The 72,089-nt window shown below is 39.9% G+C and overlaps 1 long non-coding RNA gene across 1 annotated transcript; it reads left to right on the plus strand.

The window, feature by feature from the left end:
• The first annotated feature begins 32,105 nt into the window (after window positions 1-32,105).
• Window positions 32,106-59,122, plus strand: LOC125484398. Its single transcript, XR_007263232.1, has 3 exons — window positions 32,106-32,319; window positions 50,014-50,088; window positions 55,255-59,122. It is a non-coding gene; the product is annotated as an uncharacterized LOC125484398 (long non-coding RNA).
• The last annotated feature ends 12,967 nt before the right edge of the window (window positions 59,123-72,089 follow it).

The raw sequence follows: 72,089 nt of genomic DNA on the forward strand, positions 1-72,089 counted from the left end.
ACTGACATTTGCATTTAATTCCCTCTGTCTAATAATACATTTTATAATATTAATGCTATGATGACACCCAGCTTATGAACTGAAAACTCATCAGGGACTTTTATAATATTTACTCAGTGAGTGGATCTGATTGGAGACCTTTGATATGCTACTAGTGTGGATCTGTTCATTGAAAAACCATTATATCTAATGGGCTGCATATTACCTCTTTATTTGGAGAAAATTTAGTTTCAGGTGGTTTTACAATGAATGCAGACAGAATAAGATTCATTACTATACATTCTGTATAGCAACAAGATATTGCACATCAAGACTAATAATAATATTCGAAATTTGTCCTAAAACTCTGTTCCCAAAGGTTTGGGCATATTTTAAAATTATCCAGTTACAGAACACACATTAGATTACACAGGATATGTGACAGAGAAATAGGCCATTTGGCTCAACTAGTTCATGCCTGACATTAATATTCCACTTGGGTCTCCTCCCATGTTTCCTCATCCAAGTTTATTATAAATCCCATTCCCTTCTTCCTTATGTTGACTTATCATCTCAAATTCATCAACACTGCTGACTTCAACTACCCACTGTAATAGTGAGTTCCACATGTCTCATGTTTTGAATAAACCAGATTTTTCTCAAACCCATGTTGGATTTTTTGGTGACTGTTTTACATTCTTGTTCCCTAGTTATACCCTAGCCCATAAGAGGAAACATTCTCTACATTATCCATTATATCAAAACCTTTCATAACTATAAGCCCTATATTAGGTCTCTCCTCGACATTTTCTCAAGAGATGATAGACAAGGTATATTAATCCTTTTCTGATCTGTACATCCAAGCTTTTGTTATCATTGTAAATCTTCTCTCCACCTTTTCCAATGCTTCAGTATCCTGGTTATAATAGAAAAAGTAGAACTGCATGCAGTTCTCGTAAGTGTGGTCTAAATGTGTTGTGAATATCTAGTTCATGCTTTGAGTTTTAATATATAATTAGTTTTGGGAATTGAAGTTTTAAATATAAACAAAAATGAGATAAATGCATTTGAAGCACATGGAAGTCTTTTACACTTAAAAGGCAGGCTTTATATTGATTTAAGAGGTTAACAATTAGAAAGGCAGGAACAGAATCATAAAAGCTGAAATTGTGCCTGCAATTAGACATTTAGAGCAGTTGCAGAACTCCTGGGAAACTTGGTCGCAGGAAAAGAGATTGCAGCACTGAGATGTGAACAGTCATTTAAAGTCCAAGTTAAAGAGGCATATGAGGAAGTTCAGAAGCCAGATCTTTTGAAAGTAAAGAATTGGAATCCCCTGTAAAGGAACAATTTTAATGAGATTTGGTGATTCACAGTATCACGAACCACTAGGTGGATATCTGTTTAGACAAGCAGAATATGGGGTGTATGACCAATGTTTATCTACTAACTCTTTTAATTTGTGTTAATCCTTTATGTTGGAATCAAGGTTGTTTTAGAATCATTCTTTTAGTTGTTCAGTAACCCCTATTTAGTTATTATTGCTTATTTATGTTTTGTTTGAATTTTAAATAATAAACTTTTGCTTTTCATTTTAATTCATACATAGAAGACTGCTGTTTGATTTTTCATCCTTGGTTCTTCCATGCATTCTATTATTTAAAAGAATGATTGTCCATCAAGCTAAATCATAAAGATAGGCCTGTCCAGTATGCTCACAATGGGAACATAAAACAGATTTAGCATTACTTCCCAATTCTTAATTCCACCCTTCTAGAGATGAAGCATTGTACTTGGTTTGCTTTTTCATACGACCTTACCAGCCTGTGGTGTTCACATAAGTGATTTGATGTAATTGCACTCAGATCCTGTTTGTTTTTCAAACCCACCTAGAATTACACTTCCACATTATAAGTGACATCCCTAATCTCCCTACAGAACTGTATTGCCTCATTTAACTGTGTTGAACTTAATTTACCAATTATTTGCCCACTTCGCAATTTTATAAATGTTCTGCTGGAATTTCTTGCAGCTCTCTTTGGCATAGGGTATCCTGAATGTACTACCCCCAAACACACCAATTTGGTGTCACCTTGCAATGTAGAAATTGTTTTTCATTCCAAAGTTCAAATTGTTGTTGTAAATTGTGGACAGCAATGGTCCCAGCACTGATCATTGTAGAATGCCACATCCCACCTTCCGTTATGATTGACTGTCCTTTATAGTATCACAAGATATTGGAGCATATTTAGGCCATTCAGCCCATCGCGTTTGCTCCACCATTGATCATGGCTGATATGTTTCTCAACCCCATTCTCCTGCCTTCTCCCCATAACTCTTGATTTCCTTACTTAATCAAGAATCTCTCTCTGTCTGAAATGCACTCAATGACTTCAGCTCCACAGCCCTCTGTGGCAATGGGTTCCACAAAGTCACTACCCTCTGGCTAAAAAATTTCATCCTCTTCCCACTTCTGAAGGTTGTCCCTTCACTCCGAGAGTGTGACGTCAGGTCTTAGTCTCTCCTACTAGTGGAAACATCTTCTTCACATCCACTCTATCTACGCCTCTCAATATTCTCAAGTTTTGATCAGATCCCTCCTCATCCCTCTAAATTCTGTTGAGGACAGACCCAGACTCCTCAGCCACTCCGCACATGACAAGTCCTTCATCCCTGGGATCATTCTAATAAATCTCCTCTGGACCCCCTCCAAAGCCAGCACATCCTTCCTTAGATACAGGGCCCAAAATTCTAGTCCTCTTGAAATTAATGCTAACATTGCATCTACCTTTTTAACTGCCAACTGAACTTGCATGTTAATCTTAAGAGAATCTTCAACTAGGACTCTTAAGTGCTTTTGTGTTTCATATTTCCAAAGCCTTGCCAAAGTGCACAATCTTACACTGCCACATTGTATTCCATCTGCCACTTCTTTGCCCACTCCCCTAGCCTGTCCAAGTCCTTCTGCAGCCTCCCTGCTTCCTTAACATAACCTGCCCCTCCACCTATTTTTATGTCATCTGCAAACTAAGAAACAATGCCCCCATATCTTCGTCGAGATGGTTAATGTATAATATGAATAGTTGTGGTCTCAATATAGACCCCTGCAGAACTCACTAGTCACTGACTTCCATCCTGTAAAAGACCCCTTTATCCCTATTCTCTGCCTTCTGCTAGTCAGCAAATCCTGTATCCATGCCAGTACCTAACACCATGGGCTCTTTTCTTATTTAGCAGTCTCCTATACGCTACCCTGTCCAAATAGATCACATCCACTGGCTGTTCTTTGTCTAACTTGATTGTTACCGTTTCTAAGGTCTTTGTGAAAATTTGTAGCTTAGGTTGTGGATGCAGTTGTTTGTTAGCTCACCGAGCCGGTTGTTCTGTGGTGTGCAGATGTTTTGTTACCCTTCTAGGCAACATCATCAGTGTGACCGCTAATCAAAGCGTTGGTGTTCTGCCTCCTTCTGGATTTATATGATCCTCTGGTGTGATGGTCTTGTTGCTTTCTGTTCTACGGTACAACAGAAGACACTAGCAACGCTACCCTACATCAAAAATATATCAGAAATGACTACCAGACTCCTAAGACCACATAAGATCATGATTGCACACAAACCTACAGCAGCACTGTGCCAAATGTTGTCAAAGACTAAAGACCCCATACCAACAGTAAACAAGACCAATGTGATATACAGAATACCATGCAGCAAGTGCCATAAATGTTACATTGGACAAATAGGGAGGAAACTGACGACTACGATACACGAACACCAGCTGGCAGTAAAAAGACATGACCAATATTCACTTGTATCAATACACACAGACAATGAGGGCCATCAGTTTGATTGGGACAAAGTGACCATACTGGGGCAAGTGAACAACAGACATGCAAGGGAATTTCTGGAAGCCTGGTTCTCAACATACACATTAACAAACACATAGAAATAGACCCCGTATACAGACCGCTGTGAAAACAACAGAACAGGAAGCGACAAGACCATCACACCAGAGGATCATATAAATCCGAAGGAAGTGGAACATCAATGCTTCGTTTAGAGGTTGCACTGATGATGTTGCCTAGAAGGGCAACGAAACGTCTGCACACCACAAAACAACCAGCTCAGCGAGCTAATGAACAATTACATAGATTGTTACCCCATCAAAGAATTCTAACAGATTTATCAGGCATGACCTCCCCTTACCGAAATTGTGCTGACTCAGCCTTATTTTACCATGCAATTCCAAGTACTCAATCTCATCCTTAGCGATGAACTCTAAAATATTACTAACGACTGAGGTCAGTCTGACTAGCCTGTAATTTCTTGTCTTCTGCTTCCCTCTGTTAAACAGGGGGGTTACATGAGCCATTTTCCAGTCTTCTCGGGCCCTCCCTGACTCCAGTGCTTCCTGAAAGATCACCACCAATACCTCCACAATCTCCTTAGCCATCTCCTTCAAAACTCTAGGGTGTAGTCCATCCAGGGTGAGTTATCCACCTTCAGACCTGTCAGCTTCCCCAGCACATTTTCCTTAGCGATGGCCGCTACACTCACCTCTGCTCCCTGACCCGGATGAAGTTCATTTGCTGCTGGTGTTTTCCACCATGAAGCCTGATGCAAAGTATTTATTCAGTTCCTCTGCCATTTCTTTGTCCTCCATTACTACTTTTCCAGCCTCATATTACAGCAGTCCAATGTCCACTTTTGCTTTTCTCTTACCTTTTATATGCCTAGAAAAACTCTTCATTGCTTCTTTTATGTTACTATCTAATTTACCCTCATATTTCATCTTCTCCCCTCTTTATTGCTTTTTCGTTTTCCTCTGTTAGTTTCTAAAGGCTTTCCAATCCTCTGGGTTTCAACTAATCTTCACCATTTTGAATGTTTTTTCCTTTTGCTGTTATGCTGTCCCTGACTTCCCTTGTCAGCCATGGTTGTCTCATCCTCCCCTTATCCCAGTCTCATTCATTCACCCATTATGGGCCACCTTGTCAAAGGCAGTCTGAAAATCCCTTCCTTATTTTAAATGCACTTTTAAAATTGTATGATATGAGATGGAATGTTCCATTTATAAATAAGCAAAATAATTATTTCAGTCTATGCCATCTCTTTCTTGTTACTTGTAATACTACAGTGTATTCCTTAATCATTGTCCCATCAAAGCCTTTTTACTATTTTGTTTTATGGGCCTTGCTAATTACATTTCACAGTTCTCCTTCCTAATTGTTCATAAGTTATAAAGTAAAGCATGTTAGTAAGGACACTGCAAACAAATTAATTATACAAGTTATAATATCATTTATTTCCTATTTACTTTCTATTTGCAAATATATTGATTATATATTTTAATGTATAATTTTGTAACATTTCTGCCTTAAAAATTGCTCAAACTCTTAATTACCAACACACAACACTGCTGATATTACTGTTCTTGTGTCTTAGTAGAGCGAGTAATTTCAATAAGAGGCATTTGGTTTTGTAAAATTCAATATATACTTGAAAATTAATTTGCAAACATGAATTCCTTACTTGTACACTGTTAGTGATCTGTGCACAAAAGTCACATCCGCAATGATTTCTTCTCCAATCAGATAACAATCTCTACAACTTTCAAAGAACAAAACTTTTCTTCATACAAGACCAGGCAAGTCATTTTTTTCACCTACGCCGTAGCATAGAACTTCGAACTGTACAGCACAGGAACAGGCCCTTCAGCCCATGATGTTGTGCTGAACATGATGACAAATTAAACTGATCCCTTCTGCCTGCCCTTGGTCCATATCCCTCCACTCCTTGCATATTCATGCACTTATCTAAAAGCCACAAATGCCCCTATTTATCTGCCTCCACCACCAGCCCTGACAGTGCATTCCAGACTCCTACCAGTCTTTATGTAAAAAAAAATCTGCCCCTCACATCTCCTTTGAACTTTCCCCTCACACCTTAAATGCATGTCCCCTAGTATTTCAACTCTGGGAAAAAGAATCTGACCATCAACTCTAACTATACATCTCATAATTGCATAGACTTCTATCAAATCACCCCTCAGCCTCTGCTATTCCAGAGAAAACAACTCAAGTTTTTCTAGCTTCTCCTTATACCTCATACCCTCTAATCCAAGCAGCATCCAGGTAAACCTCTTCTGCACCCTCTCCAAAGCCTCCACATCCTTCTTGTAATGTGGCAACCAGAATTGAACACAATATTCTAAGTGTGGCCTAACCAAAGTCTTATAAAGCTGCAACATGACATCCTGACTCTTGTACTCAAATCTCCAACCAATAAAGTAAGCATGTATATGCCTTACTACCCTATCTACTTGCGTGGCCACTTTCAGGGAGCTATGGAGTTGAACCCCAAGATCCCTCCATACATTAATATGTTCAGGGTCTTGCTACTAACTGTATACCTTTCTTTAACATTTGATCTCCCAGAGTGCAGTACCTCACACTTACCCGGATTAAATTCTATCTGCCATTTCTCCGCCCATATCTGTAACTGATCTATATCCCACTGCATCCTTTGACTACCTTATACATTATCCTCAACTCCACCAATCTTCGTATCGTCTGCAAACTTACTAACCCACCCATTTACATTTTCATCCAAGTCATTTATATATATCACAGTAGGTCCCAGTATGGATCCCTGCAGAACACCACTAGTCATGGTCCTCCAGCCAGAAAATTACCCTTCTACCATTACCCTCTGCCTTCTATGGGCAAGACAATTCTGAAACTACATGGTCAAGTCACCGTGGATCCCATGCATTTCAATCTTCTGGATGAGCCTACCATGAGAGACCTTGTCAAAAGCCTTACTAAAATCCATGTAGACAGTATCCACTACTCTACGCTCATCAATCATCTTTGTCACCTCCTCGAAAAATTCATTCAAATTAGTAAGACATGACCTGCCCTGCACAAAGCTTCCCAACTGTCCCACTATTTCACACATCTTTCAGTGGGTGGGAAAATCCAGCTTGATGAGATTAGAATTTAGCAAAAATTTGCTACGGGTCCCTTTACACAAGGGTACCTAAATGTATATTCTGAAAGCGTTAATGTTTCAGTTGGGTTCTGGTGAAATTATCCACCCAAAGTATCAAATGTGCCTTTGCACTTTAACCCTTCCTGCGTTCATTAACATATTTTTGCATTATTTTCTCTCTTTTGCAAAATGTGTTTTAAATCCTTGCTTTCCATTTCTTAGCTAATAGAGAAATATTATTTGTATGCAATACCGTAGATTGCAAGGAGCGAAAGCTAGATTGTCTGCAAGTCACTTGTGATGCAAAAAGTGCTTATTAGTATTCAATGCATATGGGATTCCCCACTTCAAAAAATGTCTTTTATCAGCAAATGTGGGACAGTATTGGTGAGAAAACGAAAGACATGATCAAAAAGAAGTTTCAAATCAGGCAAAATGAAACTGAGATTAGGTCATTCTGGTGCTGAATAATATTAGGATTTCATATTTAGAGTGTGGACTTTCCTAGCAGAAATTCCAGTGCAAAGCAGTGCATTGTTTGGTTTCTAATATCACTTCACTCTATATATCATATTGCACAAGGGACAGTCCCTGTGGACAGTGGGGATTTCAGGGATAGTGCTGGAGGGTGTAGTGTGATGCCAATGTGAATGGGCAGCAACACGTGTTTCTCTCTAACAGAAGAGTCTGATGCAGAGGCATTTCCTACAGAACAGTCGAGAAATATGTGTGTGAGTGAGTCTCTGCCAAGCAGATAAAGGCACAGGAAATGCTGATCAGTGCTGACCAGTTAGATTATGCGGATTGGACTAAAATGTTCTAACATTTTTATTTACTTTTTTCATTGTGGATCTGTCCAATGGGATTGAATGTCATGGGTGCTGTTGTGAGACATTCCATCGCTGGATTGAAAAGAGAACCACAAGACTAACACAGGTTAGAAGTGATAGAATGTGGTTTTGGAGAACTTGAATCATATAACAATACTTTCACTCTTTTTCCGAGCCATTATTTCCTACAGTTTAAACCACCAGGGAGACTGAAGCTCTGATTTAAATAATGTCTCAGTCTCAGAACAATTTGTTTTAGGGAGCTGACTGTAAGGAATGTAAGGAACCAAAATCTGTTGGTTTGTCGGCAACATTGCGTGTGCTCTGCATTAAAATTTCAGCTTCTTTAATGAATTATTTTAGATTTAGCTTTGGCAGGCACAGTTTTCGATGTTTCTTTGTGTTTTTTTTTAAAATGCAAAAGTGGTTGTAATCCTTTTCTTCCTGTTGTTCAATATGGGCTGCTCCTGGTATGTATGGTAGGGGTACAAAGTGTGTGGTCTTCAGCTCTTGACTAATGCAGTTTATGTTCTGTGACTGGAAATAGTTTTGGAGCCTAGCAGAATTGAGTGAGTGTTCAGGAATGCTGAGCTTTCCTTCCTCTCTGTGCCCCACACACACTATATCACACAGAGGTAAATTATTACAAATGGATGTTGCTAAGTTTTCGTTCATAGGAACAATTTGAAAATGTGAGAAGAGTTTTTTTTTGTGCGTGGGTTAGAGTGCGACTTCTCTCAGGAAGTATGTTAGTCCACAGTGAGACAGAAAAAGAAGAAAAGAGACTGAATGTGGGGCCCAGTTTCTTTTCATTAAAAATGACAGCTGGTGCTGTCACAGCTCACATGACAGAGTGCTATGGAAACAAGCTGTTTAGCTGAAGCAAGCCAGCAAGTGTGGTCAGCTGATTCCAAGCATTAGTCAGGTGATCATATGATGTTGACTAATCATTCAGTACTAACTGTGAAGACCTGAAGGCTGCAGGTAGGAGGGAAGAGATCAGCTATGATTCATTTTTAAATTAAACTGTAATATTCCTAGTATTGGCTATTTGTTTGGACAGGATTATGTCTGCCTTGTATGCTTTCTTATTATTTTAAGGGACCCTTTAGTCAAAGAATAAGTTTGTTCATTCTTTTAAGGTGCCATAAAGTGTGAGGGTGAAGTATTCTGTAGATTTTGACTGCAAACTAATGATCTCTGGCTGGATCTGTTACTCATGTAGAGTTTAACCCTGAGACTGGTGATTTTGGTGAGAATTAGCTATGGATGTAATTTATGTGAAATGACGCTTGTGCAGAGGTGCTGGATCTGATTGCTGTCATGTAGAATTGGTCCAGCTTTAACCTGCATCAGCAGTAAAGCTTTGAAATTGGTTAAAAATAGTAGTACTGCCCAGGGAGCTGTCAAAGGCTTTATAGTTTGGATTTTATCTGTAATCTTACAAATCCATTGTTGAAAAAGAAATGCTTACAGTATATAATGCCTTGTATGACCTTAGGATATTTTAAAGCTGATTGTGTCTTTTTTTGAAGTATACTGTTGTATTGTTGGACTCCCAGCAGTTCCTTTCCAAACACCAAATTGCCACAAACAACAATGTGATAATGATGAGATAATCAGCTGTACTGAGTGAGAAAGCAGATTGGCTTGAACACTTGGAGAACTCCCCTGCTTTTTGATTTGTACCATGTGATCTTCTCTGCCCTTCTGAGGGTGACAGATGGGGTCTTGGTTCACTATTGCATCTTTAAAGGTGACTGTTCCATGAGCACAGTACTACTTCAGTGATGCTGTTAAGGGTCAGCCTGGATTTTATGCTCACGTTTCCGAAGGAGGACCTGAGCATCCGACTCTGATGTAAAAGAACTACTTACAAGGCACAGATGACACCTACGCACCACTTAACAGTGTTTGTTCATTCTAATTGGTCACTTGCCTTGGAGGTTGCTGAGTTCCCAGTATTCTGTCTGTATTTCTGATGTCCAAGCTAATCTTTTGAAATAATAAATAAATCTTCAGTTGGATAATTGATTTTGAATAGCTGTCACTTTTTGCATTAACATCCAGTAGAAATGGGCTCAATCATAACCTTGCTTCCCATGTCTTTCACCTCCATGTTCAACCATCACCCCTGTGCCCACTAACTTGTATTGGTTCCTTGTTAAGCAGTGCCTCAATTTTAACATCACCAAACTTTCTTTTCACCTCCTTTTGTGGCATTGTGCTCCTGAACCCAGCAGTCATCTCCAGCTCCTCAACCCTCTGAAATCTGCCCTCCTCCAAATCTGTTCACTTGAGCATCCTCAATTTTTACTTCCTCCGGTATTGGTTAGCTGTACCTTTGGTGCTGGAGCTTTCTATATGTGGATTTCCCTCAGTAAATCTCTCTGTCTCCCTATATTCTTCTCTAAATGTGATGTTAACAGGTCAGGAACAATGACACTGAACTGTGCTTTCTGTCCTTCTTGGCTATGCTGAAGACAACGGTGGGACTTTCACTGCCACCACTCCAACTTGACCCAAGTTAGCAGTAACTCTGTGATCCACAAGTTCCTGTGCCATGGGTATACCCACCAGGAATTCAGCTATAGGAATTGTCTAAATACTTTTTGTTCTAGTCAATTAAAAGCTGGACTGTATTCAGCGACTAAGATTCAGCAGCCATAACTTGCCTTTATATACCCATCTATAAAGCATAAAACATCTCTCGGGAGTGCAATGAAGCTGGATTTGGCATTAACAAATGGTAATGTTGGGCTGAAAAGCTGGTCAGAGGCCAGATTAAAGGAGCCAAGAATCCAGAGAGAAAAGTCTAACAGAAATTGTTTAGAAAAGACAGGACAATCAACAACCAGTAACAACAGATAAAAATCATTGATTTTCCTGCACCTCCCGTGTTACTAACAAAGCTGTTGAAAACTTGCAATGTCTGTCAATCTATACCGATTCTTTTCATGGCCCCATTCTCCTGTCATTTGCTTCAAAGTCAGTATGACACCAGAGAGCTGAACTCCTGAGATTCAGGAAAGGTTGGAGAATGTAGTGATCAGTAAATTTTACATGCAAGCTCTGCTTTAATAAATTACTCCTGTGTGGGGCTTCATATTAGTGCCCCCTAGAGGTGTATGAGAAGTACAATATAAAGCACAGTGTAAATGTAGGCAGAGATGTGGAAATCAGGGCCAATTACAAAGTGCTCAGAAAGTGGCAGGGGATCTAGCGAGTCCCTCCTTGTCTCAATAAGATAACGTAGCTAAATTTGAATGTGTGAAAGAAGCTTAAGACAAGTACAGTAGGATCAGTAGACTGAACCAGTAGCTGATCAAAAGTCTCTGGTCCACAGCCAAAACACACGTTGAAAGTTCCTCCCTGACCCTGTTCAATGATTGCCCCCATCAGAAATTGTAAGACAGATCTGTTGCTAATCTTTTGCTCTAGTAAAACCTTGCTGTATCATTGATTTGTATGATGTTTCTTTTTCTTTACAATTTTCTCTGTCTTTTACTGAACATACTGGCACATGACACGATAGATGGTGGTTGTCTTTCACCTTGTCCCAGTGGTAATGAATCATATGCACTTTCACATTAACTATGTTGAACACAATTCCTCAGGTTATCTGTAACAGGAGTCACTCCAGAGCACTTAGGAGCCCTGAATATTTATTTTTCTCTAACCAGGGAGCATTCAGGCCAGTTGTATTTTCTCTAACACTGACCTGGCTCTGAACAGCCGTTTCAATGTAAAACAGAATTAAATCTGTTGTCGTCTTGATCATTATGGTTCAGGGCAGGAGGTCAGTTAGCTCATTTGTACGGACAACTGGTTTTTGATGCAGAGTGATGCCAACAGCATGGGTTCAATTCCTCTCCTTGCCTGAGGCATGGTGCCCCTTTGGTGAATAAAGCCAACACAAGCATTTCTATCTCAAGAGAGAGCAGACTATGGTCTGGTAGGACTGTGGTGTTATTTTATGGTTCAGAGATCCAATTAAATTCTCTGTCCCATTCTTCTTTCCTCACCCACTATCTGCCTTCTATGGAAAGCTATTCAGCAGCTAAGAAGCCATTCTGATTAGCCTGCAATCCAGCCTTCTGCTCATGGCCCATTTCAAAAGGCATTGTTTCCTATCACAGTGTCTCCTGCTCATTTTTTCTCATTTAGTCTTCTGACATTTGCTGATCTTTATTCCATAGGAGCAGCAGTCCAACAATGCCCTTCCCAAAATGGCGCAGGTCTGGAATAAAATCTGGGAATTTTCTGCTCTGTACGGTTTAGACCTGAAGCATTTACTCGCAGACTTAGACATGACTTGCATTATTTCTAGCTTCCTATTTCTTCAACACCAAAAGAGTGAACGCCTTCCAAATTCTGTTAGCAGCTAGTGACTAAATCTGCATATATTTTCCTCCTTCCCCTCCCTCCTTCACTCCCCCACACGGTGCTTGTGGCAGGTGGTAATTTGTCATTTTTGTAAAAGAAGCAGAACTCGATGGGTGAATTCAGATTTGTCAACATTCTAACTTTTAGGTAAGAAACTCTTCAATTACTGCTCAAGATGTTGGGATTCCTCAATGTACACTTACGAATTATTTAAATACCTAGATGATGTGCTCGAATGGAAATTTACTGGATCAAAATTCAATTTTGCATCAACTACTTTGCAGCATTGAACCCTGCGAATTTTGTGCTCTGATTTGTTGTACCGGGAATGCAGTTGAAGCCATGTTCATTTAATGACCTTTAGGTATCTAGGCTGCCTGCTGAATGGATGTTGGGCTGTTTTAATATGCCCAGCTTAGGCACAAGTCACATTGCTCTGACGACCTGAAGCTATTATTCTATTCAAGCTATTATTTGGAAGAGCCCAAGATAACTCTATCTTTCCAAGCCATTTGTCTTTATTTAGTAAATACAATGTGATACTTTGCAGCAATTTTGTGCAAATGTGTAAAACAAAATTAATGCAGCATCTGACTGACTGTGAACGAAATGATCCAGCTGGTTGCTGGGCATCCAGGGTAGAATCAGAAATGGTTGCTAGGTAGCATGTAGAGTCCCAGGTTGCTTAGTAAGTGCTAGAGGAAGCACCAGGATGCTTGTTAGGTTTTCAAAGGCTTTACAGGATTGCTTTTTGACACTCAGTGGCTTTTTAGTTATACTGAGGCTGTACCAGGCTAGATTATCCTCTCTTGTGAAAGCACTTAGCGTATGCTGTGCCACTTTGGGTACATTAGGTTACCCATTGAGTTCCCTGGGCACTGTAATTGAATGTTCTATAGTACTGGCATGCTTATTGAGTAAACTATGTAGCTTTAGGCTTTATGGGTACCATTGAGGACTTCAGCTTTACCACTGAATACCAGATGGAGTGGACTCTGTGGTAATAAGGATATCACCATTACATTTGGAGCTCAGCAGCTCACTCCACATCAGTTTTCCTTTGCCCAACCCTGTTTTTGGTTATTCTTTAGCTTGTATGTCTGGATTTAAGAATTTCAATCATTTAGTCCCTGCACATGGGTGTAATGGTTAACTCGCTTAGAAGGATTTTTGGAATTTACTGAGCAACCTGTAAAAGCAGACAGGAGCATATGTGTGGTAACACGCAATGACACTTTTCCATTTCATAACTGTAATAATAAGAACTAATTTATTTTTTATTAATTTGCTTTATTATATTAAGTATAAGCTTAAATTAGCTTTTTCACATTTTTAAATAGTTATTGTTTTATTTCATTTGCACGTCCAATAATCTATTCTCAGGTGAAGCAACATAGATCTGAAGGTGGCTGGGATTAAGATCAAGGCTATTACCTTTGTTATTCATCTTTAAAGTTTAAATTTTAAAAAAAGCCAACTCTCAAATTTTGGATGTCTGTAAAGTGTGAGGAAAGCACTGACCACAATACCCAATCGTGTGCTGTTTTACAGCACTGCTTATTTGTAAATGAAATTTCTACTGAACACGTTCAGACCATGCGCTGCACTCCTTCAGCCTGCACTTTTACTTTCAGTTCCAGTGCACAGTGCTGCTACTGTCTCAGAGCAGACCCTGACTTCTGCTGGACACAGCCTAATAAAGACCTAGGCTCTCTTACTTTATTGAAATTGTAGAATTTATAGTTATAGAAACTGTCCTTCATTGATTTCATCTGAAGCTCTCACACAGATGGTGATGTCATTTAGGTAGTGAGTATTTGAGCAGCCAAATGCTGATTATTTAAGGGGTGCAATTGAGCAAAAGATTAAAATTTGGATCCTGTAATAAGACATTTTATATGGAATAAAGCTTGGGACAAATAGAAGCGTAATCTCCAGCTAGAGAGAGAAATTAAAATTGAATCCAAATGAGCTGTATGCCTTAGAAAGACCACCATCCCATTGGCATTACTCAAATGGGGCTCTGTCCTGTCCACTACAGGGTTACAATGGCTGAAATTCTCTACCCACTCTTCACGTTTTTGATAGAGGTGTTCTAACTTCTAACAGGTTAATGTGCTCTAAAAAAGCAGAGAAGGGAATTGGTTCAGAACTAATTGACATCAAGGGTCATTTCTACCCCTTATATTGGAGAGATAGGTTGGGCGTAATATTGGATGAGAGAGACTGCAACTCCATTCCTTGAAAGAAATAAAATGGATCAATATTTTAATTCAATCAATTTCACTTCATACGGTAATGTAACTTATGTTCCAGCTTTTGCTGACTTAAAAACTGTGAGCGAAATATCATTCAGAAGTAGGATTAATGATAAGTGTCTTTTTCCCATGAATGGGGGATTTCAAGCCTGGGGGGGCATTTTTAAGGTGAGAGGAGAGATATTTAAAAAAAAAAAGACATGAGGCAATTTTTTTACACAGAGGATGATTTGCGTGTGTAATAAACATCCAACTGAAGTGATGGATGTGGGCACAGTTACAATGTTTAAAAGACACTTCGATAAGTACATGAATAGGAAAGGTTTGGAGGGATATGAGCCAGGAGCAGGAGGGTGGGACTAGTTTAGTTTGGGATTATATACAGCATGGACTGGTTGGATCGCAGGGTCTGTTTCTGTGCTATATGACTCTTTGACTCTAAGTAGGAATGGTACAATTGACTTTGACTTAGAAATTTTGAAATGCTGACCTCCCAATCTGCCGCGCTGTGTGACTTAAGCTTCACTGCAATCAGTTATTTGTCTTGTTGAATTGGCTAAATGTGTTCTTAAACCAAACAGAGCACTTTATTAACCCCTCACAGTTTTAGTCACTTGTGGAACATGGGTGTTGCTGGCTAGGCCAGTATTTATTGCCCGTCCCTAGTTGCCCTTCATAAGGTGGTGGTGAGCTGCTTTCTTGAGCTGCTGCAGTCCCCCTGCTGTGGGATGACCCACAGTGCCATTAGGGAAGGAATTTCAGAATATTGACCCAACGACAGTGAAGGAACAGTGATCTATTTCCAAGTCAGGATGGTGAGTGCCTTGGAGGGGATCTTGCAGGTAATGGTGTTCTCATGTATCTGCTGCCCTGGTCCTTCTAGGTGGAAGTGGTCATGGGTTTGGAAGATACTGTCTAAGACTTTGATGAATTTCTTCAGTTCGTCTTGTAGATTGTACACACTGCTGCTATTGAGTGTCAGTTTTGGGTAACATACCTTCCCCAAAATATGGTTTCAATATGATTTATTAAGGTACATCCAAGACAAGTAGATTGCCAAATGATTCACTTGTTGACATTTTGTGTCACCCTAAAAATGAAAACTAGGTGGTTAGTGTCAAATTTATTCTATGATGATGTTGTTGAGTCACCCACCGACCCTGATAGCAGCCGTAGGGTTGGTGAGCACTGAGGCAGGCTGGTTAACAGGCCTAATTCTGAAACTTTACTCCATTTGTTTTAAAAACTGTTGGATCCTCCTACCTCAACTTTACCCCACAAATTTCTCATGTTTTTGTGCCGTCACATACCCCTTTGTCACCTCTGTAATCACTCAACCAGCATCCTGAACGAGTAGACAAGGATCCTGGTGAAAATTCAAAGAAATGAAACTTCTACCTACCTAAAAGAGCTTTCACTCAAAGACGCTTGATTTGGGAAACACTTTCGTTTGTGAGGTCCATTTAAATACTTTAATTTGTCCTGAATTATCAAGCTGTTATAAAAGAAAGCAAACAAACTTTTATATTAAATTAACTTCCTCAAAGACCAGAATCTTTAACAGCCTCTGAAAGCTACTAAGCGGAATGTAAATCTACCTGCCTGTCTGCACCCCCACTCTCACTCCTCACAAATCTGCAAAAGCTTGCTGAGAGCAGTATTCTTGGAGTTTTGAAATTGTCAAGTATTCAGATTTGGAATTAGCCACAACAACATCTCTTGGGAAATGTAAACGGAAATTTATTGAAACTGCAGGAACACATACAAAATGTTGTTTCTCTAAGCTACACCACGTGGTCTGTCAATCAAAATAGTTCAACTGGTGTTTTGTCAGCAATACCATGTTCTTTATTTATTTTTTAAATGAGTTCAGATGATGACATTTAAACATAAATTTGAGAGTCTGAGAGTCTGACACTTTGGGTTTTGAACCTTGGAACAACTAAAGTGGGATCTACTTGAGATTGACTCGAGTTTGAAATAGTCCTGTGAAGTCAGTGAGGCCAAATGTAAACTGGAGGAACAACACCTGATATTTCACCTTGGGAACTTCAGCCCAGTGGCCTCAATATTGACTTCAGCTTCAAAATCCCTCCACCCCCAGCCTTATCCCATATTCAGCCCTCTCCCTCCTGACCTGACCTAACCTACCCATCTTCCTACTCACCTATCCACTCCACCCTTCCCACAGACCGATCACAATAACCCCCTACCTGCATCCATCTATCACTATCTCTCCTACCTTTTCCCCTAGCCCCCCCCCCCCCCCCCCCCCCCCCCCCCCCTCTTTATTTCTGGACTCCCTTCCCCCTCCCCAGTCCTGACGAAGGGTTTTGGCCCGAAACATTGACTTACCTGCTCCTTGGATGCTGTCTAACCGGCTGTGCTTTTCCAGCCTCTCACCTATAGACTCTGGCTTCCAGCCTCTGCAGTCATTATTGTCTCCAAGTCACAGTAAAAAGCCAGTTAAAACATTCTGTGTCTGAATGGGCACTGTGTCTGTAACAAAATGAATAAAATGTTCACAGAAATTAGCATATATGATCTGATAGCCATCACAGAGGCATCTGTAGATTGAGCACAACTGGGACCTGAACATTGAAGGGCATTTTACAATTTGAAAAGATAGGAAGCTGGTTGGGGGGAGAGGGGAGAGAAAGATGGTGAGACTGCTCTTTAAGTTGAAAATATTATTAGAGAGATTATTTGGTTTGAAACTGCAAGATATAGAATCAGTTTGGGTGGAGCTAGTAAAGGGAAGTGGTCGTTTATGGGAATAGTTTATAGGCCCTATAATAGTTATCAATCAGAGGATACAAGAAGAGATAAATGGGGCATGCAAGAAAGGTGTTGCACTATTCATGGGTGACTTCAATTCACATCAATGCGCAAATCAGATTGGCGGAGCCTTAATACTGTGATCTGGATAATTTCTTGTAACAGTGCATTCCACACTTGTTCATGTGCAATGAGGCCAGTTTAGAAAATAATCTCAAAAGTCTCATCCCCCTGAGTGACAGCAATCATAACATGATAGAATTTTACAAACAATTTGAAGGGGGAGCAGTGTGGAGAAGTATGGATCTCAAACTAGTGTTGTAAACTTGAATAAAAGTAATTAAACAGGTATAAAGGCAGAGCTAGCTAAAACAAACTGGACACTTCCTTGAAATGTACATCAGTAGCAATGACTTGACAGGATAAGGCAGTATTTAATAACTCAGGAAAAATTTATACCAGCAAAAAAGAGAGAGTATTGAGAAGGTTGCATCAATCATGGTGCCAATAATGGTTTGTATCAGATTAATTAGAGCACTTACAAATCTATGAAAGTTAGTGGTAGGTCAGAAAATTGGTCAGACTTTAAGACCAGCGAAAAACAAATACTCCTATGTTAATCCAGGGAGAAAGTATTTGAAGATACTTGAATCATGAAAGAGAGTGAAGAAATTAAAACTATCATCGTGGAAAAAGTGTTGAGAAAACTAATAGCTGACAAGTTCCCAGGACCAGATGGCATGCATCTAGGATGCTAATAGACATGGCTGCACAAATAGAGGTATTGGTTATAATCTTTCAAAGTTTCTCAGGTGGATTAGAAAAAGGCTAACACAACACTTTTTTTTAAGAAAGGAGGTCAGAAAGCAGAAAACTGTAGGCTAGTTATATAGCATCAGATGCAGGGAAATTACTATAATTGATCGTTAATTGTGTTATAATAGAATACGTAGAAAATCATAATGTTATCAGGCAGAGCCAACGTGACTTTGTGAAAGGGAATTTTGATTTATTAGAGTATTCTGAGGAAGTGACATGTGAGGTGCACAATTGGGAACCGGAAAATGTGTACTTGAATTTGATAAGGTGTCATGTCAAAGGTTGCTACATAAGACAGGAGCTTGTGAAATAAGGGCATACTGGCATGGATAATGTATTGGCTAGCAAACTGTAACTGGAGAATGGGATAAATGAGTTTTTTTTTTGGATTAAAAGGCTGTATCTGGTGGTATATGAGAGGTATCAGTGTTGAGGCTGCAACTATTTACAGTCTGTACCAGTGATATGGATGCGAGGGCTGAAGGTAGGGTACCTAAATTTGCCAATGACATTTTGGGTAGAAAAGTAAGTTGTCAATAGGAAGTAGAGAGCTTGCAAGAAGATATAGATAAGTTAGTGAATGGATTTTAAAAAATGACAGATTGAGAATAGTTGAGAAAATGTGGATTTTCCATTTTGATAAGAAGAATAGAATAATAGTACTCTCTTTAAATTGAGAGAGTTTGCATGACTCTGAGGTACAGCAGGATTTGGGTATGCTCATACATGAATCTCTTTAAAAGTGATCAGGAAGGCAAATGGAACATTGATATTTATTGCAAGGGGAATGAAATATAAAAATAGAGAAATTTTACTGCTGCTGTACAGGACCTTGAAACTATAATTGGAGTTCTGTGTATAGTATTGATCTAAAGGTCAATGACTGCAGACCCAAAACATTGCTGTAGATGTTCCTCAGAGAAAATTCCTGAACCAAACCATTCTCAGCTACTTCATCAAAGACCTTTTTCCACTGTAAGACTAAAGTGGGTATGATCACTTATGATAAATGTTCAATACTTTGCAATATTTCAATAATCCAGTCTCTGTCTGTATACGGCAAGATGTGAATAGCATTCGGAATAGGGCTGGCAACTGACATTTGCCTCAAATGATGGCCGATGACTACAACAGGAGCGCATCTAACCATCTCCCTATGGTATTCAATGATTTTACAATTGTTAAATTCCCCACCATTAACATTGACCAGAAACTTAACTGGACCAACCATATAAATACTATGCTGTAAGAGCAGCTTGGAGGCTGGGAACTCTGTTGCAGGTAGTTTGTCCCCTGACTCCTCAAGCCTATCCACCATCTACAAGGTACAAGACAGGATTGAAGTGGAATACCTTCCATTTATCTGGATGACCTGTACCTCAACAACACCCTAGAGGCTCGATAATATCCATGGTAAAGTAACCTGCTTAATTCACTTCTCATTAACAGTCTGAAACATTCATTCTGTTTGTGACTGGTGACAAGACTCTTCTTTAGAATGAGAAATCTAAGCTAAATTTTTACTCCCTAGCTGGTAAGGGAGAGGATCTGTATAGCTGCATTTTTTTAAAAAAAATGTTTCAAGGCCAGTCAAAGTACTGATGTCATGGTAAATAAATTGCTGCTATGCTTCACAATAGAATTTTCAAACCTTCTGTGTAGTTGGAATCTCAAGAGTTAAGGTTATGATCACATAGGCTTATCCTGAGTTGTTTAACAGCTGAAATTGGTGGCTGGGAGTGAAAGGCCTGTCATAAAAGGGAGTGTTTTAGCAGGAAGCTCTTGTCGGTGTTGAAGTAGAATGGAATGTTTTAAAGATCAGACCATGTAATTTCCAGGATAAGGGTGGTTGCTGCATTCTGGTGGTGATGTGGAAAGCATTGAGAAGCACTGCCAGCCCACTCACAGGATATAAAGGGGAAGTATGACCAAATGGGCAGGGGTCAGTGAATAGTTGTGTGGAAGGTTAGCCAGGGGCTTCTCAGAGGCTGCTGTAGTCATATATCCTGAGTTTCCATAGCTGAATACTGGGTTGTGTCCTGCAGGATACTGGGTGTGCTGCATTGCGTGGGCTGGTGTGGTAAGCGACAGTGGGTGGAGATTATAGAGTTTCAGCTGCTTTTCCTCTGACACCTTTTAAAGAGACAGCCTACGACTTGCTTTCTACCTAGTACATCCATTGTTTAAATTCCAGAACTCTTTAGTAGAGTAGTTAAGTTATAATTTGACTGTAACTTAAATTCCTGTTGCCTTTTCAAACTAACTTTACGGCTCTTTCTAATCACTTCAGAGGAACTGACTGAGTCTTGACTGTAAGGAATACGAGGTTCCTCAATGGTCCACCAAATCCTGATAATGATAATTTTTTTTACGAAATTCAATTACAAATTAATTTTAATTACAAATTAAACAACCATGCATTTTAAAAGCTGGTGTGTTGCCTCCTACCTGTTCATTTTTCAAGATTGCCTGCTTTGAAATTCACCACCCACTTGGTTTATTTGTTAATATATTTTCAGCCTCTTTGCCTTGATGACAGTTGACTTTGAGACATCCCATCTCTGGGAGGTCGAATACTTGGTACTGCTTAGCTTGTTGTGTTGATCGAACCTCCGGTCCCATGTTGCTGTCTTTGAAGGTGCTGGTGAAAAATGGAATGACCAAAGGTGATGGAATCAGTTTCTTTGGAACTTTTGAAAGGGCATTTAAACATGAACTTGAAGACAACCACGTGCAAGGTATGTGGGTGTTAGGGAGAAGCTGTACTTCGGGACTGAAAGGCTTTTCGAAAACTGATGGACAGAACATTGTTCTCCTCTTCCTGTGTTGTAAGATTCTATAATACTAGCCCAAGGTGCTCTGGTCTCTACTGTGGACTGATAGTGGGGAGTTACTTAGGGTGGGTCAACAGTAGTGTAGAAACTGAAATGTTGATATTGATTCCTTTAATCCGGTGGAAAGTCAACCTGTCTGGAAGAAGGAATTAGTGAGAGCAGAAACAGATTGGTTCACAGATCTCCCTGCCACTGATTTAGCTAATGTAATGGTGGGGTCCCCACTACTCCCCTACCTGATCTTGAAATGCTCCCTGCTTTAGGAGTACTTTAAATTCCTCATTCTCATTTCTCACCATTCGGGATCATGGCCAAAAAACCCACCATTCAGCAAAATGCAGCATTGCAAAATATAATTCATTTGTGACAGATCTGAATAAAGTAACTGGCTTCAGGGCAATTGTGTTACAAAGTTACCCCAATACCAAAAACAAGCAATGTTGTATTTGCTGTCTAAAACGGAACGGAATGTTAGTAATGTATAAAACGTAGAACCTTTAAAACATCCAAAAGTCTTGAGTAATGTCTGAATATGTTGTCAGTCAGGTTTTCCATGACTGCCTGTCCATTAACATGGGCTGGAGATACTGTTTGTCTGGGTTCCTAGAGGCAGAGCCCTTCTGTGACAGAATAACTTGCATTAAAGTGCAAATTTGGAAAGAAATACAAACCCCCTTTCCATTAGACTACCATCTAATATGCTTGGATCATCCAAACTCTGGGGGTGAAAAGAAACATGCTATTTCCACATTGTAAATATTTTGTGTTTTGCCTGTGTTCGGAAATTTAAAAATAGTGATTCTTCACCAGAGCACGATCATTCTTTTTGCAGCTACGAAGAAACTAGATAGGCTCAGGTTGTTTTCTTTCAAGCAAGGAAGGCTGAGGGGGGATGTGGTTGAGCTGTACAAAATTTGAGAGATATGTGCAGGGTAGATGAGAAGAAACTTCTCTCCTTAGAGGACCAGGGCATTGATTTAAGATAAAGGGCTCTAGGTTTAGTGGGGATTTGAGGAAGGATTTTTCACCTAGAGGGTGATGAGTATCTAAAACTCACTGCCCAAAGGGATGGTAGAGATGGGAAACATTATTACATTTAAGAAGTATTTCGATGGTCACTTGAAGTGTCAAAGCATTCAAGGCTATGGACCAAGTGCTAGAAAATGTAACCACAGTAGCTCGGTGCAGCAATTTCTGTTTTAGTTATAGTGGACAGGTGTTTGATAACTAATGTGGACATGATGGACCAAATGGCCTCTTTCTGTAAAAAGAAAACCTCTAGGCTAAATGTTGCAGTTTAATGGTTGAGTGCCCTTGACTTACTGTGCCAGAACACCCTGAATGAAGGCTATCCCTCTTTACCGAGGCCTCCTGATCACCATAGCAAGCTTTTTAGCTTTCTGCCTGCACTAAATGGCAAAGAAAGACAGCAGCAATATGAGCCTGATATCTCTGGCTGAGGGGACAAAAGTGAACAAAGGCAAGACAAGGCAGGGGTGCTGTGAGCATCTGGGTAGGTACCGAGTGAGTGAATACTACGATAGTGATTGAAGAGCTCAGGGATGTAGTCTGGTCCAGTTCATGAACTAGATGCATGTTCCAGAGTCCCTTAAGTGAACTGGACATGTGCCATGAGGGTTCTCGGAGGTTGGCAGACATTAGATACCCAGGTCTGTTGATGTGGGACATATGTAGCTGGTCCATGAAGCATGCTCTGAGCTTTTGGTGCCTGGTGTTCCAAATGAAGGGGCAAGCAGCAGGTTGGTTTCTGTAAGTTTGCGGAAGATGCCAAAATTGGTGGTGTAGTGAAGGAGGTTATCTCGGAGTACAATGGGATGTTGATCTGATGGGCCAATGGGCTAAGGGGTGGTAAATGGAGTTTAATTTAGATAAATGTGAGATGCTGCATTTTGGAAAGGCAAATCAGGGCAGCACTTGTACACTTAATGGTAGGGCCCTGGGGAGTATTGCTGAACAAAGAGACCTAGGGGTGAAGGTGCATAGTTCCTTGAAAGGGGAGACATGGGTAGAGAGGGAATTGAAGAAGTTGGTTGGCATTCTTGCCTTCATTTCTCAAAATGTTGAGTATAGGACTATGGGACATCATGTTGCAGAGGACATTGGTTAGGCAATTTCTAGAATACTGCATACAATTCTGCTCTCCCTGCTATAGAAAAGATGTTAAACTTGAAAGGGTTCAGAAAAAGAATTCAGAGGCTGAATAGGCGGGGGCTATTTTCCCTCTGCTGGAGGTTGAGGGGTAACGGGATGACCTTATAGAAGTTTATAAGATCATGCCGGGCATGGATAGGCTGAACATCCAAGGTCTTTTCCCTAGGGTCGGGGGGGGAGTCCAAAACTAGAGGACATAGTTTAAGGTGCAAGGGGAAAGATTTAAAAGGGACCTGAGGGGCAAAGTCTTCACGTAGTGGTTGGTGTGTGTATGGAATGAGCTGCCAAAGGAAGTGGATTTTTGTGCAATTAGGACAGTTAAAAGGCATCTGGATGGATATGTGAATAGAAGGGTTTTGAAGATTATGGGCCAAATGCAGACAAATGGGACAAGAGCAGTTTAGGATATCTGGTCAGTATGGATGAGTTACATTGAAGGGTCTGTTTCTGTCCTTGACTCTGTGTCAAGTTTTCCAATCCGCTTGTTTGTTTTGGCAAGTTGGGCTGTTAATAAGTTGTTTGAATATTAATAAAGAGCATGAATTGGGTACTCGCTGCTGCCTAGCGAGAATCTTGCCATCCTGCTGAAGAAATGATTTGGCGAGGTGATCTCTGTTGAGCTAGGCCTTGTCAAATATCTCATATCATCCTGCCATTTATCTCAACATGGTCCACGTCTCTCAGCCCCCTATAAGATTCTGCCCCAGGACTTTTAAATTTAATGGCGCGTTATTTTTGTTAATTGCGGGTCCTATGTGTCGACAGAAATATTTTCTCTTAAATATTAAAATCTAAAAAGAACAGTGCTAGGATCGCACCTCTCTGAGCCTAAGGTGCGAGCCATTGTCTTCCAACTTCCTTTTTGTTTTTCTATAGATATAACCTATCCTAGCCTAGTGGGACCCATACAACCTGGACCCTCAGCAATTGCTGGTACTGAATTAGCTTTAGAGAGTTGGGTGTAAAGATGGGAAGAATTTCTTATACTAGTTTCTTTACACTTGCATCCACTTTGAATTATAACATAGAGAATGGTCTATTACATGAGAGCGTCTACATTTTGATATGTGGTCAAATGATCAATGGACAGAGAAGGAAGAGTTCACAATGAACTAACGGAATATTCCTCAATTGAGTAAATTGGGGAAAACACAAAAATGTGATCATAACCCAATTTTAGCCTTTTGGCTTTTTTGAAAAAAAAATCATGTGAGAAACTGAAGTTCAACAATAGTTCAGGGAGCAAAAAAATACAAAAAACTGGATGTTGGAAATTGCTGGAAGAGCTCACCAGTTCAGGGAGGCTTGGTCAAAGCTTCAGTCCTTTTCAAGTGGACCGTGTCAATTTTAGTAAGCTTTCAAATCAATTCAAACATCTTGTTAATCATGAGATGGACCAACCAAATTAAACCGAGGAAGTAGTCATACATATACACATGCCTGTGAGCGGTAAAAGATTAGAATGAGGTCTCGTGATTTGAATGATGCAACATATGCTGATATATTGCAGCCAGATCAGTTAAAGGAGTGAAGTCACATGGTGAAGTTGCATTGCCCTTACACTTATAAACAAGAACATGAGATAATGATTGATGCAATTGAATATCAAAAATATAGGGCTGAAACTTCTGCATTTTTTTTTGGTGTTGGATTTTTCAGAGTTTCTTGTCATAGAGTCATACAGCTTGGAATTAGACCCTTCCGTCCAACCAGTCCATGCTGAATGTAATCTCAAACTAAGTAAGTCCCATCTGCCTGCTCCTGGCCTACATCCCTCCAAACCTTTCCTATTCATGTACTTATCCAAATGTCTTTTAAATGTTGTAATTGTACCCACATCCACCACTTCCTCAGGAAGTTAATTCGAACCACCCTCTGTGTTTTTAAAAAAAAAAGTTTGCCCCTCGTGTCTTTTTTAAATCTCTCTCCTCTCACATTAAAATGTGCCCATAAGTCTTGTAATCTCCCATCCTTGGGAAAAGACAACTACCATTAATTCTATCTATACTCATTATTTTATAAACTTCTATCAGGTTGCCGCTCAACCTCCTATGCTCCAGTGAAAGAAGTCCCAGCCTAAACAGCCTTTCTTTGTTACTCAAAGCTTCCATACCTGGCAACATCCTGATAAATCTCTTCTGAACCCTCTCGAGCTTTATAATATCCTGGGCAACCAGAACTGGATACAGTATTCCAGAAGAGCCCTCACCAATGTCCTGTACAACCTCAACATAACATGCCAACTCCTTTACTCAAAAGACTGAGCAATGAAGGCAAGCATCCCAAACGCCTTTTTAACCAAACTGTCTGCATGTGACGCAAACTTCAAAGAATTATGTACCAGAACTCCTAAGTCCCTCTCTTCTACAATACTACCCAAGGCCCTCCAATTAATTGTATAAGCGCTACCCTTGTTTGTTGAACCAAAATGCAATACCTCACATTTATCCGGATTGAAATCCATCTGTTATTTTTCAGCCTATTGACCCATTTGATCAGGATCCCTGTTTGATCTTAGAAAACCTTCTTCAATTCTACAATGCCACCAATTTTGGTGTCATCCACAAACTTACTAACGATGCCTTCTATATTCTTATCCAAATCATTTATATAAATGACAAACAAAATAGGACCCAAAGCCGATCCCTGTGGGAACACCGCTGGTCACAGGCCTCCTGTCTGAAAAACAACCCTCCACCGTTACTCTCCGTCTCCTGCTGGTAAGCCAATTGTGTATTGAATTGGCAAGCTCACCCTGAATCCCATGTGATGTAACTTTACTAATTAGTCTATCATGTGAAACCTTGTCAAAGGCTTTACTAAAGTCCAAGTAAACAACATCTACTGCTCTGCCCTCATCAATCATTTTGGTAACTTACTCACAAAACTCAACCAAGTTTGTGAGAAACAATTTTCCTCACACAAAACCATGCTGACTATCCCTAATCAATTTTTGCCTCGCTAAATGTCCATAAATCCTATCTTTTATAATCTCCTCCAACAATCTCTCACCATATATTACCAAAATCACCTCATTGACTACCTGCACTGCCCCTTTGGCATCCCCTTCATCCAATTCTAGCTCAATGTTATCACACGCTGTGTCTAGAACAACTTCCCCTTGCTGGGAGATCCAAGAATTGACAGGTACCCCTGCTACCAGCGCCCTCTTCAAAAGGCCGTAGTGCACCCTGACAAGCACTGTCCGCCTGGAGCTGCCTTGCACAGTTCCTTGGACATGGCAGATGAAGGATTTTTGGTGCTCTGCTTTACAGTCAAGGACGTGGGGGGTCCTGCTGGTTCATAGGTGGGAGATCCTCTTCCTCCAGGACCAGCAGAGGAGCTAAGACACCAGACAGTACCATAGTCAGTGCAGTCAGAGACACCTGGAGGATGCATAGCAGCGTAGAAAGAAGATCAATGACCTTCTCTACTTTGCCAGTGTAAGTGCTACCACTTTCTCTTCAATACCTTACAATCACTCTGTCTCTGCTACTGTATCCAAAAAGACTAATGTTCTATCACTCTCAATATTGTCTGCAACATTTTCCCTTATTCACTGCTATTCACCACAATTCCCAACACCACTGACCCTGCATACCCTCAGCACTGCCTACTGACTGCCAGGACATCTCCCTGCATGCACCAATATTAATAGCAATGCTACCCATATTCATTTCGCTTAATGTTTGCCTGTCACTCCAGGAGGAAAACAGTCCATAATTGGATGGAAGAGGGCAAGACAGGTGGTGAGCTGCCCAATATTTAGCCCCTCACCCTGTATGTGGAGAACAGCGCGATTGTGATAGTCCCAAATATTGGCTGGCTGTGTCCAAGCCCATAGACTGGTATCAGAGGCTGTCTTTGACAGTCTGTGTGTCAGGACCCCCTGAGAGAAAGCCATCTCCCTTGACTGGGGACTGCTGACAATTATGACAAGCTTTGTGGTTTGGTGTCTGCACTAAATGATAAGGCAATACAGCAGTACTATGAGCCTGCTATCTCTAGCCGATGAAGAAAAGTGTAAAAAGGCCAAGCAAGGCTGTTGTGAACACCTAGAAAGGCTCAGTGAGTGAGTACTATGATAGCAAGTGAACAGGCCAGGCATTCGGTCAGGTAGCTCCACAAATTGGGAGTGTGCCCCTGAGCACACAATGTCTTTACTGCAGCATTGCCATGATAGTTGCTGTTTCTTCCAAGGTGTAGCATTGAAGGATGCAAGTGCTCTGTAAGTGGTTTGGCAATGTGCCATGAGAGTTCATAAAGATTGGCACATATAGAACGTCCGTGCATGTGGCTGGTGCCCATTGAGTGTCCTGAGCTGTTGGTGCTCAGTATCTATGATGGAGTTCCTTTGGTGTAAACGATGAGCTGAGGTCACCAGTTACCCGTTCCGAGAATTCTCGATGTCTAGCTTGTTCCCACACTTGATAAACTACATATAAATAAGGTGAGCTGTTAACATTCTGAATTAGGGTCACGCTGTACTTGAAATGTTAACTCTGTTTCTGTCCATAGATGTTGCTAGACATGCTGAGTTTCTCCAGAAATTTGTTAGTTTCAGATTTCCAGCTTCTGAAGTATTTTTTGTTTTAATTCTCTGCTTTATTTCTATTATGTTTCTTTGTTCATCTTTACGTCGAAAGAAGTAATTGATTTCATCTTCAATGAAGAACTGTAGGTTATAGAAATGTGCTGACTGCCAATCTGTCATTTGGTTTTTGTCTAATGTATCAAGTTGTCTGATTCTCTGTATGTGATCATCATTGGAAGCTTTCTGCACTGAGCTCACTAAGGCTTCTGAGATTGTGATATTCTAATGGTTAAGACAGACTTCTTAATCCCAAAAACAGTTGGCAAATCAGACGGGTCACAGACTTCTCCCCAGCGCCTTCAGTGTTGTTCTATGACCAGTCACTATAAAGGGCAGTTTAAAGTGGCAGTGTGGGCATCTTTTGTTTTCTTGCCCTCTTACCAGGTATATGTATCAGGTTTGTTTAAAGTAGTGCAAGATGAATGCCAATCCTGACCAATTCCAGGTAGCCTTTGACTTCTTCTACTGATGAGTCATCCATGATATTTTTTCAATATGCTTTGATGAAATCCATCCAATCCAATTGTTATAAATGAGGTTTAATTATTATTTGAGGTTTCCATGTCAATCATATCAAATGTGTGTAGATATGGAGATACAGATGTTCAACAGCACTGAATATAGAAATAGAGAAAATGGGAGCAAGGAGCAGACCATTTGGCCCATCATGCCTGCTCTGCCATTTTGATATAATGATGACTGATCCTCCATCTCTATGCCATGCTCTCACCCTCTCCCTGTACCCTTGACACGTTTAACCACTTCATCAATCTCACCACTGCTACTCTAGCTACCTCTGCTGAAAAATGTGTATGTCAATGTGTTAAGAACAGAATTGGCTTCAACTTTGATCATTCCACATCACCCTATTCATTGGTGAACTTTCTGCCCACCATATTTGGAATCACACATGAAAAATAGCCAATTGGCTGAAGTACCAGAGTGCTGCAGGTATTTGTAGGAACATATCGCAGTCAATCAAATTATATCACTGAACCAAAAGGAAAAAGTATGGATAACAAAGAGGAAATTCTCAAATTTTAATCTCCATCTTTTCAGACTTTTTTTCTATCTTAAAAAATGGAAAAATTATTAAGTCTTGTCAGTTGGCTTGACTTTAAATTCCCTGTCCATCTTCACTGAACAGAAGTCTTTTTGGTTAGACTAAAAATAATCTGCGGACAGAAGGAAGATATTAACAGAAGCAAAATTGCAATGAAGATTTATCTCCCCCCTATTGAAACTTGGACATATCCGTTCTAAGTATTTCTTTAACAGGAGCTCTTGTTTTTTGAATCAGCGAATAAATTATGTTGTACGGAGTTATCTGGATCACTAAATTCCCAGGTTCAACCTCCACCTGTGACTAGTCAACTGACCTTGGGCAGAGTGGAAGTAGTGGCTACAACTGGCTGCGTAGATTAGACAAGTGAAAATTTCCCAGGGTTCTTTCTCTATTCACCCATTCATCCTTTCCTGTAAATCTGCACATGTGGATATTGGGTTAGAGAAGAAACAGCCTGAGATGCTCTGTATGGCATGCTGGTGCTCAACATATTGAATGACACAGGCTCAAATTAAACAGCTCTACAGAGATAGGAGACAAAACCTGACTTTCCTCCTTTTACATGGTTCAGTATTATACTGGGCAGTATACTTATTAGATGAGTCAGATTGATTCTTGACAGAGGACAAAATGGAAGGACCAATGCGACTCATTGTGTGTTGTCATCCAAGGATTGGACAATACTGAAGCACAAGTTAGAACAGAACTTGGGAACTATTGCATGTTGTGCATCGACCAGAAATTTGAGTGATGGGGAAAGTTTCCACAAAGTTTTGTCCTGAAGTATCCTCCTACGATTAAGTGGGGAGAAATACTAAATGAAAATAATACTTTTTGCAATAAATTTGCCACAATAACGCAGCAGTTTCAAAGAAAAGAATGAGCAGACTTTATATTTTGTAAACAAACACACATGATGACAAATTATTTCTAACATATCTGGTCACTTGCACGTGATGCTCTGGTGGTTAAAATGACTTGTGACTTTTCTAGCACTGCAGCCTGACAATTTTTAAAAATCTTTATTGTGCACTGTCTTCATTAAACTTAAGTTATAACTGTCCCCTATTATTTGTTCTTTACTGGCTGTGTGGTACCTTGGAAGCTTGGAATGCAATGTAATGCACGACCCCGAATGGAGTAATTAGACTGATTCATGCTATTCTGACATCTTAACTTAACTTGACCTACAGCAAAACAAACCATACTGCATGAAATGCATTCCCATCTGCCTTAAAAAAAACTGTGACACATCACACATGATTCACACACTGCCCACTCCCTCCCCCAGAAGCAGCCCCCTCTTGTTTACACTTCATTCCTGGTAGTAAGTCCTTCAACATGCTTTGAAGCTTGTAGTTGCAGTGCTTTCTGTTAAGCTAACCAGATCACCAGTGCCCACAGTAGAGAGAGCAGCAAGGCTAAGAAGTTAAGATTAAACGATATTGACAAGTGGATTTAAGTTGAGTTGGTAAGTATATATTAATTCCAGAAATTACCTTTTTTGTTTCATTTTTGTTTGAATAGAAATTAACACTAATTAGGGAAATTTGATTGCTATAGTATTTGAGTTCTGATATTCATAAATTTTTCATCAAAATGTCATCTGTTTTCAGCGGATCCACTGTCCCTTTATTTATTTAATGGGGCATTGTTGTTCTAACGTATTTGACAAGTGTTTCTAATCAGTACATTAAACACAAAATTGATTACATTAATTTACAAAAATTATAGTTTAATTTCTGCATGTCGTCGAGATTAAAATGACAACCATTGTAGGAAGAAAATGTGCCATTTCTTTCATTTTAAAGCTGAATTCTTAAAAATGTCCATTTCCTACACTTGTCATCCTGAAGCGTTTCTGCAACTAATGCAGGTCAGTGACCCATGACCACTCCCTACCTAACCAAGCACCGACCCACCCCACACCTCTACCCAACCCTACCCCCTCTATCTCTCACTCTCACACAAACACTCATTACTCGCATACACGTAGGCAAATAAAACAAAATTAAATGCAGAATAAAATGTAAGGAAAAAGCACATGCTCAAGCAGTTTATGACAACCAATGATGCAGCCTGTGTTCAGAGTATCATATACAATTACAACGAAGTTTGTGCAATGGTTTGGAATTTGTACATATCTAATTTAAGCTTTACATTTTTATACATATTAAATTATTCCAACTGTAGTTGCCATTTTGTATTCTAAGTTGGTTATTTGCAGCATTTACAATGTTTTTGACATAGCTACTAAATGACACAGAAGTATTGTATAGTTGTAATGAAATCATTGATTAGCTAACCAGATGTAGTTGCAATTTAATGCTGATTCTCATTATTGACAAAGTTAAAAATGGTTAAAGGTTTAGCAATGATATGCAGGGAGTAAGTCATTTAAACGTATTGTTCAATTATAACCTGGCTATTACGAAAACAATCGATTCCACCGCTTCTATGTGATATAAATGTGTAAAAGGAGTTGCTGATTATAAACTGCAGGCTTAAGACTAACTGTAGTTTTGAGTTTGGCCTTTTTAATTTCTACATTTTTTGTGTGATCTCAATAGAAAAAGAAATTTGGAATACAGAAAGAGGTTTTCCTATTCATGAATAAATCTTCATAAACCGCAACACATTTGTGGGATAATCTCTCAGCCTGATTGTCTTGTCTTTTACGTGCAGGAAGAGAAAAAAATATAAATTTTTTAAAAAAAGGATAATGACTGCATTGCAAGTTGTAGGCCCACTTCAGGATGTACTCCCAGTGTGTTGAGGGGAGGGGGGGGGGTTTGGTGGAAACGTTCAAAGAACCGCCAGACATTTGCCTTATTTGGATGAAGGCCATTCCTCTTGTGTGTAAGGCAGGGGAGTTTCCTGCTCGTAGCGGCTGTAGGCACAGCCTGGGCGTATTCTGTCATTTTTTTTGAATGGATGCCCTTTTTCTAACCCCAGCCTAGACCCTGATTGAGAACTTGGTGTAATGTGTAAGGATTGGTCATGTGATTAGCAGGCTGGGTACTGTGGGTGGGGGGTGGGGGGGACTCGGCGATTGGCCGCCAGTGATTGGCGCTTGTCTATAAGAAGAGCCGCTGCTGTGTTCGGGGCTGCCTCCGCTACAATCAGACTGAGACACTCCATGCGTGCGTTAGCGAGCTCCGGCAACAGTGCGCTTATAAAAACCAGCCCCAGGGACACTGGCCGCAACCAAGTCGCCTCGAACCCTGGATTATTCAGCCATCCTGCTGGCTGCTGAGTTTTAAACAACATTAAAGATTTTGTTTCCCCCTCCACCTTTTATTTTTGGGGGGGTGGGGGGGTGGAAACAAAACGCAGCGACATGTGTGGTCTGAGGTTTTATTTTATTTATTTTCTTTTTTTTGTTGTTGAACAGGGATGGAATAGCGACTTCCTTGAGTTCACGAGCCAGCAGTTGCAAGCAGTGACATCCAGTAGCAGAATTTTGTTTAAAACTTTTTTTTGGTTTTAAAAAAAATTAACAAAAAGCAGTAGTGTAACGGAGGGGACTTCCAGCCGACTGCAGTAGTAGCCTGCATGAGGAAATACTGTTGAAAGAATGCCTGCCCATAGAGATGATTTAATCAGACCGGGTGAGTTAAAACAGTCATCTGTAACTTTTCCTTTTTCTTCCATAAACTGTTAATGTACAAGTAATCTGTTTTCTGTACAATAGATTTATCTTACAAGTAAGGCTTCAGGAGACTGTTTATATTACAATTAGTTGTCAAATGTGTACGCTGCCAGACAGTGCTGGGGTAAAGGAACGTGTAGTCTGTTGTGACTGGCCAAATTGCCCTCTACTGTGTTATAATTTTTTTTGGGGGGGTGTTCCTTTTCCCCCACAGATTTAAAAAGTAAACACAGATGCATGCAGATTGCCTGAATTTCTGAGTGAAATCTAGTGCTGACTGTGTTGTTAAGTGCAGTCAGAGAACATCGGGGGGAAATCATACCATGTTTTTCATGGGCACTTAGGTGTGTAAAACTGCAACCTTGTTCTGTGACTTTTTGGTAGACTTCAGAGCCTGGAAGGGTTAATGAGTAATACTTGTAAATCAAGTTGGGCTCAATAATAATGTGATTTTATGGGGGAAGGGTGATTAGGAAATGCAGGGGAACAGGGATCAAAATGGAACTCGAATTGCTGGCAGCCTAATAACCTGTAAGGTAAAGTGTTGAACAGGAAAAGAATAATAAAGGAGCAGCAATAAAAGTTAGTTTAAGATAAACTTAAGCCTTAATAATTAAGGGTGGAGCTACTCGCTACTCTTGTAGAAACTGTGGGAGCTTGGCGCCAATAACTGTATATACCCTTATTAAAGGTGTGGTCCAATACCATGTAATGTATTTCAGTTTCAATTTGTGTGAAAGTTTAATTGCTACTGCCTTGCAGGTTGACAGTTGATGCATGCCAGTCGACAACAGGGCAGACAACATTCCCAAGCTACCTGACATCCAGTTGTTAAGGTTTTTCATTGTGGGAAAGGTTGGGGAAAATGAGATCCAAACATGTTTCCTTCCCCCCCCCCCCACTTAAACTACAGGAACAGCTAGTAAATGTGATACTAGCTGGCATTCCTGACTTATTAAGAGGGGAACAAGACATGGAGATGTTATTTTTTAAAAGTTAAATTCATTTTTTAAATTGAAAGGAAGGTTTTTTCAGGTGTCCCTATTTTCATGAAATATATGGCCTCCCAAAAGCCAGTGTCCCTGTTAAGTTTTCTTTGATTTTTATTTTTAAATACCAGTGCCAACTGAAGCTTGCTAAAATCTCTCAAACAACTCCCACCCATTAGGACTAGGGAACAGGAAAATTGGGCACTAATCACAGCGTTGATGACACCCATCTCACTGCCCACACACACTCTGGCATTCTCAGTTGCACAAGAAATCAAGCTTGAGGCACCATAAATGGAGGAGTGTGTATCTCAGTTGAACACTTATGTGGCACAAAGATCATAAGCTTTGTGGGTGTGTCTGATACAGCTAGTGAATTGAGCTTGTCTGTAGTGAGATGAACTTATTGTTGCACTGGCACTGTCACCAATTACCAGCATTACGTAAGAAGATTGCGTAAAGCTACCATGGAATTGGAGAATTTTATAGTGTAAGGCTCTTTACACCTGCTGGTTGCCTGGAAGAGCTATCCATTTAATTCTCTTCCATTTCCCCAAGAACGTGTTTCAACTTTATCTTTTTAATATTTTGAAACAAAAAGGTATAATGGACTTTGTTGCGCTTTTTCCATTTAGGCTGTCCATCCCTAACAGCTTTAGTTCTAAAGGTAAATAAATTAATATTGCTCCTAATGTCTGTATTTTTGAGTGATTATCCTAAATTCTGTCATTTAACTATAGTAATGAAACTAAGTTTTGATGAGGCAAATGGGATTTTAAAAAAATTTAACAGCTCTATTTAGCATCATCTTGTTGCTTTCTTATCTAATAAAGAATCTGCAATTTCTCTTGTTAATCGCGCTGACTAAAACTTTTCAGCTCTGCTATCGTGTTGACAAATCTCTTCTATTACATTTCCTACAATGTCCAGGACTGGTCAGTTGGAGTTGGACTGTTGTGTCCAGTGATTTATAAAAGTTTAACTGCTTTCTTTTTTTTGCCTGCAAGAACTCATCTGGATGATTAGATATATTGAACGTGGCTCTTTAAAGAGGAGGCAAGTTGTAAATGCCTACAGAAGTATAGACTCAAGAACATCACAAATAATTTGCTTAAGTCCAAAAGATGTAGGACATGTAATGATAAGGGTTACATGATTGTATGAGGGAAAAGATTTGATTGTACTCTGGGATTTTGCAATCTCCATCTACAACTTGCTAGTCAAAAGCTAGCATCACAGTGAGGCTTCAGGTCAAGGAAGTGATCTACTACTGCATGGAGATCCTTTGATCTGCAGCCATGGTATTCATACTTGTCTGGTTTGCGTCATTCTGAAGTCCACGGCACAGTCATTCCATGATATCCATCATTCAACTACACCTTGACCCTTCTTTCTAATGCCTATCATTTTCGTCAGCTCTGATCATCTCTTCTGGTTGCCTTGCTCTTGTAATTTCATTTACCTCTTCATTTGTCTTGTGGTCTTTATACTGGATTTTCCTTCCACATTTCAAAGGCTTCCCTTCTACCACAGTGACCTAAGCATCTCAAAGTAAAATATGGGTCCTGTGCACTTTTCTACTTGGGCAGCAGATGGGAAGAGGCATTGGCATCCCACACTTCTGTTGGTGACCTGGTGCTGGAGTTTCCATCAGCGTGGGACTGCTGAGCAGCTGAGATGCCCCCTTCATGATTCCACAAGTTCTGGTGAGAGAGAGTACAGTAGCTAAGACCCTGGCTCTCAGATTTTGAGTCATGGTACACTGTTTGTAATGTCACTTTAAAATTCTGCCATGCTGAAGTTTTCAGTCATGAAAGAAAGTGCTTTTCTCTTGCTATGTTGAGTGCTAAGACCGCTAGTGTCTGTTTATATAATGGATGTAATTCTTAACTTTCCTGAGACCTTATCTACCTTGTTCACGTGAGATCATGTTAATTTTTAAGGGCTTCTTGAATCGTTTTGCAAGTTCTCTCAAGGACCTGAGAAGTGTCCGCTCAGGCTAAATTATTACTGAATGTCACACAGGATGTTTAAATCAAGCTTTCACTAAGTTCATGGTTTGGAATCATCATGCTAACTCGGTCACTTCTACTGTGTGATTGTTAAACAAAAATGGCATAAAGATCAGCATTGATGCTAGCATAGGCATCAATGAATTTAACCATAGAGCCATTTGAGGACCTGTATGTGGTACTGATTTTGCAACTTCAAAGTTTTAGAGAAGCAGAACCTTACACTCATTTTGTTTATGGTTAGGCAATAAAATTGCACATTTTTTTGTTTTGTATTTTCATATCCACTAAGTGTGATTCCAATGAGGACCCTCCTGTGTTTTGGGTTGGAATGTTCTCCAGATAGTTGTTGTGGTGGAGTACCTAACTACATAACAGTCATGTTCTATGGAATGACTGGGGTATAATTTCAATGAACATCACCTGAATTTAAAAGATCCTTTTCCACATAAGTGAAGAAACTGAGCAGGTCAATCCATGAAATCCATCAGGAAAAAGACTGGCTGGTGGCACAGTTCTCCCCATAATGAAGAGAAGCAAATGTGTTTAACTTGTGAATGCCTACTCATGATATCCCTGATCTGTTCACCAATGCAATCATCATTTAAAATTTTCTTTCCCTTTTGATTAGTTATACCAGAAAATAAGGAATGTAACAGTTTGTATTAATTTCCCATTTTAGTTAAAAGTTAAGGTTAGTGCCAGAACCAGATTGCTTGGACTTTTAGTCTTGTGCTTCATTGCACTGACTGTCTCAATAGAAGCTATGTTCAAGTGATCAGAGTTGAAACTGTCATAAACCATTAGTGTGACAATGTTTGCATGTGGCAGGAATAACTTGAGATAATGCTAGCTTCCGGGATTTACTTTGTAATGAGTTTTGGTGTGAGGTTGAGGGGATCATCTGTCTTTTGGGTCATTCCTTATGTTCCATTTTGTGATGAGCTTTACCTATGAACATGTAACAATTGTAGGCTTTTCATTTATGCTGCTTTATAGAAAGTAAGAGCACAATATCCTCCGTAGGCACAATCTGGCCTGTGGCTGCAAAGTGACAAAGAAGTGCTGCTTCTCAATCTCCAATGGTGATTTCTTGATCTCGGTCTTCTATGGGGGCGGGGAAGTCCAGCCAAAACACCTTACTAATTTACGTTAAAGTTGTTTCATGACCACTAATAATAATTTTTATGCTGGGCATGGATATCAGAAAATGTTTTCCTAATTCTTCTGGACTATATTCATGCAATCATCTACATCCCATTTTAACATTTTTGCTAGTGGTGAAAACACCATAGTGGTGTAGCATCAGTTCTTCTTATGAAATAAACATTTTCTTTTTCTTCCACCCCCTGTATGCAGTTGGTAGAAAGTTTTTACATCAACATGGAGCAAAAAAAATATTGCTTGCAAAGAATGGATGTCTTAGAAAATGAACAAAGTGTCCTTTCACATTTCTAAATTTCAGTACTAATTCAGATCAAAGAAACATGAAGATTCCCTTTCTCTATCTCTGTCTCCCATAGTCACAAGGTTGACTACAGTAAACAATTGTGCAGTAGGGAGCATTCTCCTACTGTTCAAGAAATAACCATCAGCTGAAACTTTCCATACGGGATCACTGTTATTCTCTGGATACTAAGAGGGCAAGTACTACTTAGTTTCCTGTTGTTCTCTGTACACCAAGACTCCTTTTTATCCAATGAGAATAGTGAAGGGCAAATTGATGTGCTTTTCTGAAGTTGAGGTTGAAGTGAATTGCTCAGTCTTGATAGATGGAATATTATAATACATTTGCACGTTAAATTTCAGTTGTTAGTGTTTTACTGCATGGAGGTGACCAATATGGAAAAATATTCCTTTCCACGTTGCTGTTTGTGGGAATCCTCAAAGCATGTTTTTCAACGTATAATAAACGATACTGCACCTGACTTCAGTATCACTGATTCAGAATGTCAGATATGTCATACTCTTCTACTTAACTGAATCATTAACTTCAAGAGGCACGGTTTCATTTAAAATTGGTTAACAGATTTATTTTAGTACCTAAATTTGTGTACATTACATCAGAACACAGCCTGTCATTTAGATGTGGCATCATGTGAGAATGACACATGCGTTTAGATCTTTTTCAAAGTCAAAAGTTAGCTGTCAAGTACTTTTTTGTCCAGAAGTCTCATCTGTTCTTATTTGGAATTTCTGCAGCCATAAATTTTGCCAAGAGGACATTGTCTATTTACCAACCTAGCAGTGTTATTCTGGTGCTGATTTAGTCTCAATGACCGCTGGGGTGATGTGCTTTTTTTCACTTTTTTCCCCTCCTTAATAGATTGACCCCTGATATTCGCCTCGTCCCCACCCCACCCCGTAAGTTACAGCTGCCTCACGCTGCCAGGGACCTGGGTTGGATTCCACCCTTGGGCAATTATGCAAACTCCACACACTTTCCGTGTCTGAGTGGGTTTCCTCCCACAGTCCAGCAATGTGCAGGTTAGGTGGATTGGCCTCAGGAAATGCAGGGTTACAGGGATAGGATAGGGTGATGAGTCTTGGGGATGCTGTTTGGAGGGTTGGTGTGGACTTCATGGGTCAAATGGCCTGCTTCCACACTATAGGGATTCTACCATAAGTTATCAGTGACTGGACTGCATGGGCACTAATGAGCTGAAACATTCAACCATCATATTGTAATAGAGGGCAATGTGGTACCTGACCACTTGCTTCCACTATCAATTGAGATTTTACTGGTAATTTTTATTTTTGTGTTCTCTAACCTTTTTTTGCAATCAATTAAAATTCACTTTCTGTTACTGTAATTTTATTTCTGTCACTGCTATGTGCATGATTGTTACTAGTATTCAGAGGCATTGTAAATTTGGAATATCTGTATCAATGGGTGCTTTTTTGCCTTTAACCGCAATTAGGTATAGTATTACTAAGTGTCTTCTTGCTATTTTTACTTGTAGTGTATACTTACCAATATTGCTTCTCTACAGTGGAATGCAAAGCTAGCTCTGAAGGGAAAATTTTGCCCACAACTCTACTTGTACATCAGAAAATTCTCCCTTCTCAAATTGTTGCCTGACTGTGATAGCACTTTCACTATTTTAGTAACAACACATTTTGACCATTAAGCATCCTAGTATGAATCATTGATTTGTCATTTCCGTGCACCTTTCTCAACTTTAAATGTAAAGCCAATTAGCTTTAGCTTAGTGGCACTTTTGGGGGTTGCAGACAGTATCCATTGCCTTCAATCGGTATATAAAGCAGGGCAAGAGTTATAGCTGGGGGAAAGGCAATTATGAGGCAAGATTTAGGATGGAGAAGGAAACTGCAGGGGCTGGGCACAATCGAAATGTGGAGCCTGTTCAAGGAACAGCTACTGCGTGTCCTTGAGAAGTATGTACCTGTCAGGCAGGGAGGAAGTGGTCGAGCGAGGGAACCGTGGTTTACTAAAGAAGTTGAATCTCTTGTCAAGAGGAAGAAGGAGGCTTATGTAGAGATGAGGCGTGAAGGCTCAGTTAGGGCGCTTGAGAGTTACAAGTTAGCCAGGAAGGACCTAAAGAGAGAGCTAAGAAGAGCCAGGAGGGGACATGAGAAGTCTTTAGCAGGCATGATCAAGGAAAACCCTAAAGCTTTCTATAGGTATGTCAGGAATAAAAGAATGACTAGACTAAGATTGGGGCCGGTCAAGGACAGTAGTGGGAAGTTGTGTGTGGAGTCCGAAGAGATAGGAGAGGTGCTAAATGAATATTTTTCGTCAGTATTCACACAGGAAAAAGACAATGTAGTCGAGGAGAATACTGAGATACAGTCTATTAGACTAGACGGGATTGAGGTTCATAAGGAGGAGGTGTTAGCAATTCTGGCAGGTGTGAAAATAGATAAGTCCCCTGGGCTGGATGGGATTTATCCTAGGATTCTCTGGGAAGCTAGAGAGGAGATTGCAGAGCCTTTGGCTTTGATCTTTATGTCGTCATTGTCTTCAGGGATAGTGCCAGAAGACTGGAGACTAGCAAATGTTGTCCCCTTGTTCAAGAAGGGGAGTAGAGACAACCCTGGTAATTATAGATCAGTGAGCCTTACTTCGGTTGTGGGTAAAGTGTTGGAAAGGATTATAAGGGATAGGATTTATAATCATCTAGAAAGGAATAATTTGATTAGGGATAGTCAACACGGTTTTGTGAAGGGTAGGTCGTGCCTCACAAACCTTATTGAGTTCTTCGAGAAGGTGACCAAACAGGTGGATGAGGGTAAAGCGGTTGATGTGGTGTATATGAATTTCAGTAAAGCATTTGATAAGGTTCCCCATGGTAGGCTATTGCAGAAAATACGGAGGCATGGGATTGAGGGTGATTTAGCAGTTTGGATCAGAAATTGGCTAGCTGTAAGAAGACAGAGGGTGGTGGTTGATGGGAAATGTTCATCCTGGAGTTCAGTTACTAGTGGTGTACCTCAAGGATCTGTTTTGGGGCCACTGCTGTTATAAATGACCTGGATGAGGGCGTAGAAGGATGGGTTAGTAAATTTGCGGATGACACCAAAGTCGGTGGAGTTGTGGATAGTGCGGAAGGATGTTGCAGGTTACAGAGGGACATAGATATGCTGCAGAGCTGGGCTAAGAGGTGGCAAATGGAGTTTAAAGCGGAAAAGTGAGGTGATTCACTTTGGAAGGAGTAACAGGAATACAGAGTACTGGGCTAATGGTAACATTCTTGGTAGTGTGGATGAGCAGAAAGATCTCGGTGTCCATGTGCATAGATCACTGAAAGTTGCCACCCAGGTTGATAGCGTTGTTAAGAAGGCATACAGTATGTTAGGTTTTATTGGTAGAGGGATGGAGTTTCGGAACCATGAGGTCATGTTGCAGCTGTGCAAAACTCTGGTGCGGCCGCACTTGGAGTATTGAGTACAGTTCTGGTCACCGCATTATAGGAAGGATGTGGAAGCATTGGAAAGGGTGCAGAGGAGATTTACCAGGATGTTGCCTGGTATGGAGGGAAGGTCTTGTGAGGAAAGGCTGAGGGTTTTGAGGCTGTTTTCGTTAGAGAGAAGAAGGTTAAGAGGTGACTTGATAGAGACATACAAGATGATCAGAGGATTAGATAGGGTGGACAGTGGGAGCCTTTTTCCTCGGATGGTGATGGCTAGCATGAGGGGACGTAGCTTTAAATTGAGGGGTGATAGATATAGGACAGATGTCAGAGGTAGGTTCTTTACTCCGAGTAGTAAGGGTGTGGAATGCCCTGCCTGCAAAAGTAGTAGACTCGCCGACTTTAAGGGCATTTAAATGGTCATTGGATAAACATATGGATGATAATGGAATAGTTTAGGTTAGATGGGCTTCAGATTGGTTTCACAGGTCGGCGCAACATCGAGGGCTGAAGGGCCTGTACTGCGCTGTAATGTTCTATGTTCATGGTATAAATCACTTAAGAACAGCCAGAAGAGAGGAAATACTATGCTGATCGGGGACTGTTTGAACAGGCATGTTAGTTAACAGTCTGTGTGGTGAACAGTGGCTTCTAAACAGCTAAATGTCTTGTCCCAGTGTAAACCTTTAGCCGGCATTTTTGCTACTTTGACTTCTTGCTCATTCTTGGGGAAAACCCTGCACTGATGCCATATTGAAATCAACTGGTTGGAGCTCTGTCTGTGGCATGCATACTCCACTGTCCTGTTAGGAAGAAGAATGTGTGCTGGCCAGCAGAGTACAAGATGAAAAATGTTAATGAAAATAATAAATACTGGGTGAAAATATGTGCAAGAGTGCTCTTTTTTTAATTTTAACTGAAGATGGTCAAAAAGTCCCTAGTACTGTGCGGAAGGCACTTCCAGAGATATTTTTGGTTTTGAGTTGATACCTGAGAAATTCCAGTAATAAAACAGTTAATGACTCACTATTAATTAAATATTTAATTTTAAATGGTTCACCACATTTTTGTGTGAAATGTCTGCTGAACATATTTGAGTAAAGCTTGCACTTTTTACACTGACACAGCATTAAGGTGTGTTAACTGTTGGTGCCATTATATGGCAAACTATGTATCCCTAAATTAATCTAAAGCCTGTGGATTCTAAATGTTAATCTGATGGAGCAAAAATGTTAATGTAGTTGTTCTGTAGCTTTTCTGCAGACCCTCGGTTATGTCTGTTATTCAGTCCATTTATGCTGTCTTCCTTTTGAAAGTCCATCTCACGACTTGTCTGCTTTTTGAAATGCTCTAAAATAGAGCTGTGCAAAAGCTATTCTTTATGTTTTAAAGCTTATTCACTCTCTTGTATAAGCACTTTCTCAACTTGTAAGATGCTGACTCTTGCTATGATACATTTCCAATGATCTTGTCAATGCTCTTCATTACCATGCGCATGATTTGCTCTTTCTCTCTCTCTCTCTCTCTCTCTCTCTCTCTCTCTCCCTCTCTCTCTCTCTCTCTCTCACATCAGGTTTCTCCCCATGAGGGTTGGTAGGATAGCCATCATCTAAGCATGATCTTGCTCCAGCTCCACATACCACATACAACAAGACTCACATATACTTCCATGGCATTATTTTTGAGTATAGAGAAACGCAAGCTGCTTCAGGCATTATCCAGAAAGTGCAGAGGCAGGGTAGAAAATTTATAAAATGCTAATCAAGAAAATAAGGGTGTTTTGGAGGAGAAATGGGAAGTCACATGATTAGGTTTAGGAGGAAATTTTAGAGAATGAGGCTCAGGCTACTGAAGACAAAGCTGTTGATCTGTGCATGCTATTCTGCTGTAGTCTATCAAGAGTTTGGGAAAGTCTTGAGTGCTGAAAAAGACTTGAAATGAGGGCTGAGGCCATGCAGAACTAAAATTCAAGGATCACGTTGACATGTGGAGGGGTAATCAGTGAGTGAAAGCCTGTGTAGGATATAGGACAGCCAGCAAGGATTTTGGATAACCAAAATTTCGTGGAGCTGGGGCAACGTTGCGGTGCTGTAAATTGGAAATGATGAAGGGATAAATGATGGCTTCAGTGGCAGACCAGTTGAGAGGATAGTGGAGCCAGATAATGTTGGAGATGGAAATGGCCAGATTTTGGGATTGAGAATGTAACATTTCATGTACTTGGGTAGGATAACAATTGCAAATGTCTGCTTCAGTCCAGGACAGTACCTTGGGATTGACAAGGAATTTGTTGTAATCTTGTATTGATAACTTCGGCCTTTCCAACACTTAGCTAGAAGGAAGTAGTTGTGGCCTGTCCAAAGCTTGATATCTGACAACTGGCATTGAAAACTTTCAGTTGGTGCATAATGAGCTGGTGTGATCAATTAATGATCTATTGAGTGTGATCTTATGTCTGTGGATGACGTCACTTGGGCTGGGTGCAGAACAGCAACTAAAGTGACCCTTCTGGATATAATTTAAGTGAAACCTAGTATTACTGAAATGGAAAGCAGAGGAGAGTCAATTGGTTGGTATGTATTGACTCTAAGGTGTAGAGATATGAATAGAATGCACAATTATCAATGAGGATTTAACTTGCTTCAGTGATAGGAATAAAATGTAATTGGAGATTTTTTAATTATAAAGTTCTGGGAAAAGTAGGATATGATTTGAAGGGACACAGCATGCTCAAGCACTTTAGAGGAGAAAGGAAAGTTGTAATGGCTCAGTAGTTTGCAAGGACGTGGAAATTGATTGGTGGTCTTTTAAAGATGGCAATTTACAGCAGTTTCATAGGGGAAGGGAAAGTATCTTGGATAAAGGAAACATTCTCTCAATTTTGACAAAAAGAACCTGTACTTGTATAGTGCCATCAACATAAGATATCATAAGGCACTTCCCAGGTGTGATAAATAAAATTTGACAATGAGCCAAAATGTAATATTAGGACAGAACCAAAATCTTTACCAAGGTGGTACATTTTAAGGAGTGTCTTGAAGGTGGATAAAGAGGCAGAGATTTACTGAAGAAAATCCACAGACTGGGGCCTAAATATGAAAGCATGTTGCTAATTATGAGACAGTTAAAATTGTGAAGCTTGTGAGCACAGATATCTTGAAGGAAGCGGGGCTTAGAAATACAGAAGAGTATGGCGGTGGATGGGTTTGCAAACAAAAATGAAAATTTCAAACTTAAGCATTATTTAACCAGCTACCATTGCAGGCAATGGATGATAGGTGAACAAGGCTGGTGGATAAGGATTTCAACAACTGATGTTGAAGGAGAGTAGGATTAAGTTTGTTATGGAAGCAGATAAAGTTGATCTTGGTGTTTGGTGTGAATGATTTGAAACTTGACTCTTAAGACACCAGCATTTTGTGAGCATTGTGAGTCATTGCTCCTCGGTTCTCAGGAGAGAGTTGGAGTCAGAAACTGTTGAACAGAGTTTGTACAGGCTTGAAGATCATCGCTTCAGCCTTTCCAATATTTCTCCTCCTAAACAAGGATGTATTTATTTCCTTCATGTTGAAAGCATTAGGAGGGAGTGGATAAGTAGAGCTGGGTGTTGATGTCGTGTGTATGTGTGTGTGTGTGAAAAGGTGTGCTGTCAACTAACAAGGTGATAAAGAGAAGTTACGTGGTCAGTAATTTAGTGGGAATGGAATAAAGATGGATGTTATGCCAAGATGATGGATGAGCAATAGGTACATTCCAGTGTGTAGCTGTTTGAAGTAAAATATGGTGGGACCATGCCAGGGGAAATGCTGGGAACAAGGGCATCAAGAATGGAGTGAATGAAATATATATAGAAATATTGTAGTGAATGGAAGGCTAAAAGGCTAGGCAACTGGGAGTTTGAAAGTGCAGTTCTGTGATTAGTCATTTGCTTCCAGGGATTGACTTGGAAGTGTGCGCTGAGGGTTTCAGGAAAATGCTTGGAAATGGCCTTGTCTGTGAAGCCCAGTAGAATAGAGAATTTTGGGTGACGACCAACTTGAGAGGTAGCTGTGGGAAATCGAACTTGTACCAAGAGAGGTTTAAAGAGCCTAGGAAGACAATAGTTTTGTTTCTAGTCAGTGACAGGATATGGATGCTAGGAACACTGGTATTTCATTGCCTGTCCCAAATTTTCATTGAAGGCTGTGACAAGCTGTTTTCACGAATTCAGAGGAGTGTGGGTAAGATGGATACTGCAAACTAGCTCCTCTTTCCCTTTCACGAAATGTCGGGGGGTGGAGAGACAGTATATCAGAAATTTTGGTTTCGACAGCAGCAGTTTTGAAGTAAGAGGGTTGGAACAAGGTAAACATTACAATGTAGAAAAGATCTTTGAGGGATAACCGGGTGATGTAATCTACCCCCTTCAGAACTTACTAGATTGATACCAAAAGCAGAAAAACTGGTTTTATTTTCCACTGAGGTGGGGAAAGAGGATAGTTGCAACAATTGGATGGAGGTCAGCAATCTTAAACACAAATCAGGCATCAAACCTGAGACCCTTCCAGCTCTGGTCTGTTCCAAAGGCTTGTTAATTTCTAACTGGTTATTGCATCTTGGTTACTAATTGAAATTTAGAGCTGTTGATTATCACAATGATACGTAGAAACTTATCTCAACAGCCTGGGAAAAGATAGCTTAAAATTTGAAGTCGTTTCCATACTTGCATAGGGATTAATGAACATGGATTTATTTAGGATGTGAGCTATTCCACAGTGAGTCATTGTAACTTGGTTCTCATTCTCAAAATAAATCTGAATGAATCAGCTCGTACTTGAATCAGTCCAATTGGAACCATAATTGAACCCAGTCCAATTGAAAAGAACCAGCTAGAAACCTGATAGAACTTATCAATGTAGAGAGAGCCTAACCCACTTCATTTGAGTCAGACAGCAGCTTAATTATTTTGTGAGCATCTGTTGTAATGATAGCAATTGCAGCCAGATGGTCAGTCAGTAATAACACTTAAAAGATGTTTCTCATTGACCAGTCAGTTTCTTGAAGCTGTTGTGTGTTCCCTATGTTCATATTATATGTAATCATGGTAGAATGAATCAGCACAAATAATTAGGGACTTTTGGGCATCTTGGCATCTGTGTTGTAACTACAGCACAAGTGAAGTGACTATTCGGTATTTGAGTATTATGAATGATTCAGTTCCTGTTGGTGCGATCCTGCTGACAACAATTTGGTTAGGAGAACTCAAAAAATGTATCAGAATGTGGATGTGGTGAGCCTAGTCATCTTCGAGGTATTTCAGAGGAAACCCACATCAACTGTAAAAATGAACTTTGAGCTTCTGGACTCCAATAATAGTTTCAGCATTGCTTGGTAGGCATCCTTAATTTTGATTTCTTTTCAATTTATCTGCCATTGGAACTTTGAAGGTACAAATTGTAACACAGCTAGTCCTGAAAGTATGAATATAATTTCTAAATTTTGTGCTGTTTCAGATTGCCTTTAATTCTTATTCATTTACAGGATGAGGGCGTCACTGGCTAGGCAGCATTTATTGCCCATCCCTAATTGTCTAGAGGGCAGTTAAGAGTCCACCACATTGCTGTGGGTCTGGATTTGCAAGTAGGTCAGACCAGGTAAGGATTCCTTCCCTAAAGGATACGACATTGGGTTCACGGTCATCATTAGATTCTTAATTCCGATATTTATTGAATTCAAATTCCACAATCTGCCATGGTGGGATTCGAACCCAGGTCTCTGGATTAACAGTACAGCAATAGTACTCTTTAAATTACTGCTTGTTGAGCTTTTGATTATGTGAGTAAGGATATAAACTGAACCTCCAGAGCAGAAGAAATGGGGTTGTAAAATTTGGGAGGAGGGTGGGTGTTTTCAGCTGGTGTTTATTTTCCATCATCTAGAAACAAGTATAAAACTGGCATTGGCAGAGGCTGGTTAATTTCCAGTTTCTCCTTTTTAATTTGTCTTTTTTAAAATAAAAAACAAGGTGACATGTTCACACATGAATATTCTAATGAGAGACTAAAACCTGCCTGGTCTTTTGTCCCACTGATTTTCTGTGGAATGAAAGTCATGGGCTCTACAATAGAGGGGAAAATCCACTCCACTAGATTATTGCCCAGAGGATAGAGAAATTGATCCTTCTGATTTGTTTATACCAAACTGACTTTCACTCATTTGATTGCGCTAGACTAAGTTAACAACTGCCTCTTCTACATTCTCTGCCCTCTGTCCTCTCCTGCAGGTGTTAGTGGTTTGCAGACCCAGAACTACCGAACCTTTTGGAACCTCCCTGAAATAAACATTCTTCATGTCTAAATCCTTTTCTCTTTTTTTTGTTTTTGAGTTAAAATCCATTTCAGCCAGTTGATGCCATTACAATTGAACCAAATCCTTGTCCTCAATATCAAAATGCACACTTGGAAATTAGACTACTTTTAATATTAAACTTTTACTAACTTCAATTCGTCTTGCTCCACTTTCTTAGACTTAACATTAAATAGTGCAGATAAGGAGATTATTTTTTGTGCACAATGAACTTGCCTTCAATTTTCTTTTTTCAATTTTGTAGAATTCGAGTTTTTTTATTATTTCATTGTGCATGTTATTTTGCATTTGGAATACATCTTGTTTGACTACTGTACACCCTCCCAATCGTTGTATAGGTTTTTCTGGCATCTTGACCAGAGTCTAATAAAGTACGTGAGAGTTGACTGAATAGTGCATTGTAAAGCTGCAAGGTCTCCTCTGGAGACTAGGAACTGGAATTTTTCCTGCTGTAATGCTGTTTTCTTTTCAGCTGGTAAAGTGGAGGGAAGTCACAAGGAAGACCTCGCAATGTGTCCACGCCTCGGCCCTGAGTTTTTTGGCAGAGGAAAGCCTATAGAGGGGTTGACTCCCAGTCCTTTCTCTTCGACCCCACTCCTCTTTTTCAGAGGTGCCTGCTGCATCAATGAAATCGTAGCAATTTTGCTTGGGCCTCCACAGCAATCTACAGATGTCTTGATTAGATTTCTCCTGTTCTGATGTCTTCGTTGAGCTTGCCAGATTCAACCTTCACAATGTTGGGCAGTCCGAGCCATTCCTGTTCATGGAAAGGAGGGAAGTCCGTGAATGCAGCATTCCAGCACCATTTTATGGTGCCAGCAAATAATTCCTGCTTCTCCCAATGTCAAAAACAGTAACTTGCTTTTTCAGTGAAGTGGTCGAGGGTTACAAGGCGAAGGTAGAAAAGTTTCTCAACCAGCCATAATTGAATGGCTGACCAGAATCGATGGGCCAAATGGCTTAATTCTGCTTGTGTCTTTCACTAGTGAGGTGTATAGCACATTGGCATGAAAAGATCACTCTTGAAATGCCCATTGGACTCCAGTGTACAGAAAGGACCTGAATTGGCACATTAAAGCGAGGCAGCAATTGAAATGAGCCAGTGCTTCAAGTGCTCGGCAATAACTTTGATAGTGGCAGCAATTGCTGATGTTAACCAGAAGTTCATTCTACCAAACCTTACTTCTGCCTTTTAACACCAATTTCAATTTCAATTCCAATCAACTCCATCAAAATCTAGATCTTGTGCCTTCTACGTTAGTAGAAAAGGAGGGTTTTATTTGATAATCCCTGGGAGAAATCTGAGGCACTTCTTATTTGGATCCAAAACAATGAATGTGGCTTAGAAGCAAAAGTACCGTATTGTTCTTCTCAACACTTGCAATCAATTTTAATATTACAGTTCCCACTTGTACTCATCTTTTTAAGCTTATGATCTAACTTATCTGTAACTCCGTCAAATGAGGAAAGACTTCTTGGGAAAAGCCATTAATGCTAGATGGATGAGCTAGTGATGTTGCCTAGAATTATTGGTTGTTTGACATATTTAGAATGTAGGGGTTATTCTAGGATTTTGCTTCAGTGAAAAGTTAGGTAAGAACAACCTGTACCCAAACTTCCTGAGTTTTTGGTTGATAGCTTTTAATATACTAGCCCTTGGGTTACTTGTTTCCAATTCCTGCAAGACTACACCTATCCCCAGTATTCTTTCAGGGCAAGAGACAGCAAACATTCCTCAGCCTGTTTCATAAACCTCCCATACTCCATCTGAGATAGGCTTTATAAGTTTTTAGTGTCCTGATTACAGTTCTTATGTCACATTCTGCTTTATAGAACTCTGACTTCCTCTCTATTTGATTGTAAGTTGTTTTTGTTTATTCCTTCAATCTTATGCCATCTTTATCTTCTAGATTCTTGGCACATCTAATACTTCTTGACCTACTTTGGCAAATCTTGTATTTTTTCTTCCTTTTTATATAACTTTCCTCTTTTCAAATTTTCCCTATTTATCATCATGACTTAAAATGCAATACTGAATAAGACTGTTTTTAAGAATTTCCCTATTTAACTTCCATTTCATTTTACCGGCATTCCTCTTTGAAAGTTAATCACGTTTTTGGCCTGGGGCTGATTGCTACTTTTTTTAAAATTGCCTTTATCCATTCCTAAAAGTTGCTGTTATGATATGGATCTTCCTTTTAGCCACTAATGTGAATTGGGTCCAGATGTAAATGACCTTGATGTGGTTTACCTTGTACCGATTTCACTCATTCTGACAATCACTTCACTTTGAATATGTCCATTTGTTGAGACATTGTAGACTGAATTAGAGTTGTCATTGAATTTAGGGCGATCAATTGGTGTCGCCTTTTTGAGTACCGCATCCCATCTTAATACTTTCCAGGAGCCGTTTGACCTGTTCTGTACGAGCTGGCATTATTTTCCTAGTGGGTGGAAGGCTAAAACTGAACTAGTTTGAATTACTGGATATAGCAGGATTTGAATTCAATAAATATCTGGAATTAAGAATCTATTGATGACTGTGAATCCATTGTTGGAAAAACCCATCTGGCTCACTAATGTCCTTTAGGGAAGGAAACTGCCATCCTTACCTGGTCTGGCCCACATGTGACTCCAGACTCTCAGCAATGTGGTTGACTCTTAACTGCCCTCGGGGCAATTAGGGATGGGCTATACACACTGCCTAGCCAGCGATGCCCTCATTCCTTGAATGAATAAAGAAGTAGTCTGCACACTAATAGTGAGGTGATGAGGAGAATAGGTGCATTGAAATCTATAGTTCAAAGTGGTGCTAAGCCATGAGTAGATAAACCAGGACAAAAGAATGCGCTGGGGACTGGAAGACTGTACTTGCAAAATATTTACAACTCTTTTGAGCAAACACAGATTGTGAAAGGTGGATGATCAGTAATAAGATTGCTAAAGTAGTTGAATCTAGAGGTAACAACATTCACTGGAGCAAGTGTGGAAGCAGAAACACTTGGCAATTTGTTTATTTTTGTAAATGGTATTAAAGCATTCCTCTATTAAGATGGTCTCCAGTATGTGACTCTTGCTTAAAATATCTGAACTGTGGAAATCGGATTGTGGAAAATTCACAAGGCAAGAAATACAAGCAACGCAGTTTACAAATGTTACTTTTAAAATGCCTATTAGTGACTTCCCTGTAAATTAATGGGAAATCAATGTTTCACAAGTTGTGTATATTCTGCAAGGGATCATTTTAGTTGAGTTGCATTTAAGAATGAAATTGTCAAAAGCATCATTTACTACAACTGACCTATGTATGACAGGGCATGTTTTATTATAATAACTATATATAATAAATGAATCTGAAGAGCATGTATCTGTTGCCTGTCTGAATTTTGCTGTTTCAGTCTAACCTTTTGTTGTTTTATTTTGTTCACTGTAGACACTACAACTGAAACTGACTCTGGCTACCAGCTGAGTGATAACTACAATAGTGCTATAGTTCCTGGCCTTCCAAGTAAGTGCTTTCATTTATTACATATTCTATCCCCACAGCCCCCAGCTACCATGTACTCAACCACAAGACTCATCAATCCAAATGCCAATGCTGTAGGCAACATTAACTGTATTCTACTACAGGCTCTGAAACACTACCCAAATAAACTGCTGGTTCTGAAACATAACTGCTACAGAAATTGTAAATTTTGTGGGGAGGATCTATTGTGTAAAATGTTTAAAACAACATTTCAAAACTTGATGTTTCAAGCAAATTGTTTTAAATTGCCTCTTCCCAAAATTGGTACCCTCTAACTCATTCCTTCATTTTTAGTTGCTCAGCCCAAGAGGGCAGGCTAATTTACAATATACTGAATGTTCCCAGATTTACCTTGCCCACATAATGCCACTCCTGCCTGAAAAGTTAAATGTCATTTCCTCTCCACTTAGTGGAGACCTTGGCTGTCCCCATCATTTAGGATATAATTCACTAGCTTCTCTTGCTTGCTATTAGTTAGGGGTTTTCTTGCTGCTGAATAATGTATACATTTAATAAGTGCCTGTAAATTCAGGATTAATTAATGTAAACCCCAATTCAGTCTTCAGAAACTGAAGACTTGTGTCTGTATTATTGGATTTGAGATTGAGCTCTATTCCTTTCTTCACCTGGTGCCCATTTGTATTTCCAGCATTGCACTTTCAATCAATGTTCACATCTGCTTTAGTCCCCTCCTTCCCTGCACCCCCACCACAGCCCTCCTGTGCAGTCATTGTCAAAATGGCAATCCATTCCAGTGGTGGTCCACAAGGATTAATGCTGGGGCCTCTGTTTGTAATTTATATAAATGGTTTGGTTGAAAAAGAAGGTCTGGTTTAAGTTTGCAGATGACACAAAAATTAGAGTTGTGGATAGTGAGGAAGGTTGTCGAAGGATGCAGCAGGATATAGATCAGTTGGAAAGTTGAGTGGAGAAATGGCAAATGGAGTTTAATCTGGAGAAGTGTGATTTATCTTGGGAGATCAAATGCAAGAGGGAAGTATACAGTTAATAGCAGAACCCTTGGGAATAGTGATATACTTTTCTTGAGGTGTAAGTCCATAACTCCCTGGGCTATGGGCATTCTACCTTCATTGGTCATATTGTATATAAAAGTTATCAAGTCACATTACAGCTGTGTAAAACTTTCGGCTGCATTTGGAGTATTGTGGGGCAATTCTGGTCATCACACTATAGGGAGACTTTGGAGAGGGTGCAGAAATAGTTTCAGGATGTTGCCTGGATTGGAATGTATTGGCTATAAGGAGAGGTTGGACAAACTTGGATTGTTTACACTAGAGCATCGGAGGCTGATGGGTGACCTGATAGTGTATAAAATTGAGAGGCATAGATAGGATGGATAGTTGGAGTCTTTTTCCCATAGTGGAAATAAACCAATGTCCTGTGGTATTTGATAAGATGAAAGGGGGAATATTTAAATATGTGCGAGGTGTGTTTTTTTTACACAAAGGGTAGTAGGTACTTATCCAAATGTCTTAAGCATTGTAATTGTATCCATGTCCACCACTTCCTCAAGAAGTATATTATGCCCTAATGGGATAGGAGAGTCTGAGTCCTACTATGCTTAAAAAGTTGTACTCTTGTTTATTCTTATGACACATGTACTTGTTTAGAGTTTAAACTCTTCAAACCTCCTCATGTCAATATACTGCAAGCTACTTGAAATACTTACTTGGCAAGTTTCCTTAAGTTTAAACTGGAGGTTTTAATGTTTTATTGCAAAGTGCAAGTCATGTGACTATTGGCTACTGATGGTATATTTGACCATTAGTGTCACAATTAGTAGTCATGTGGGGCTCAATTAAATGCTATTTTCCAAAATGATAATGAAGTACTTGTTGGACGTGGCTGTATTCCAAATAAGTTTTTTTTTATATAAATTTGTCTTTGGTAGCAAACAATGAATCAACTACTGTGAAGTATGGGATTACTTTAATGTTTTCAGTTCTTTACTCCAAGACAAACCTGGGCCATAGCATCACAACCTTCTCCACAGGTAGGGCCAGGAGCCAGGTTTCTACTCTCAACATGGTGGGAGTGGGGGGTCTGTAACATTAATTTGGTAATGCCTGCTTAATCCATCTGAGCAAAGAAACCAACAAAATACAGTCTGCGACAGGGAGGAAGGTAACAGTGGCCACATCTCCAGTGTTAAAAGACTGGAGCAGAGGCTGTGGAGCGGATAAGATCATTGCCAGTGATATCTGGCTGTAAAGCAAGCTGGATTATTAACCCACATGACATATGTATGTAGCTGTCTGTGATGGTTGAGTACTGCAAGTGTTGGAGTGCATTATTCACTTCCAAAATGCACATTTTCAAAACTGTACGCAATCTGGAATTCTTTACCTAGAGGGGTCTCTGAAGCTTGAATGGTTGACAGCAAGACAGAGAAATCGGTGAATTTCTGCTGACTAATGACATGAGGGGGATGTGTGTAAACTGGCATTGAGGTAGAGTAGCAGTCTTGGTGGACTGAGTGGCCTTTTCTTTCCGAGTGTCAGATCGCACATAGGGGCCTCTTTAGTGCTGTACTGTCTTTCTCTCCCAACTGATGCTGCTGCAGCTGATCTTTGGGGTCAGAAAGCCTGAAAGTGTTTGGGAGGAAGTGATGGGGTGTGAAGAAGGGAGGTCCATGGGTTCCCTAATCAACAGTTGTTTTATCATGAGCATCCTGATTTGAGAAGGGATGAGTCAGGAAGTGCTATCAGTGTCTAGCTTCAGTGATGTTCAATGTTGCAGGGTGTGTTGGTGCGCGCTTTCACCAATGTAGAATTCAGAAGATGGATGGGATCATTGTCTCCCACTGTGGCAGTTCTATTGTGTGTCTGTCTTGTTCTTTGAGAGCTTAGCACACCTGGAAACATTGCAAAGAAGTTGCACTACGTGGTACAAGAATCATTTACACATTGTCTTGCACCTTTTTGAAAAAGCCAAAATTCACAAAGTTTGTGAATCAACACTTTCACTCCAATCAGGGCAGACTAATGTCTACCCTAACCTATTTCTCCCACGTTCTGTATTGGATTTATTATTAACTTCTGTTATAGCCCCTGTTTAGTCTTGGCCACAGGTGGAAACATTTGTCTCTGACCCGGTCATAATCTCAGACGCTGCTGTCAAGTTACTCCTCATTTCTTTCCAAAGAAGAGTCCCTGTCCAATCTATCCCAGTGAAGAGCTCTGTTCTGTTTTCATTTCTGATAAATAGATTTTTTTTTTTTCCCCCTCCTCTGAGCCTGTATATCCACTTTTATAATCTGGAGGTCAATATTGGTAAGGTTTTTAAGTTTGTTTTTAATTCCACATTCTTCCAGAGGCAAACCAAGTAATATGGTTTGCCTCTGGAAGAATATGGAGTTAAAACTTAAAAAAAAAAACTTTACTAATATGGACCTCCTGATTATAAGAGAGGATATTGTTTTTTTTTTCAAAAAAAAGCCCAGCAGGTTATTAAAGCAAACCATATTACTTGGTTTGCCTTAACTTGCTGGTTTTTTAGTAATTAGAACATCTGTAAGCTCTGATTCCTCTGTCTACCCTCCTCAATTCTTCCTGTCAAATGCACCACCTTCATTTATCTCTGTTGGACACCTGGTCAATTGCACATCCATTCTGCATGTTTATTAACATCATCCTGATTTTATTTTGATCTCTTCTCAATTAATCACATTCTACCAATTTCTGTCTTGAACTTTATTAAACTTAATTTCACCAACTAATTTATATTGTATCCAATGATGCTTTATTTCAATTGTCATTCTTTTTGCAACAATTTGTTTACAGCTGATTTTTGTACTAAGATTTCAAAGCGGGGTTTTGAAGGAAATGGAATCCTTGCATTGTCTCATTGCTCATAACTATTACCTTTATGTGCTGTGGTGCTCAAACATAAAACTGACTAATTGCATACATGTAGCATTAGCCCCTGAAGATTTGGAAGTGATGAATTGGCTTCTAGATGTAACACATCTCTTGATACCTGAGAGAAGAACATATAAAGTATTGATAGTGAAACGTTGATTTCTATCTGCAATAGTTAGCTGTATTTAGAAATAATTTCTTATTTTAATGCTGGCCATCTGTACATCAATTCATTTGATGCAGAGTTCAGATTTGTTCATCTGCAGTGATAACAGTCAGCCAAGGAAACGATCTTTGGTTTTGAAATAGAGATCATTGCATGACTTTTGGAAATCGGACTAGTTTGGCTTCTTCCTAAGCATCATGAGCTCTACAAAGAGATTTTTGACCTTAGATGATGAAATGACAATCAAATACAATGTAAATGTTGAAATAGACTTATCCTTCCTTTTATTGTAAAATGTGGCTCTTAGTGCTATCAGGTTATAAGCAAAACTTAAGTCAACTTACATTGTTACGGCATCAGATTGTTTCCATTCTGAGCCTCATTTGTTTCAATGATGTATTCCATCCAGCTGGACAGGAAAAGTAACCATATTATTTGGCTGAGAGAATGGTTTATGTGCTAAGCTTGAAGTATAGAACTTACAGGTCTTTTACAATGGTTTTTAGGACCCAACAAATCCTTACTGTTCCTATCATTTCAATTTAAGGCAGTGAACAATTGTTCTAAATGTTAGGGATGGCTTACTTTCTCTAGGTTCTACATATGATTGGCCTATATCACTGTCCTTATGAATGATCTCCTTCACACTGGGAAAGTATCCACTTTGGGTTTGTTGGCTGAGATCAAATCATCAGTGAATTACAAATAGTATGCCCCATTGGTGCTTGAGTAAACTGTTTCACCATGTTATCATGGTATTGTTCATCTCTCTCCTCTCCAGTGACCAGACAAAGAGGGAATTTGGTGATCTGTGCTGTTCCCCAGCCTAAAATTAAGACCAGTTATGGTGCATTGATGGCCAAGATCATCTTAACTGCACAAGACAAACATTAAACCTAATCTCTTCCTGATCTACATGAATCATACCCCTCTGAGTCATTGAGGAAGTTGCATGTCAATTGTATAACTGGTCCTCTAACCATTTTTGAAAAAAAAACTGTACAAATAAGATGAAACAATTGTGAACTTGTCTTTAGTACCTTGAAGGGCACTTTTTTTTAACTTAAAATAATTAACTGTGCTAACTGTTCATTTTGACAGGCTGATGTGATGATGGTGACAGCTGTCTGCTAACAATCTCCAATCCATCTTTCAGTGCCCATCATTTGCTCAGTAGTCAGTGTAGATTCTGTCTCCATCCAGCAGCTACATCTGGCTACTGGGTCTCTGATGGTATCACACTGCTGTGCTGCGGGCTCATTTACATTCTGGTTCAAGTGGCTTCCTATCCAAGGTGGAACAACAGGAAGATCCAGCGTTGAGATGCTGTAGTTACTGAATGGAAGCCCTGCTAATGCTGCTGTTGTCCTTAGTAATGGAGACTTCTAGTTGTAACTGTACTCAAGGTGTCAAGATTTAAACAGAAAGTTTTATTTGTAATCTTTAGTGGTAATTTAATTCATCTGGTGTTGGGGAATGGGCAGTAACTAAGCAACATCCAATTCTAAATTGAATTGTTACCTTCAGATTACATAACTGCAATTTTACTTCAACTCAAGTCAATATCTTGCATTCCTCTCAGTCAACCTCCAACAAAATGTTGCATTATTTTTTTTCCATGTTTGATTAGTCATTCTTTTGAAATGTAGCCATTGTGTTCATCTCTTCTGGATTATTTATCTGTGCTGTCTGAAATACACTTTCATTTGTCACTTTTTGATCTAATGTGAGAGTCTTTGCAGGCACTTCCATTCAAAGCTGCTGAAATCATTCAGACTCAGACCTTTTTCCTTTCTGAACTGTATGGGTCCCCAGCAAGTCCACGTGGCTTAAATATTAAGTGTTTTTCACCAATCACATTTGATTTAGTTCACTAAATAGTTCACACTAAATTAGGTGAACTATTTCAAATGCTTACCATCTTTTATCTGACTGAGCTTTGACATCTACCCAGAGTTTAAATGGGTGAAAGTATATCCAGCTTGCAGTCATTCACCTTGCAAATGTATTTTTCTTTTGAAAATCATTTTACTTTCAAGACCTAGAACTTTATAATAGTGATCCACAATCTTAACTCATAAGATTTCAGTTTTCTGTGGAAAGCAGGATTTTATTTGGCTAGCCCCATGATGACAACCTTCCTCTTCCCTAACCTGGACTATAAGTAGCTTCATATTTCCAGCAGTGAGTTCTGGAAATCCAAGACTATTCACACTCTTGCTCCCATTATTTCTCTAGAATGTGATTATTTACTATTTAGTAATTATATTGAATTTCACAACTAACCAGCAACAATTGTTGAAATTAATTCTCATGTGCAAAATCTACAATTGAAAAGTTAAAGGAATAAATGACCAATATGTAGGGTGACCAGATGCTCCATTTTCATCATGGCCCAACAAACTCCTAAGATGGTGATGGAAACAGAGGACAGTTTGTCAAATGTAAATTGAAGCTGGGTGAAGAAAATCTGAAATTCTGTTTTCCTTCCTGGAACACCATTCACATTGCATTGCATAGTATACAGGAGACCTGAATCCATCCATCCTCCCCTTGAGCTCTCCAAGAGCATTGTCACCACTTTGTCAATGTTGACTACTCTGTTGTTGCTGATACCCATTTCATAAAACGATCTACAGAATAGGGTTGTTAACTCCAGGCAGCCATATTCTGGGAAATATGCTCACAGGTCCTCCTGCTTTTAACTGTCCCTTCTCCCAGACTTCTGTCACTGGTACGCAACATATCTGTAGTTATGGAGCCTGCCCATTGATTTTCAATGTGTCCTGCATTTTGACTTTTTGAAAATCTGGTCACCTTCCCTGTATGTTTAATACTTTGTAGTTATTACAGACAACTTGTGAAGATCACTAACAGCCCCTAGTGGTAGAGATAAAGTCCTACATCATTCCATTTATTTCTCTGCATTTCACCACTCCGTGCTATGAATTTTTTTGTTCAAACTATGTTCAATCTTTCCTATCAATTCTCGGCCTCTTTTTCTTGATAGTCTTGCCTGTGTCTGGAAATTCCACTTGAGTTAGTATAATACAGTCAGACTGCAGGATACCAGTTGAGACAGATGAAAGATGAATTTACCACTGACGTCAGGAAGACTAGACATTCTTGTCCTAGACTTCTGTGTGGTAGTAGAAAGGAAAAGCCTGAATCATTCTAAGACCTGTGCTAGGAATTCATAGTTATCTCTTTGGATGGATAACCTCTCATCTTTAGGCACGTTTTTAAATGTTTATTTTACATCAATGATCTACTAACTTTCTTGCAAAGATGTTTCAGAACTCAATTTGCATGTTCGTTGTCACCTTCCCACACAATGTATTCAGTCTGAAAATGCTCAATTTTCCCTGGAGACAAGTGCATAGAGACTTGCAAGTGAAAACAACACCTACAGACACAGTCACTCCAGTTCAGCAATGGAATGCCATTATCTTTGCAGTTTCATCAGATTTTGAAGCAAGAGTACTTTACTCCATTAAACTGATGCAATGGAACCTATAGAAATGATATGATTTATTGTTAGACTAAAACATTGAAATCCCAGTACACTTGTTGCATTTCAGGGAGGCTGCGTCCAGGTATTTTATTTATTAGATTTGTTTTTCTTGTAATATACAATGTGGGAAAGGTTCCAATTGTGTTGAGAAATGAAACTACTTTGAGTAGGCTGATGATGATCTGTGATGATGACTTGTTTTTCCAGGTTTGGGCCTGAACCTGGCATACAATGTAGAATTCTGTGTTTGTATACCAACAGCTACATTGTCTGCTGGGTTTCAGGCTACTTGGAACAATAGCAAATCACTTCAAGATTGCAACATGGCTAACTGGAATAAAATGTAAGTATGCAAGCTCTTTTAAAAACAAGAATGTCACCATATTTGGACAGCCTAGTTACTCCAAATTAAGAATCCATTCCAAAGCTGCCTATCACTGCAATGTGCCAGAACTACATTGCATCTGTTTTCTTAGTTGTGTGTAATAACCTCAAGTCAAATATTCAACTGTAGTTACCTGGCAAACTGAGATACCTTGCTTAACCTGTGTTGTAAGCTGCCGTTGAAGCTTTTGGATATTTGTATTGAATAATGACTGATGCCTTTTTGCATGTCTTTCAATTGCCCGATGAGACATGACGATCTATGGATGAGGAAGTTCTAAACTTTTTAGTAACGGTCTGTGGAACAATGAAGGTGACTATGCCTGTTAGTCCCACAAAAGGGCATTCAGTTAATCCCACTCACATCCTTTTTTTTTTCTCCAAGGCTTTGCAGTTTCCCTTTTTTTCAAATACTAATCCAGTCTCTCTCTTTTTCTTTAAAAATAACTTGAGTTTGCTTCCCTGATGCTTTCAGATTGAAACAACCCCACAGATGCTGGTATCCTGTCACCAAGTCACCCTTTATTAACTTGTGGAGAGTCATTGATCCAGCTCCCTCAGCCAGCTCTGAGTGAACAGAATCTCTAACGCTCTGGTTCTTACATCAACCAGGGCTCCCTGATTGGACCAGATTAATAGCCCCAATCGGGAAACTCTGTAAAATCACTACATAGATCATAGGTAACTATTTTGTACAAAGCAACTCCTCTCCACTCTGAATCTTATTGTCCTAAACTTTTTCACCAAAAAATTTTGAGATGCAGAAATTTCTGGCGATGGTGTTGTCTTGATACCAGACTCTTCAACATTTAAATTTGCAGGTGGTATATAAAAGTTTTGTTCACCAAATTGTATGCAGCAGTTGTATGCAACAGACAGCTCAGCTGTAGAATGTTTGTCATTGAATTTAAAAACATTTGTAATGGAACAGCCAAACATTTGTTTTATGATGTACATCTTAAACTGATGAATGTTAATTTACAGGTTATATGCATAATCCAACATTACAGTTTAATTACCAGACTGCACGTGTATGATGGCATTGAATAATAAAGTAATTAAAGCATTTAACTACTTTTCGTATTCATTGTGTGATGTACCTCACTGAACAAAATCAGTATAATTTAAAAGGGTTTCTTACCTGTTCATGTGGTATGACGTACATCCAGAGCAGGTGGGACTTGACCCCAGGCCTCCTGGCTCAGAGATTGGGACACTGGCACTATATACAAGCCCCTTTCTCGGTACGGGAACAGGAGTAGGCCATTCAGCCTTCTGGGTCTGTGCCACCATTCAATGAGATTGTGGCTGAACCCCCTTTTAAATACTTTTTTTGCTTAACAAAGTTATCTACTTCAGATTGTTAATAACTGATCCTGCATTCACTGCTATTTGTGGAAGAGTCCAAAATATCTACCACCTTTTGTGTAGAAATGCTTCCTAACATCTCTCCTGAGCAGTCTAATTCTCAGACTATGTTCCCTGGTTCTAGAATCCCCAACCAGTGAAAATGGGGTAAACAAAGAGAAACTCTCATCATTTAATATCTTGCCTTCAATCAGATCCCCTTTCAACCCTCAACTCTAGAGAAGACAAGACTAATTTGTATAATCTCTCTTCCATCCGTCAGGTCCAGCTACCATTCTTGTAAACCTGTTGTACACCCTCCAAGTGAGGTCTGACCAGAGATTTTTGTATCTTCAGCCTAACCCTTTCATCTTTGCACTTCAGTCCTCCTAGATATGTCTACATTTCAACTAAATAATACATTCCTTATTTTTCCTTTTAATCAACCTACTGAGATGTATTGCAGTGCTGTGGATTGGGTGGTGCTTGAACCCTGGCCTCCTGATTCAGACATAGGGATACTACAGCTGTGCCACGAGTGATTCCCTTTCTCAGGGTATTATCCCAAGCTCAACTACTTTCAGCTTCTTTCTTTGTAAACTTTCCTCCCTAAAGAAGGGAGGATGTCTAGTGCTTCATGACCTGCAAAGGGTTTTCATCAAATAATGAACCAGTCTGCCTGGATGCAGCAAGATTTGGACTGTTGAGGTGATTGTACTCATGATAACTGCCAGACAGTGACCATCTACAACGAGAGACTCTGTACCTCTCTTTATATTCAAAGGTGTTTACTGTTACTGAATTTTCTGCCATCAACATCTTGGATCCCTATTGACGAGATGTTTAACTAGCTGTTGCAATAATGGTGATCGAAAATGTGGGTAACAGGCTAGATACCCTGTCACAAGTGGGTCACTGTGACTATTTCACCATCTATAACATGTAAATCAGGAGTGTGGTGGAGTGATCCCTGAAGCTTAATGTTATCTAGAGTAAAAGGTAGCTTGCGTTTTTTTTTTATTGTATTTTATTTTTTGGTATTACGTTTACCGTCTCCAGAATCTCTTCCTCCATCATCAATAAGATTGCCTATTGTGATCGCCCTAGCTGATGACTCCTAAAGCAAAGGGAGTAGTGTGTGGGGACTTTACCAGCATTGCAATTTTATGTATCACACCATTCTGAATTGAAAATGTCACCATTTCTTCAGTAATGGATCAATATCTCTCCATATGCTACCTCAACACTGTAGGTGTACCAACATCTCTCGGACTGTGATTCCTGAAAATGGCTCATTGCTGCCTTTTCAAGGGCAAATAAAGATGAGCAGTAAATGTTGGCCTTGTCAGTTGCCCCCACATCCTGAGAATGAATTAGAAATAGCTGCTGGATTCCTTGCACGTTTCTCACCTTTGCTAAAGGGATAATAAAAGTGCTAATCATCCAGACTATTTACAGTGTCAATAGGAGAAATGGCAAGTACTTAACTTCTTGGCCAAGCCTCTATGCATTTTTTTTTTTTTTGGTTGGGAACCCAAAAACCTGAGGCCCATTATAATCTGCATTCTGTTATTTTACCCTGATGTACTTTAAAGTATGGTTTGCCTGTATAGCATGCAAAACAATATTTCTCACTATCACAATGTTACAATAATAAATCAAATCAACTGGTAGAGGTCATTAGTTTGGAAGTTGTCAATATGAATAAAGTGTATTGATTTTTTAAACATTTTTGAAAAAATATTGGTAAACCTGATTGAACTTTCATGCATTATGACATGGAGATTAGTTTTTAATCAGATTCTACAGGCTGTTCCTTGTGTATGTATCAAGGATTTAGTGTTAAATGTTGAGATGTGATTATGCAGTTGGCAAATGATGGAAGAAGTTGGTCATAAGGTTGAAGGAAGCTATGGACTGCAGGAAGATACCAAAAGACTAGCTAGTTGTGTGGCAAATATAATTTAAACCAAAGACCTGTGATGTAATTGTATCAAAAAGGCAAGGGAATACCTAATAAACTAAACAAAAAACACTCCAGTCTGGCAGCATCTGTGGAGAGCAGAAACAGAGTTAACATTTTGGATCTAAGGACACTTCAGTTTTTCCAGTAATTTTTGTTTTCATTTCAGATTTCTAGCATTCACAGTTCTTTGTCTTTCACTCAATAAATGGGTTGGATACAGATGAATGTAGAGGGACAGTGCACCTCTGGAGTGACTTGGAGATCCCTGAATGTAGCCAGCTGGATAGATAAGATGATTATAAGAAAATACTTAAGAAAATCAAGAATACTTTCTTCTGTTAGCCAAGACACACAGTATATGAGCAGGGAGGTGCTTGGACTGTATAAAACAATGATCAGGCTACAACACAGATACTGTGTAAAGTTCTGGTTCCACTTTACAGGAAGGATGTAATTGCACAAGAGAAGTTATAGAGAAAACTTACAGGGACACTAAGAGGACTGAGGACCAAGAGAGATAATTATTTTCTTGGAATTGTGCAGCTTTGATTGAAGTGTATCAAATGAGGACTGTAGATAATGAATGGGAACAAATTCTTTCCATTCAGCCAGAGGTCAATAACCAACAGACACCAATAAGCTAGTTGGAAGAAGGGGAGGGGTACCCGAAGGTGTATAGAATTTAATGTCTAAAAGAGTGCCAGAGACAAAGAAACATTGAAAATAGATGCAGGAGTAGGCCATTCGGCCCTTCAAGCCTGCACCATCATTCAATATGATCATGACTGATCGTACAGTTTCATTATCCCACTCCTGCTTTCTCTCCATACAACTGATATCTTTAGCCGCAAGGGCCCTGTCCAGCTCCCTCTTGAATACGACTAACAAACTGGCCCCAACAGCTTTCTGTGGGAGAGAATTCTACAGGTTCTGAGTGAAGAGATTCTTCTTCATCTCAGTCCTGAATGGCTCACCCCTTATTCTTAGGCTGTGACCCAAGTTCTGGACTTCCCCAACATCAGGAACAGTTTCCTGCATCTAGCCTGTCCAGTCCCACCAGGATGTTTATGTTTCTATGAGATTACAGTAGGTACCAGCCCTGTTGATCTAATCTTCCCTCATAGATCAGTCCTGCCATCCTGGGAAACTGGTGAACCTTCGCTGGACTCCCTCAAAAGCAAGAATGTCCTCCTTCAGTCTAGGTGTGGTGTCACCAAGGCCCTGTATAACTGCGAGAAGACATCTTTACCCCGATACTCAAATCCTCTTGCTATGAAGTTCCTCACTACCTGCTGCATCTGCATGCCAACCTTCAGTGACTGTTCCACCATGACATCCAGGTCTCATTACACCTCACCTTTTCCTAAGATGCCACCATTCAGATAATAATCCGCCTTCCTGTTTTTGCCACCAAAGTGGAAAACCTCACATTTATCCACATTATATTGCATTTGTCAAGTATTTGCCCACTTAGCCAGTCTGTCCAAGGCACCCTGCAGCTCCTTCGCATCCTCCTCACAGCACACACTGCCACCCAGCTTAGTGTCATCTGCAAATTTGGAGACATTGCATTCAATCCCTTCATCCAAATTGTTAGTATATATTGTGAACAGCTGGGGTCCCAGTACTGTACCCTGCGGTACCCCACTCATCACTGCTGCTGCTCTGAACAGGACCTGTTTATTCCAACTCTCTGCTTCCTGTCTGCCAACCAGTTCCCTAGCCATGTCAATACATTACCTATGATACCATAAGCTTTAATTTTGCTTACTAATCTGTTGTGTGGGACTTTGTCAAAAGCCTTTTGAAAGTTCAGACACACAACATCTACTAATTCATCATTCTCTACTCTACTGGTCACATTCTGAAAAAATTCCAGAAGATTTGTCAAGGATGATTTCCCTTTCGTGAATCCATGCTGACTTGGACAATCCTGTTACTGCTTTCCAAATGCTCAGTTATTACTTTCTTAATAATTGGCTCCAGCATTTCCCCACCACCAGCGTCAGGCTAACTGGCCAATAATTCCCTGTTTTCTCCCTCCTGTTTTAAAAAGTGGAGTTACATTAGCTACCCTCCAGATCATTGGAACTGTTCCAGAGTCTGTAGAATGCTGGAAAACAATCACCAATGACCCTATTTCTAGGGCCACTTCCTTATGTACTCTGGGATGCAGAGAATCAGGCCCTGGGGACTTATCAGGTTTTAATCCCATCAATTTCCCCAATGCCATTTCCAGACCAATAAGGATTTACTTCAGTTTCTCCTTCATGCTTGACCCTCTGTCCCCTCACATTTCCTGAATGTTATTTGTGTCCTCCTTAGTGAAGACAGATCCAAAGTATTTGTTCAATTGGTCTGCCATCTTTTTGTTATCCATTATGAATTCACCTGATTCTAACAAGACGAGAACCTCAAAATGTCGAGCAAGTTTGCCATAGCTTACAATGGCCATTAGCTAGAAAGTGAGTTTTGGCTGAATGGCTATTAAGGTGGAGCCTGCTAAATGGGCCCCAGCTATTATTTATTCAGCAACAGCTGCTTTCTCCTGGGGACAATCGCCATTCTAGATTATGATTGATCATCCATCTCAACCCCATTCCACTCTGTCCCACCCCATAACCTATCCATGTATCCTTTCATAATAGAAATTTTGATGAGACTGACTATCAAGTTGTACCCAGGATAAATTCTAGAACAGGACCAGGAAAGTCAGCATAGCCAACCAGTGAAAATGCAATATGCGGAGCAAGCAGGTTGATTTATTTTTCAGTTAGAAATTTATGTGACTATGATCAGGAGAACGGCTGAGAAAAGTTCTAATGCTTATCTACAGTTCAAACGGAAGTCCAAGTTCACTTCTGGTAGGTTCCTGTAGCCCAAAAGCAAAACATCTTTAATTTTTAGTAGACACATAGCTTACCTATTACAATTAACCGGTATGCAGAGGCCACCTTAAATTTGATCCATGATCAAATCTACATTTGAAAAATACAGTAACCTTCTCTGGTTTTTGCAGTGGAATAGTTTAATTATGCCTGTATGCACACAACCTTGATGTAACCCAATGCAGGTGTATTGTTTTTAAACGCAGTATAATGAAGACAATGTATCTATATGCCTATGTAAAACAAAGACGGTCATGACTACACTTTTTGTTCCACAAAATTAATAATTTCACACACATTTTGCAGTGGTATTGCTAAAAATGGAATATTTATATCAAGTGTCCGTGGCTTTTTATCCATGTTTGAGTGTGTCAAGTTCTTCATAATATGAGAAAGCTATTAGTATGATACCTCAGTTGTTACAAACGCCCACACTCTATTTCCACCTTATTATATTATGTTATACAATATGACATGAGCTACATTATGGAGAGATAAGAACTAAGTTCTGGTTTTAAATTGGGTTAACATTTTGTCTAAACATCTTATTAAGAAAGATTAGTTTACCAGGTATTCAATGTCACTCCAAGTCCCCAGTGTTGTCAAATCCACTTGCATGATGGAAATGTATAGAATCCCTACAGTATGGAAGCAGGCCATTCAGCCTATCGAGTCCATACTGACCCTCCAAAGTGCTTCCAGCCCCAACCCTATCCCTGTAACCCACATTTCCAATGGCTAATCCACCCAGCCTGCACATCATTGAACACTGTGCAATTTTGCATGGCCAATCCACTTGACCTGTACATCTTTGGACTGCGGGAGGAAACCGGCACATCTGGCAGAAAGGAGAACGTGCAAACTCCACACAGACAGTCACCCAAGGGTGGAATCAAACCCGGGTTCTTGGAGCTGTGAGACAGCAGTACTAACCACTGAGCCGCCGTGTCACCCCTATCCTCTGTTGTTTTTCTCCACAGTGAGTTCACTTGTTAAGTAATTAAATTTGTTGATGTTTGAAGCAGTAGGAAGAGGAAGAGAAGAATGAGCAATAGGAAAAGGGAACAATGAGTTCTCCATCACATTCCACGCAGTCAATGACTTTCTATGTAAGATGAAGGACAGAATTTAATATTACGTTTTTTCTACATTTCTTTTATATGATTTTTCTTCCCTAAATATCATCTTCAGTTTTCAATTGTCCTTAACATTGACAGCTTATTCAAGGTAAAACAAACATTTTTTGGGGAATCCAGCTTTCTTTTCATTTCATGTTTGAATTGGGATTTTGTTTTTAGGTACATTCCATTGTACACCCACGGTCTTTTTTTAATTTTAAAACCTTGAAAGGATAATGTTCTCTTTTCTATTCTCACATAACCGTACATTTAGCGGTCACTTTGCAAATTCATGTTGCCAGTGAGCAAGGCTCCCCACTAGCATTACACTTTAGTAATTTAGTCTTGTGTGGTGTGTGGTTTTAATGAAAGATTTCAAAGTTAAGCTTTGTAACAAACAAATTTCCAACATGTGCGGTGGGTTAAGCTGCCTCAAAAAAGCAATAAGTCAGAATATTCTCCTTTAATTTTTTTCTGCCAAACTATTTAGCAAAGGTTTTTTTTAAATTACGGTAGATTTCTATTAGCTGCAATTTTTTTTAATATTTATTAATCTGCCCTGCCATTTTAAAATTTTGAATCTCAGTTTTAATGTTGAGAGTTAAAGTTGCTCCTTTTTGTCCAGGATGTATTTCCCTCCAAATTGTATTGGTCAACATTAGCACCGCAGCAAAGATGCAATACAACGTTATATGGCTGCTTGGTTTTGCCAGGTTCAGATTAAATAGATGGCATTCATATTACCTTGTGAGCTACTCAAGTCAATCTCTCAATTTCTCTTTATTATTGGATATATTTATATAATAGAATAGGAAATTATACAAATTGACACACTGCTGCAATTTTGTTTTAGATTCACCCCTCTCTGAAAGATCTCAAATGAAGGAAACCATGTCAATCGGTAATAAAACCAATGTTGTGCTTGTACGGATAATGACCCTCCCCCCACCTCAAGACTTTTACCAAATAACAGCAAAGAAGTGCCATCTGAGACACATGTCTGTTTGAGAGTTGTCACTTACTGGACTCTGTGGAGAATTTTATAGGGATGTTTTCACTGCTTTAACAGGAGAGTCTCACTCCAGTTCACATGTCACAAGCATAGTTCATAATGTTGGAAATAGACAGTACAAACAGTACAATACTGAATTGTAAACTATGAGGCTCCATAACAGTGCAACAGTGAAACTTAATTCCGAAGCATTACTAAACAGCACAGATAGGTATAGAATGCTGGACATTCCCAACTATTCCAATTCTCCTCAGACTCCTTTATAACCATGCTCTTCTCCATCTCTATAATCTATTCAAACTTTTAACACATTAGATGTCTCCATTCCTCCACCTCTGGTTTCTTGTGCTTCTGTTCCATCCCTTTCTCGTTCCTTGGTAGGCTTGCCTTTGGGGGATCTCCTCAAGAATTCATGTCTAGAAGTCCTCTCAGAACTCATACTTTGGCAGTCCCTTCTTTTCATTTCATCTTTCTTTGATGTTTAATAGATGATGCTTCTATGAAACACATTGGTACATTCTCCTACATTAAAAACACAATACTGATGTAATTTGTTCTTAGCTAAGACATACTTTCAATACATTATGTCAGAATTTGCAGGTTCATGATCACTGTTAATTAGTGAAGGCAATCAACCATTCATAAATGATTTTCAGGTAGCCTATTAATTTTGTTAAGAAGAAGTAGTACAGACATAGTACATTAGTTAATTAAACAAAAAGTATATGATTTGTAACAATTGAGGATGGTTCACTGATGCCAGAGGACAAACAGACAGTTGGCGCAGTGTATGTAGATCACATTAATGTTTTGAAAGCAGCATCCTGCTCTCTAGCCAAAATGTTAGAGAACTGTCTCCTGAGTGGTCTTCCTCTTCCTTTGGTCCATTGTCCATCTGAAGGGGTCAGCTTCCTGGCAGGACTGCCCTCTGACCCTGAGCACTTGAAGATGACAATTTACACCGTGTCAATCATCAAATTGAATCCTTCCAACCAATTAACACAGGACAACTACTCTTACATCAATATGACCATTTCCCCCCTTGTCCTCTTCATCTTACTTTTCATTCTTTTTGAGAACAAAACATTTATTTCCCTAAATACTGCATTGATAATATGGTGTCAGATTATTCCTTGATGTCAGTTCAAAGGAACCTTGTGACCCCATGATCCTTGTCACCTTTATTATACCTTCCTTATGTCCTTGTTAATTAGGCATGGTTTAGGGTTGGGGAAAGCAAGTAGCTGCTATAACGGGAGATCTCATGTTACTAGGAAAGAATGAATTTTAAGGGCACTCCAATTTCCAACAATGACATCGTGGTTATTTACTGAACCAATTGTCCAGAGTGCTGATGTGAGTTCAAACCCCACCAGAACAGCAAGTGGAATTTAAATTCAGTTAATTAAGAGATTTATAAAATCGTGGGAGGCATAAATAAGGCAAATAATAAGGGTCTTTTCCCTGGGTTGGGGTGTTCAAAACCAGGGGGCATATTTTTAAGGTGAGTGGAGAATGTTTTAAAAAGGACATGAGGGGCAACTTTTTTTAGACAGAGAATGGTTCATGTGTGAAATGAACTGCCTGGGAAGTGGTGGAGATAACAAGGTGTAGAGCTGGATGAACACAGAAAACCTTTTCTGAAGAAGGGTCTAGGCCCAAAACGTCAGCCTTCCTGCTCCTCTGATGCTGCTTGGCCTGCTGTGTTCATCCAGCTCTACACCTTGTTACCTCAGATTCTCCAGCATCTGCAGTTCCTACTATCTCTGAAACAAGTATTGGTGACCCTGTAGTAGTGGATTAGTGTAAAAACCCATGCAGTTCACCAATGTTCTACAGATGAGAAAATCTGCTAGCCCTATCCAGCCTGGTCTACATGTGACTCCAGACTCACAGCAAAATGGTTAATTCTTAATAAAAACAGAAGGACCATCTGGCGTTTGAACTGCACGATTCAAAAGGAACACCCTACCTCATCAACCTTGCAAAATCCTGCTCATTAACATCTGGGACGTAGGCCAAAGTGAGGAAGGGTATCCCAAAGATAATGCAGGCAACAACCTAACCTAATCACACTCATTGATATTCATTCAATTGCCCGTGCTCCTCCAAAACCATCCCTGAATATGGAATCCACTACAATCTGTAATCTTGACCATAACAAACAAGACAGAGGATCAACTCTGGTTCAATGGTGAGTGTAGGAACATATGCCAGGATGAATGTACCAATAACATGCAACATTTTGAAGCTGCAACATAGGCCTGCTTGCATCTAAATAAAAAAAAAATCAGCATGTAATAGCTAGAACTAAGCAATCCCACATTCAAGGCTCAGTCAAAGCTCTGCAAGTCATGAATGATGGTAAGCCATCAAAAAACTAATAGGAGGATCTATGAAAATCCCCATCCTCAATGATGGCAGATTCCAACTCATCAATGCAATCTACAAGGCTTAAGCATTTATCATCATCTTCAGGCAAAAGCACCAAGTGGATGATCTGAGGATCCAGTATGATAGAAGCCAATTAGTAACCAATTTGATTCTATCCACATGATATCAAGAAATGGCACTGAATATAGCAAAGATTCATAATATCCCTTGTGGTGGTGTTGATTACTGCTGCTTCAGTACTAGTGATGCCCAGAGCCAAGCTGTTCCAGCTACAAAACTGCCATTCACTTGGCAAGGTGGAAAATTGTCTAGGTCTGTCACATCCACAAAAAGCAGACTACATGCAATCTTGTCAATTACTGTGCCATCTTTCTATTTTCAGTCATGGCCACTCCCTCACTAAGGCTGAACAGTTAGTCCTCAGCAAAAGGACTCACCATCATTACCCAATGCCCACACATGAACAAATTCCACACATGCCTCGATGTTGAGTTCTTTTTCTGCCACCTCTGCCTCCGCGCCTATTTCGCTGAATGCGAATCCAACACACCCTCTGACGACCCCTTCTCCTGCCTCCACCAAGCTCCAGACCCCTGGACACCCCCTCCCGACCTCCTACCCTCCCTCAACCTCTTCATCTCCAACTGCCGCTACGACATCAATCATCTGAATCTCTCCACCCCCTCACTTACTCCAACCTCTCTTCATCAAAACATGCAGCCCTCCACTCCCTCCACTCCAACCCCAAACTCAGCATCAAACCCACTGACTAACGGGGCATCGTGGTAGTATGGCTTACGGACCTCTACATCGCTGAGGCCAGACACCAACTCTCTGACATCTCCTCCTACCGTCCCCTCAATCATCACCTCACCTCTGATTGCCAAGCCATCATCACCCAGACCACCAATAACCTCATCACCTTGGGAGATCTCCCATCCACCACCTCCAACCAGATTGCTCCCCAGTCCCGCACGGCCCATTTCTATCTCCTACCCAAGACAACCCCGACTGCCCTGGTCAACCCATTGTCTTTACCTGCTCCTGCCCCACCGACCTCATCTCCTTGTCCCTCAACTCCATTCTTTCCCCTTTGGTCCAGGAACTCCCCAGCTAAGTTTGGGATACAACCCATGCCCTCCACCTTTTCCAAAATTTTCAATTCCCTGACCCCCAACACCTCATCTTCACCATGGATGTTCAGTCCCTGTACACCTGCATCCCCCATGAGGAGGGCCTAAAAACCCTTCACTTCTTCCTCTCCCGTAGGCCCAAACAGCCCCCCTCCACAGACACTCTCATTTATTTGGTAGAACTGGTCCTCACCCTCAACGATTTTTCCTTTGATTCCTCCCACTTCCTACAATATTCCAGTAATTATTTGAGAGTGACTGTAATCAAGGCAGTAATTGACCAAGTGTCATGGCATCAACAAACTCTAGAAAAGTTGCAGTCAATGTAATTGATGAAAAGTTGCCACTGATTGGAGTCATATCTGGCACAAAGAAAGATGGTTGTGGTTATTGGAAATTGTTCAGCTAATCATAGAATCTCTACAGTGTGGAAGCAGGCTATTCAGCCCATTGAGTCCACACCAACCCTCCAAAGAGCATCCAACCCAGAACCACTCCACCCCCCAAACCCGCACCCTATTCCTGTAACCCAGCATTTCCCATGGCTAATCCACCTAGCTTTCACATTCCTGCATATTATGGGCAATTTAACATGGCCGATCCAAATAATCTGCACATCTTTGGACTGTAGGAGGAAACTGGAGCACCCAGTGGAAACCCATGCAGATACAGGGAGAATGTGCAAACTCCACACAGACAGTTGCTAAGGGAGGAATTGAACCCATGTCCCTGATACTGTGAAGTAGCAGCAGTGCTAACCACTGAGTCACCATGTCACCATAAGCTAAGCTCCAGGACATCTCTGCAGTAGTTCCCCAGGGGAAAGTTCAAGGCCCAACCATCTTCTGCTGCTTCATCAGTGACTTTCCCTCTGTTATGAGGTCAAAAGCAGGAATAGTCACCAACGGTTGTACAATGTTCAGGACCATATAAAACCCCTCCAGTAATGAAGTAGTCCATGTGCGCATGTAACAAATCCTGAGCAGTATTCAGCTTCAGCTAATAAGTGGCACGTAACATTTGTGCTCTGTAAGTGCCAGAAAATGACCATCTCCAACAAGAAACAGTGTCTATATCTGTCCCTTTTGCATTCAACAATTTATATTTATAAAGACATTTAACATAAAAAATAGTCTCCCAAGGCACTTAACAGCAGTGGTACAAAACACAATTTGACATCAAGACACACAATGAGATATTAGGACAGTTACACAAACAAGAGGGTTTAATAGAGCACCTTAAAAGAAGATAAACAAGCCAGTGGTGTTCAAGTGCATCTGCTGCCCTTATCCTTCAAGTTGGTAGAGACTGAGGGTTTGGTAGGTGCCTTTGAAGGAGGCTTAGTGAGTTACTGCAGTGCATCTTGCAGATGGTACCCACTGCTGCTACTGTCCATTAGTGGTGGAAAGAATGAATATTAAAGGTGGTGAATGGGTGCCATTCAAGCATGGACAGTATTGAGCTTGCTGCTGCCTTGCCACCTACTTTCAATTTTCTACATGGTATGAAGTTACATATGGTGGATGTCCAAAGAGACTTAAGGATTCAGCTGCATAGATGTTTAAAATGTTACAAAAAGGTGCAGGAAATAATCAAGGAAGGTAATGGAATGCTGCCCTTTATATTGAAAGTACTAGAGTGAAAAGAAGCAGAAGTACCGCTGCAGTTATACAAAACCATGGTTAGAACTCACTTGGAGGATTGTGAGCAGATCTGGGCATCACACCTTAGGAAGGATGTATTAGCCTTGGAGAGAGTAATACATAGGTTTAGAAGAACAATACCTGGACTTCAGGGATTAAGTTATCAGAGGGAATTACATAAATTAGACTGTTTTTTCTCGAATTTAGAAGGTTAATCAGTAATCTGATCAAAGTCTTCAAGATATAAACAGGAAGAGATAGGGTAGATAAAGATAAACTATTTCCACTGGTTGAGGATTCGACAACTAGAGAGCATAATCTCAGAATTAGGGAAAAACCTTTCAAAAGAGATTTTAGGAAGCACTTCTATTCACAAAGCGTGATAGATATTTGGAACTCTTCGCTGCAAGTGGCAGTGGATGCTGGATCAGTTGTTAATTTTAAATCTGCGATAGATTTTTTTGTTAAGAAGTTATTAAGGGATTTGGGCCAAAGCCAGGTTTATGAAGCTAAGTCAAAGATCAGCCATGATCTCAC

This window comes from Rhincodon typus, chromosome 11, assembly GCF_021869965.1.
Source record: "Rhincodon typus isolate 14 chromosome 11, sRhiTyp1.1, whole genome shotgun sequence".
In the NCBI taxonomy this organism is placed as follows: Eukaryota; Metazoa; Chordata; class Chondrichthyes; order Orectolobiformes; family Rhincodontidae; genus Rhincodon; species Rhincodon typus.